Consider the following 72,089-nt stretch of genomic DNA (forward strand, 5'->3'; position numbering starts at 1 on the left):
GAGACCCATTTATGTACCTTAAAATCCACTTCAATGCTTGCCAGTGAGCCTTTCCAGGATTCGCCATGTACCTGCTTACAAGACTTACTGCGTATGCTATGTCGGGTCTAGTACAAACCATAGCATACATCAAAGAACCAACTATATTAGCATATGGGATGCTATTCATATAGGCTCTTTCCACATCAGTACTGGGACACTGATCAATACTCAGCTTGAATTGAGGGTTTGTTGGAGTCACAACTGGCTTCGAATTCGACATACCAAACTTTTCAAGAATCTTCCGTAGATATGCCTCTTGAGATAGGCATAACTTCGACTTCTTTCTATCTCTTCGAATGTCAATTCCAAGAATCCTGGAAGCAGCTCCCAGATCCTTCATATCGAACTCCTTATTGAGTTCAGCCTTCACCCTCATCACATCATCGACACTGTTGCTTGCTATGAGAATATCATCCACATAAAGCAACAAAATAACAAATGAATTACCAGGTCGAAATCTGAAGTAAACACAGTGGTCGAACTGACTTCTAATGAAACTTATGCGTGCCATGAACTTGTCGAATCTCCTATTCCACTGTCGAGGAGATTGTTTCAGCCCATACAAGGATCTCTTTAACTTACACACATAATCATCCTTCCCCTTTTCGACATACCCTTCAGGTTGCCTCATCAGGATCGTTTCATCTAGATCACCATACAAGAACGCAGTTTTCACATCCATCTGTTCCAGTTCAAGATCGAACTGTGCCACCATGGCAAGCAGCATTCGAATGGACCTATGTTTCACAACAGGAGAAAACACATCATTGAAGTCGACACCTTCTTTCTGAGTGAAACCCCTTGCGACTAACCTTGCCTTATATCTTTTCGACGTCACTCCTTCAATTCCTTCCTTAACTTTGAAAATCCATTTACAGCTGACTAACCTTGCCCCAGCAGGTTTCTTGATCAGTTCCCAAGTGTGATTATCATGAAGAGATTTCATCTCATCATCCATGGCCTTCAGCCATTCAGTCTTATTTTGACTCCTCATAACTTCCTTATAATCTCTAGGTTCATCATCAAGAACCTCACTGGCAGAGATTAATGCATAAGCTATAAGATCTGCATACCCAAGTCTCTGAGGTGGTTTGATGACTCTTCTCGACCTATCTCTCGACAATAGGTAGTCATCGTCAGTTTCCTCCACTTCCTCAGCATCTTCTGCTTCTTCTTCGACTTCATCAGGGACATGCAATTCAGCATCAACATGCTCCACCTCAACAGGAATCTCTACCTGTTCCAGCTCTTCGTCAGATGTTTCTGTACTTCGACCAACATCATCAGTTTTCTTAAAAGCCATTTCAGCTTCATTGAAAACTACATCTCGACTGGTGATACATCTCCTGTGACCTGGCTCTAGGCACCATAGCCTATAAGCTTTGACTCCTTCAGGGTATCCCATGAACATGCATTTCAGAGCTCTAGGTTCGACCTTGTCTTGCCTAATGTGAGCATAGGCTATGCAGCCAAATACTCTCAGTTTGTCGAGATCTGGTGGATGTCCCGACCAAACTTCTTCAGGTGTCTTCATATCTAACGCTGTCGAAGGACATCTGTTTATCAGATATGTTGCTGTCGAAACAGCCTCAGCCCAGAACACCTTCTTTAACCCCGCACTAGTCAACATGCATCTGACTCTCTCCAAAATAGTTCGATTAAATCTTTCAGCCAAACCATTTTGCTGTGGAGTACCTGCAGTAGTTCTATGCCTTGCAATACCAGAGGCAGCACAAAAACTGTCGAATGCCTCATTGCAAAATTCAAGGCCATTGTCGGTTCTCAACCTCTTGACCTTTCTGCCAGTCTGATTTTCAACCAGAGTCTTCCAACTTTTGAAATTCTCAAAAGTTTCATCCTTAGTCTTCTGGATGAATACCCATAATTTTCTGGAATAATCATCTACTATGGATAGAAAATACCTTGCTCCTGAATGTGATGCACACCTTGCAGGCCCCCAAAGATCAGCATGGATGTAATCAAGGGATCCATGTGTTCTTTGTTTGCCTTTGTTGAACTTCACTCTGCAAGATTTTCCAAGTACACAGGGTTCACAAAACTTCAGCTTTTCGACTTTGTCTCCACCAAGCAGATTTTGTTTCCCTAATTCGACCAGACCCCTTTCACTGACATGGCCCAATCTCATGTGCCAGATTTCTGTCTTCGACAAAGGTTTCGTGGATACAACATTTGTCGAACCACTTACAACTTCAGCCTCAAGGGTATATAAGCCTTGTTTCTTCACGCCTCTCAAGACTTCCTTCGACCCCTTCATGACTCTTAGGATACTTTTCTCTCCTTGGAAAACATATCCTTTCTTGTCGAATTCACCAAGAGAAAGCAAATTTCTCTTCAAATCAGGAACATACCTGACTTCAGTCAACAACCTTATTGACTCATCATGGAGCTTGAATCTCACAGATCCAACACCTGCAATCTTGCAAGCCTTGTTGTTTCCCAGCAATACTGATCCACCATCTTGATCACATAATTCCTCGAACAAGTCTTTGTTTGGAGTCATGTGCCAAGTGCAACCTGAATCCATAATCCACTCCTTCTTAGAGTCACTGCTTGAAACCACAAGAACATCAGATGATTCGAAATCATCTTGAACAATGGCAGCGTTGCCATTATCCTTACCTCCATGATATTTCAGGCGTTCAGGGCACACCTTTCTTGTGTGACCCTCCTTCTTACAATGGTAGCATCGAATGCCAGATGCTTCGCCACCGTAAGACTTCGACTGGCTTTTGCCTTTCTTCTTGTCAAACTTACCATCCTTTCGTAAGAGTTTTCCTTTAACGGCCAAACCTTCGCCAACGGTCGAAGGTTTATGCTCCTTTCGTTCATTCAAGTCTTTAGAGTACAAGGCTGATTGAACTTCTTCAAACGTCAGGGACTCCCTTCCATACAAGAGAGTTTCTTTGAAGTGAGCATGTGATCGAGGCAAAGAACACAATAGTAACAGCGCTTGATCTTCATCATCGATCTTCACATCAATATTTTCAAGATCAAGAATCAGCTTGTTGAACATATCCAACTGCTCAGCCAATACTTTGTCTTCAATCATCTTGAATGAATACAAAGCTTGCTTCAGGTAGAGTCGATTTACCAGCGATTTGGTCATATACAAACTTTCAAGTTTCACCCATAACCCTGATGCCGTCGTCTCCTTTGATACCTGCCGGAGAACCTTATCACCAAGGCTCAACAGAATTGCGCTGTGTGCTTTCTCGATCATAGTTGTCTTCTCCGCTGCCGTTAATGCAGCATTCATGGCTGCCTCTCCCTTCAACGCTTCCAAACAACCCTGCTGAACCAGTAGGGCTTTCATCTTCAAGCGCCACAGACCGAAATCATTCACTCCAGTGAACTTTTCAATCTCATACTTTGTTGAAGGCATTTTCTCCACGCTCACCGCACCAATTTGTTGTGAAAAACGATACCAATAACAAAGTATAATAGGGAATTAGGGAAGAGAATAAGAACACAAGAATTGGTTATAACTGCTATTCTTTCACTTTCTCTTAAAACAAGATTACAAGTTTACAAGAATAACAAATAACCTCTCTCACCCTAAATTAGGATTTGCAGCTTAGCAATGATGAGAGACTAGTATGTTATTTATAATAAAACCTAACATACTAACTAATGGGCTTTTTCCACAAGGCCCATTACACAAGTCAACTTAATAAACAAGCTAACTTAACAAATTAGGGTTTAAACACTAAAACCTAATTTAACATGCTAACAACCCTAGCATCTTCGACACAAGCATGTGAACAACCTTCGACTTCATGCTTAACCCTGTCGAACCAAGAAGCTACCCTTCGGCCATACTAGAGTTCGATCCAAAATCTCACAATTTTGATAGAACATGATTGAACTAAGTATAAGCAGTTTTGCTTGTTGATTGAGAGATCACCCGGTCAATTAAGTGAATTATAGTAAGATGAGAGACAAGTTGAGTACTTGCTAAAAGTAGAGGATTTTTTTTTACGGATTGTAGTTAGAGGCTAGAATGTTGATCAGGTACAAAAAATGTATGACGATGTTTAGTTGTTATTATTGTGGTTTGTGTTTCTGTTTGGAAATTTCAGTATACACTCAAGTTACTTAAGGACAAGCAACAAATTAAGTTTGGAGTTGTGATGAAAGTCTGTTATTGCATATATTATGTCTAAAAAATGGAGATAAATGAGCCAAAGGTCACTAAATTTGATGAAGAACAGTAAAAAAACAAAGTAAAAATGACCAACTAAGAATAAATAGAGACTTTGAAAAAATTGGTTGAAAATGGAGCAAACACATGTAAGTCACTGGAAAAATAAAGCCACCATCGCGTGCGTGATGGATCTGATAAAGTTGCATCGCACGATGTAGGTTATCATGTGTGCGATGGACCTTTTTCTAGGAAATTATTTGACGCGATCTGACAGATTCTAAAGGCATTTAAAGGGGACTTTTGGCACTTTTCGAGGGTTCTATGATTTTACATTGTAAGTGAATATTTACAGCACCAAAAGGATTCATTGTAGTGCATTTGAAGCCATTGGAGGCCAGTTATTTGAGGGATCTCTTGTGCAAACCTCTTATTTTTATTTGGTATTATAATTTTCATTATGAGTACCAAATTCTCTTGAGGTTAGGTTTTGTAGGATGAATCTATTTTAATATTGTTGGACATGTTTGATCTGTTATTGCATGAATAATTTGAGTTATGATTATATTCAATTGCTTCTTGTTCGTAATGTTTTGTATGTGAGTTACTCTTTTAATTTAAATTTAGGAACATATAGAATACTGACCATTAATCTACGTGTTGGATCTAGAGAAATTGTCATACTTACATCGGTTGAATAAGGATAATAGACCACGACTAGTGGCTTATGAATTAACGTACTATTTCATTGCCTAATCTTGCTTACGCTGGTGGAGTTGGGATAGGAAACTCCGAGTATAGATTAGTGAGCTATACACTGAGGGATGGGGTATAGTGGTTTTGTTAGTTCGTCGCAGAATTATAGTGACGATATCATTCATGTAATACATCAAACATCCATAATAGAGAAATAGGGGATTCCATACAAAATCTGACCTCTTTCTTATTATCGATAAAACAACTTTGATTTTGCAATTAAAACATAAACCCCCTAATTAGTTACTTTCTTAACATTGCACAACTTTGTCTGGTTAAATAGCAGTCCATGTTGATACGATATCTTTTTATTACTTCGACACTATCGTACACTTGCCGAGAAGCCATCAAAGACTTAAAGATCAAAACATTTGATTTAAACGACATTCAAGTGAAGACTTTTGTTTCAAGGTTCAAGGGTGGTTTAACCTCTCAGCTCTTTGATGATGGTAATCAACAAGAAAATATCTCAAGTTTCATTAAGAATATTCAAAGTTCTTGTATGATGCTAAATTCAAAGATAATGGTGTCATACTTGAAAATATAGAGTTGTGAAAGAGAGTAAGTGTGAAAATTTGTTTGCATGACAAGTGTCTTGTAAAGACACGAGTATATCACTACAACGCGCAAGGCTTTTAAAAGCGCTTTTTTTGGCCTTTAACAGCGCTTTAAAGCGCTGCCAAAGCCAGCGCTGGCATAGGCTACGAAAGCGCTTTTAAAAGCGCTCTGGTAGGCCCCCCCTATAAGAGCGCTTTTCTGGAAAAAGCGCTCTTGTAGGCCCCCCTTTAAGAGCGCTTTTCAGGAAAAAGCGCTCTGGTAGGCCCCCCTTTAAGTGCGCTTTTTCCAGAAAAGCGCTGTGATAGGCCCCCCTGTGAGAATAAAAAATAAAAAAAAAACGCAACATACTAAAGCGCTTTTGTAAAAGCGCTCTTATAGGGTGGGCTTTAAGAGCGCTTTTTCCAGAAAAAGCGCTCTGATAGCCCCCCCTATAAGAGCGCTTTTACAAAAGCGCTTTAGTATGTTGCTTTTTTTTTTATTTCTTTTGCTTTTTTATTAATCTTTGGCAACGCTTTTAAGAAGAAGCGCTTTAGTATGTGGGCCTTTAAGAGCGCTTTTTAAAAAGCGCTTTAGTAGCTAAATGAGGTATTTTAATGTGCAGCCTGTAATTTAATCCTCCCAGTCGACCTGTAATATTTTCGACCTGTAATATGTTTTCAGCCTGTAATATTTTCGACCTGTAATTTATTTTCGACGATATTATTTCAGCCATCAGTAAGACAATATATATATATACTAATATAATACCATTATAATATCCAAAATTATATATATACATCATTACAACATCAATAATATTATAGTACTTCAATTCGACACAAATCCTACATGAAAAAGCGCTTAATATAAAAATGACACAAATCCTCTTTTATTTCTTCCAACTTAAGTTTCGGGTATCCAGCGGTACGGAATTCGTCAAGGTACTACAAAACAAAAACAAAATATGAATGATACATTTAGTTAAATGTAATAAATTATATGAAATTATCTTAAGTTATAAATTCATACCGTGAGCGGAATCTCTAATTGATTTGCCTGAAGGATTTCTTTCATAAACCTCAATACAAAGTATCCGCAATCGTAACAGTTTCGCTGTTGCGGACACTACATAGAAAAACAAATAAGATTCTATAGTTGTGCATTGTTTTATCAAGTAGCATAAATATATTATAAGCAACATTGTGAAAAATAATGTACCTGTACTTGGATCCAAGTAATGTTGCTAGATTTAGTTCGGGATACCTGTGCTTCCCGTTGACTTCGGAACACTTGTATTGATCTAATTAACAAATATATAAAAGCATATGTTTAGATCAATCCCACAAATAAGTAAATATATATATAAATATACACGAATATATATTTAGAACGATCCCACTTACAAATCAACGATGTCCTTCATGGCCGGATAATTGGTCCATTCACCATTTACCGAATTCAGATAATACACGACTTCCCTTATAGGGTTGATAGCAAGCAGCAACCAGTGTGCTCTATAAATAAAAACAATAGGTTATATGAAAATTTTGCTATACACAAAAGAAACAGAGATTAGATGAACAAAGAATGAGAAACTAACCCTACTGGTCGGGTATTATACGCCCAAAGATGCAGACATTCTGTATTGCCGGTGGACATGAATCTATCGACTAATCGCTGTCTAACTGATTCCCGTTCCGAAGCAATTGTCATTCCGCTGCAGTGGGCGGAAGACACGAAACAGAATCTGTTAGACAACGGAGTCCCGCGCAACACTGTCATACAACAACCTTAAATAAAAACATAATAAACATTAGATTATTTTCATTGAAATGTGTAAATAAATTATATTGTGGGACTTATTAAATAATATATCAGATGAGTGAATATTACCGGATGTATGAGTGCATGTTAGTGACACCTAGTTGATCATGCTTAAAAATCTCCTCCAAGTCATCAATTGTAATAAGTGACTTGAATTCAATACCGAAGACACTTTCATCCATAACGATTTCACGTAAAGTACCATCCTTCAAATCGGACATATCAACCATTGTTGCGAGCGTCGACCGGTACCGAGGCACAAAAGCACCGCCTTTTTTTCCCGCTGGCTTCGGAGGACCAGTGGGTGGTACGGTACGAACTTGCTGCGTCACTTGTTGTGACTCCCGAGCGGATGCCTAAAAATCATATAAGTTAGGTAAAATATAAAATCATGCAGATTTAGATTCAGATTAATTATTAACACTTTAAATGTACCTCTTTTAGTGATGCAACGGACTCCTCCTCCTGTAAAATCCCTTTACCCTTAACTGTGGGTTTTATAGGAGCAGTCTAAAATTAAAATGTAAAAAATAATTAATAAACGGTTTAGAATTGACATTCGAAAACTAAATGATTCATAATCATTTTCAATATACCTCATCACTAATGGTAATGAGCTCCGAGGGCCATGCAACAAATGATCCTATTGCATCTCGCAGCAATGTCGTCTCTGAGACCATGTCAGGTACCGGTAGCATCGCATCATGATCTACTACAACATCCACCGATACTTTCAGGTGTCCATCCGGGAGCGGTCTATGGTGAAGTAAATCTCCCAAAGTGTTGTGCACTTTTCCCTTGCCAACTAGTCGATAATTCGGTTCCGATAAGTATAGTTGGCAAGATGAAATGCCCTAAACCAATAGTAAATATAAAGTCATTATCATTAATAAAATAGAACAATTTAAAAGGAAAAAAAATTATAATTACCTCGGGAAATTTCCTTTGATAGTTGATACTAGCCTTATCACTAGTTTCTTTCACCGATGAAGTGTTGCACTTTTCTCTCATATACGCTTCTTTATCTCTTTGCAATTCAGAGACTTGTGCTTGCAATTCCGCCAACTTTTGCAACACTTCTTCATTTGAAGGATTTCTTCTCCTAGGACTCTTGTAAAAAGAGGTTGGAGTCACACCATGACCCTTACCCCTCACCCGACCGGGATACTCAGGAGCATCTAGTGCTCTACTAAGTACGCTCCCCTCACCGGTGGATGCCGATTGCGACAAGGTCTCCTGTAATTCATTTACATTAAAAAATCATTTATATATTAAAAAACATTTGATTTAATTAAAGACACAGTATTATACTTACACATTCAATAAAAACTCTCTGAACTTCGGGATCGACAGCATGATCCTTGCCCACACGAGCTTCCCTCCACAACACATGTTCAGGAAGTGAGGTTTCCTCACTTTTAGTCTCCTCTAACTATGCATTGACACAAATGATAAAATCGTCAAATAAAACACATTTAGACAATTAATTAAAACGCATTTCTATTTACTTACAATTTTATCCTCCAAGCGTGCATATCCCAAACGCCCTTTTTTGTATGGATATGCGGGTTTGGATGCTCTCGCACTATTCTTGGCACTCCTTTTCCGAAAATCTTCATTTCTTTGCTTTACAAACTCAGCCCAATCTTCTTCACCAATGAAGATCTCATACTTTTTTGGCCGTCCCGGTGCCTCTTCAAGAAAGTTTCCATCTTTATCCTTAAGATAAGTGTTTGTCAAAAAAGCTTTCCACCCTCTATATCTTTTGCCGGCCAAACCAAGTATGTAGCGTCTACGATCATCTGGTATCTCAAAAGTCCTCTGCAAAAAAACATACTCATAGTGTGTTAGTATAAGTAATTTAAACAATTTATCGTCAAGATAATAACAACAATTAACCATATATGATATATACCTGAAGCTCGTCCCAAATTGCTTTTTTTTTTTTCGCATCCAAGTCTTTGCTTTTCAGATTCCATTTAGCTACGGAGACCGGAATATGCATACGAACAAGTGTACCAATATAACTTGTCAACTTTGCAGAATTAGGACCAATTGCTTGTTTATCAGAATTCCATTCCAATCGGTATACTAATCCTTGGTCTCTATGTCGAACGATTCCCTTCATGATAGTGATGCCTCGTGCAACTTCTTTTGCTTCAGTATCAGGTGGAGCATTTGTATCCGTGGCATCTCTTTCTTGAGCATCTCTTTCTTGTGAGTTTTCAGGTGGAGCATCTCTATCCGGAGCCATTTAACCTGTATCAAACAAAGTAAAGCACATTAGTACACTATTAATAAGCTAACAATCTATACAGGTAAAATGGAAGTCAAACCATGCATGTACAAGTAAATCGGAAACGAAATCGGTACAAATCAAAATAAGCGTCAAAAAATAAAGTTGTCGGAATTGAACGAAATTTACATGGCTATGGTAAAACGTCCCCACGGACTCAAAAATAAAGTCGGTTTTCCGAAATTCAGACCCTAAGCCCGACTTTTGATTACGGGCAGAAGCAAAACCGATAAAAAAACAGTCCCGAAATGTAAAGATAAGTGCATGAGCAGCTCCGGAATCATCAAAATAGTATAGTTACATGTAAAGAAGTCAACAAACGGATACATGGTTCAAAAGTTATGTACAAAACGAGAATATGCACCAAAATTGAATAAGTACTATACTATTGATTAAAACAATCGGTACAAATTGAATAAAACAAATTAGTCGGAATATGTATACTATTACCTTTATCACTAACGTCTCTTTCTTTTCTTGGTAGGATTGTGTTCTACGCGTCTCTTAACAACGCGGACGGTTGGATTGATCCAAATACCCTCATTATGATCATTTCTAGTACAAGATTCATTCTCATTTTGATCGTTTCTTGTACAAGATTCAATGCCAACACCAATATCACATTGATCTTCAATCTTTTCATCAACTATTTTGTTAGATAAAAGCATTATAGACCATTTCGTACTTGTCGGATCATTGACATAGAACACTTGTTTAGCTTGAGAGGCTAGAATGAAAGGCTCATCTTTGTACCCTACCCTATTGAGATCCACTTGCAAAAATCCTGACTTATCCATTCGTATGCCACTATTATTTTCAACCCACTTGCAACCAAATACAGGAATCTGAAACTTCGCATAATCAAACACAAAAATACGCTCGATAACCTCAAAATATGACAATTTTGCAAATTTCGGATTTAAGTCATTCGCACTTGATATGTGCATTGCTTCAGCTACCAAGGTAACACCACTATTTTGCATAGTACTTTTATCATCCTGTTCTTTAGTATAAAATGTGTATCCATTAATAGCGTATGCGCTATAAGAAAGCACAATTACAGTTGGACCATAGGCTAAACATCTCAACCTTTCTGTTACTGAAGCAGGATCTGAACGATACTTTGAATAAATATGATCCCTAAACCACGGTATGAAACTTCGATTGTGCTCTCGTACTATCCAGTTCTCATTTCTATTTGGATTTAAATCTCGGAGAACAACCTTGTGCATTTCAACATACGGCTCAACCTCAATCTCATTGTGCAGAACATACAAGTGCGCTTGATCCCGTTCGACCATTGATACTGTCACAACTTTATTTCCAATTAGCCTTTTTCCTTCTTTTTTTTCGACAATATGAGATTTGGGGAGTCCAATTGATTGAACATTTGACAGATATTCAGTACAAAACTCAACCGCTTCTTCAACAACGTATCGTTCGGCAATACAACCCTTCGGTCGACTTCTGTTTTTCACGTACCCTTTTAATATTTTCATATAACGTTCAGCAGGGTACATCCATCTCATATAAGCTGGTCCGCACAGTTGTGTCTCTTTCACAAGATGAACGACTAGATGAACCATTATGTCAAAAAACGAGGGAGGAAAATACATTTCAAGATCACATAAAGTAACAACTATCTCTTTTTGCAATGTTGGTAAGATCGCGGGATCGACCACCTTACTGCAAATTGACCTGAAGAAGAAACACAGCTTAGTTATTGCGCTTCTTACTTTTTCTGGCAGAATAGAACGTATACCTATTGGTAAAAAATGTTCCATTATAACATGACAATCATGCGTCTTCAAACTCTTTAACTTGAGGTCTTTCATGGACACAAGTCTTCTAATATCTGAAGAGTAGCCTTCTGGAACTTTAACTTCACTGAGGAACTTACACAATGTTTTCTTCTCCTTTCTAGATAGAGTGTAAACAGCAGGTGGCAGATATGTTCGTCTTCCTTTCGTCACGGGTCCCAATTCAGTTCTCATCCCCATGTTTACCATGTCCTTCCTTATGTTAAGGCCATCCTTAGACTTTCCTTGTATATTGAGTAACGTACCTATGACGCTGTCAAATACATTTTTTTCAATATGCATAACATCCAGGAAATGTCTTACGTACAACGACTTCCAATATGGAAGTTCAAAAAAAATGGACTTCTTCTTCCACCCACCCTTGACAAGTGAATGTGCAAAAGGCTTGCCAAACTGAGTGCTCACATCTTTCACCTTTTCAAAAATTTGATCACCTGACAAAAAAGGCGGGGCTGTACCATGTTCGGCCTTTCCGTTGAATGCTTTTCTCCACCCACGGTAGTGATGATTAGTATTTAAGAATCTACGATGGCCGAGAAAGACATTCTTCTGACAAAGCTCCAATCGTGTCGTATCGGTTTCGTCTTCACAAACAGGACACGCCTTTTGACCTTTATTGCTGTACCCGGATAGATTTCCGTATGCTGGAAAATCATTAATTGTTCCAAACAACATCGCCCTCAAGTTGAAACTTTCCTTCCTATACCCATCGTAAACCTCCACACCGTTGTCCCACAAAAACTTTAAATCTTCGATTAACGGTGCCAAGTATACGTCTATGTCATTCCCTGGTTTTTTAGGCCCAGAAATTAGCATAGATAACATCATGTACTTACGCTTCATACATAGCCACGGAGGTAGGTTATAGATCATAAGAATCACAGGCCATGTGCTATGCGAGATGCTTTGAATACCATGCGGGTTCATTCCATCAGTAGACAATGACAACCGAAGGTCTCTTGCTTCTTTTCCAAATTCAGGATAATCAGTATCAACTTTCATCCATTGTGGTGAGTCTGCCGGATGTCGCAACTTTCCATCAATAATTCTTTCATCTGCATGCCAAGTCAAGTGTCTTGAATCGGTCTCACTACGATACATGCGTCTAAATCTCGGAATTATAGGAAAATACCATAAGACTTTAGCAGGAGACAACTTTTTCTTATATCGAGGGGCACCACATTTAGGACACTCATTCAACGCTGCATACTCGTTTCGAAACAAAACGCAATCGTTTGGACATGCATGTATCTTATCATAGCTCATGCCAATAGAGGACAACATCTTTTTGGCTTCATACGTTCGATTGGGAAGAACATTATCCTCTGGTAGCATATCTTTCATAAGGGCTAATAACTCTGTGAAACTTTTATCCGACCATCCGTTGTCCGCCTTTAAGTTGTACAACTTTAACACCGCAGACAATCTTGTGAATTTTGAACAACCATCATACAACGGTTTCTCTGCATCGCTTACCAACCTCTCAAACATTTTGGGACAATCCGCAAGATCTTCTTCAAACGCTTCTGCAATCTCTTCGACTCGATCGCAATCGTATGTGTCTGTGCAATCGTCGTTTGAAGCATACTTCCTATTACAACTCGACCCAGCATTCCCGTTACTTTTCTCACCATGCATTGTCCAACATGTATAACTTATATCAATTCCAAACCGTAGTAAATGGGATCCCAACTGTTTCCCGTCAACCTTATCCCCATAACAGCAACCCAAGCAAGGACACGGCATTCGAAGCGGGTCTTCGGAGTGCGCAACCGCAAACTCAACGAATTTCCATACCCCTTTCTCGTACTCTTTCGACAATCGGTTTGATCTCATCCATGTCTTATCCATGACTTAATTAAGCTAAACAAATGCTTCTTGGTTTCTCTATAAGGTACTAAGGAATTCTGTCAAGATAATAAATAGCTATCATCATAATAGAATACCTAATCAGAATACCTGATTTCTTAAAGAAGACATTACCTTATTTCAAGGTAATATAAGTCCACAAACCAAAAAATTGGTTGAGAGACACTAAATTGATATTAAAATTTAAAAAGAAGAAAATAACAAACTATAACAAACTATAAATTTAAAAAGTGAAATTTCTTTTTATATTAAAATTCAAACATTTTTTATGAAAGCAAATTTGAACTAAAAAATAGAGAAACACATGTTCCTTATATTATAAATAAAAATAGAGAAACACATGTAACCAAAAAAAAAAATAGAGAAACACATGTATATATATTTTTTATTAAAATGAACTAAAGTGCATGCAATAAAATTATTCATTTTTAAAGAAAACAAAAAGTGTCAAGTTTTAACATTTTAAAAGGATGAATTCAAGTATTTTTGGAAAATAAGAGGGTGTTATTTCTCTTAAGAAGCAAAAAGTTTAAAATGCAACTCTTAATTTCTATTACTATAGCAACCGTTTGTTATAGCTTTTGTTTTTTTTATAAATTTCTTTGTATCATTAAAAGTGGTTTTTTTAATGATACAACAACCATATTTCCATCTTCTAATTTTACTCCAATTCAACAAACCACAACAACCAACAAACAAAAAGCTACGCCAATATTATGGCATAAGAATGACCCCTAATTATTTCCTAATTTTGATCTATCACCATTCATGGAACAAGTTATACACATGTTTTAACTATCAAAACACCATATTTCCATCTTCTAATTTTACTCCAATTCATCATTGAATCTTAGTTTTATGTCACAACTCAAACCACCTAAACTCTCATAAAACTAATAAGGAAGATTCAAAACTCATAATCATACATGTAAGATTTACTAAATCATAATTCTACCATGATTATCCAAACAACAACACAAAACATGATCATCCAATTTCATCAATTCACCATAACTATGAAACTCCCCAGAATTTCCTCAATCTTTCCACCAAAACTCAGTGTTGTTCCAAATGTCAGTGTTGTTCTAAATGTCAGTTCTAAAGATTCTAAATGTTCCATATAAAATTCCAAACAAATTCTCATAAGCATATTCAAAAACATATAGCAGTATGAATAAGAACATATAGCAACCCACATACAGCATATTCAAAAACTTAGAAATTACCTAAAGGGATGCAGGGAGAACGGAGAACGGAGGGAGAACGGAGAACGGACGGAGGCGGAAACGGCGAACGGAGGCGGAGACGGAGGCGGAAACGGCGGCGGAGACGGAGGACGGAGGAACTGAAATTGATTTAGGGAAGAATCTGAGATTTAGGGATTCTGGGTGTTTGTTCGCGAGGAGAAGAAGAGAAAGATACTGAGAAGCGCTTCTGAAATTAATTGGGGCAAGTTTAATTTGTTTTATTTTAAAACACCTACGATGGCGCTTCTGAAAAGCGCTTTAGAAGGGCCACCTATGCCAGCGCTTTCTCTTAAAAAGCGCTTTTGTAACCCCCCCTTTAAGAGCGCTTTCAAAAGCGCTTTCATATCCCCCACTATAAGACCCCTATAAGAGCGCTTTTGAAAAGCGCTGTCATACCCCCCCTTTAAGAGCGCTTTTAGAAAGCGCTTTCATAGCCCCCCCCTATAAGAGCGCTTTTGAAAAGCGCTTTCATTACCCCCCCCCCTTTAAGAGCGCTTTTTTAGCGTGTTTTTTTATTTTGTTTTTAGTGCAACCTATAACAGCGCTTTTTACTAGAAGCGCTTTAGTAGGTGTGCTGCTAAAACTTAAATTTGGCGTAGTGTTTTAGAAATATTATGGGAAAATCATACACACTAAAATTCCTTAAGAAGTCTCTCGTATTTTATTTAAACCACATGTAAATATTTTTAAGGCCTAACCAACTAATTCGGGGATTATCTAATTGATTGGAATAATTTTTCCAATTGAATAATCAATTAGACCTAATTGATTATTTTCACTAAATTGAGTCTAAAATCGATTGAGACAATCGCTAATGATTGATAAAGATTAAATATCAAACCTTATATTTGTGGCTTGAACAATTGATCACCAAGGGATCAATAATCAATTAACCACACTAATTTTTTCCATGGATTATTTCCAAATTTACGCCACGTCTTGGCAAATAAATAGAGAGCTTCTCTATCACTTTTTATTATTTAGAAAATGAGTTTTGATTTCACTTTTATTTTTCTCATCTTTTTTAATAAATTAAAGCTCTTGTTTTTCTCACATATATCTATCTATTCATAGTGCTTCGAGAGTATTCTTGAGCCTAAGTGAGAATCTTTATTCGGTGTAAGAGCTTAATTGTAATTTAACAATAGTGTATTATCTGATGAGTAAATATTTCTTTTGTAAGAAGTTATTTTGGTTGCGAGTTAAATCAGTAAAATCTCTTGTTTATTTTTGGAAATTGTCTTATGAAATCTCTGTTTGGATCTTGAATTTCTCTAAGATAAAAAACTCTCTTTTGTTTCATAAAAATCAATGATTAAATCTCCACAATTGTTCTTGAGTTCAATTTAGTTAAAACTTGATTATGAGTTCAACCTGATTAAAAGTTCTATCGATTTGAAATTAGTTATATAATTAATTAATTATATAAATAAAAAATTCTCCCTTAAAGATGAAGTAAATCCATCTTTATTTACATTAAAAAAAAAAAAAAGGAAAACAAACTTTTAGGCGCGTTTGAGAATAAGGTGTGTTGGATGGTTGAATATATTGTTATCTAGCTGTGAAAGTCATGGCAAAGTGGTCCAAAGTAGAGTAAATATATCCATTCGTGCCACATATTATATTTATCTTTTTCCAAAACCACTAAACATAGCCTTTGATTTTTCCAAAACCATGTTCTTTTCCATTTGTGTAGCTCCTGGTATCTTATTCTACCGATCTCCTATATTCATATAAATAACAGCAAACATCATTCATTTTTTCATCATCAATCACCAAACAAAACTATCTACATCTTAATTTGTTATCCGAAACACTGTCATATACATTATCACAATGAATCGTGCAACAACGAGTAAGGCTTGGATCGTGGCTGCTAGTGTTGGAGCTGTAGAGGCTTTGAAGGATCAAGTTAGTATTTGCAGATGGAACTATGCTTTAAGACAAGCTCAACAGCATCTTAGAAACCGTGTTAGATCATATTCTCAAGCAAAGAATCTATCTTCTTCTTCGCATGTTGTATGCAAATTGAAGGATGAGAAGAAGGCAAAGCAGGCAGAGGAGTCACTCAGGACTGTCATGTTCTTGAGCTGCTGGGGTCCTAATTGATTCCTTGGTACATACATAGTGATGCTAGATTAAATTATTTATGTCAATTTTGTAACATGAAACGGTAATATATGTATAAAAGAAAGCTTCTTCTTGTTATCTCTGGTTCCCAGTTCATGCATGATTCAAAACTGCACACTCGGCCAATAACGTCCCAAAGATAGTTATTGTCTTCAATTCGTAATGTAAATGTAAATATTGCCTTCAAATTTTAAAGAAACTTTATAAATTAGTTTTGACACACCCTAAATGCGCTTGGCGCGTGGCTCAAAATTCGTTGCATTCTTATGTTGTTTAACTATTTTTCCAAGGTGATTCTTATATTGCCTTTCGAATTCCTAGTGCTATTCTAGTGATCTAGTCCATATACGTTTCCACGTAATTCAAATGAGGAGAAAGATAACTATAGGTGTTACCCGTAAACTCTTTGTCATTATAATCCCCCTATCCAAGATCATCAACACCATATTTTGGGAGAGGACCAAGCATAGCCATAATAAAACTAACCAACTCGCCGTTGAACCGATTCGAAAGCAAATCTAAGTTCTATTTCCCTTCCCTATTAAACATGTCTTTAACCTTGAGGGTTGTATCCACAATCATATCTCCTTGTGCCCAAGTGAAGAAAAATGGTAACTCATTGGGGTCCACTGAACCATCCAAAAATTAACTCTTCCTTCTACCATCTCCGATCTTCCCCCAAATATTCTTCTCAAAATTGTCCCGCACCTTAGTCAATGTTTTTCATAAAGGAGAATTATTTGGCTTTCTTATCATAATTTCCAATAGATATGTTGCTTCATGCTATACTTATTGATAAGAAACTGGCGCCATAAATCACTAGGAAATTTGAAATAAATTGTAAAGCATCATTCATTAACTGATTTTGTTTGATGCCTAAATCCACCATGATCTTTAGGCATAGACCAAACCTTCCAACTGATCAAATGATTCTTGTTAGACGTCTCTGTGTCTCTCCAAATAAACATTTTTTTGTAACTTTTCCAATTCCTGATGACTTGTGGTGGAGATTTTAGTATACTATCCATGAAAGTACGAGATAGAACATAACACTGATTTACAAAGGGTAAGTCTTCCTACATAACTCAAGCATTGATGCTTCTAGCCACTCATCCACCGTTGCACATACTCAATAATATGAAGAAATTTGTTCCTAGAGTTTCTACCATGAGTAATTTCCCTCGGATACTTTCCCAACTCTGGGCTTCTCTGAAACATGTGTGCTGCATAATCTCATGTCGAAGTTGCACATATGTATTTGTTGAAAAATAAAATTGAGTCTTCTTCGATTGATCTTTTAGTACGATACTTGGAAGAATTGATCTAAAAAATGCTTGATGCATAATCTCGCTCTATAGTGGTGTGGTGTCGTTTTCTTTACCTCCCCGTTTCACTTGGGAGGACGGCACGCTAGACCCTTCACGCGGAATTTGGAAGGAGAATGCGCCCGTGGCGGGATGAATTTTGTTTCAGTTCTTCCTACGATATCACACGAACTTTTTAATTATCCTACGAGTAGGAAAGGGGAAAAAGATCTCAAATAAACTCCAGGAGTTTGCTAAGTGTGGGGATTCACCTAGACTAGAAATTCTGGAGTCCGGGAGGTCGGTTATACATAGGGAAGAGTTTAAGCACCCTACATATCCGTAGTACTCTACGGGAACCTTCTTTGTGTCTATGTGTTTGTGTTTGTTGCTTATTATTAGGAAAGTTTCTCCTTTGTGTTAGGAGAGAGAATTGAATTGAATTAAAAGAAAGACAGACAGACTGACTATTTTTGGTATTTTATTAGCTCGCTGAGATTACTTGTGAACCTCATGCCTACATATCCCTAATGGAAGTCAGAGCTTAATGTAGTTCGGAGAACTAATTAGGGAAATTAATAGTTTTTTGGTGCCTTGCTTGAAGCTCAAGATTGAAGCTTGAATTAAATCTCTGTTTATAGTAAAGAGACATGAAATCATCTTTACAGAGAGGTATTTCTACTATTCCACCACAAACATTAAAAGAGTGACAGAATAACTGAATTCGTTTCATTCAAGAGGGGGACCTTACTTGTGTATGTGCAAGTATACCAGTCAACTGCGTCTTGAATGAAAGAAAGATGCTCATCCAAATTAGGGAAAGTTACCACATGCCTGGGTTTTACTGCCAGAGCATGCCTTTCAAAATCCTAAATGGAAGACTGATAAAAATTAAAATATAATGTAATGTTTGTTTGTTTAAATGTGGTGAGATAGGAGAAATATCTCTCTATAGAGATAAGCTATATCCATCTACGGTATAAAAGATTTGATTTTTAGCTGGCTTGTATGAGGCCCAAGCTTGAGGCTTTTGATTGATTTATTATTTTATTGACTCTGGGAGATAACTCTACTAGGGATTGACTTAAACTAAGAAGTATTTGTGTTCTGTACAAAGCCCAGAATTGAGGCCGACTCTATCTGGAGAGCATTTATTTGATGGATTTTATTTGGTGTTCTGTACAAAGCCCAGAATTGTGGCTAACTCTTAACTGGGGAAGTTATTATTTCATGCCTTGTATGAGGCCCAAGGTTGAGGCTGACACTGACCAAGGATAAACAAATATGGACCCTAGACTCTGCTAAGGAAAAAATTAATGAAGATAAGGGTGACAGAGACTGTCCATGTCTCTCATTCCAAAAGGTGTACTCAATGTGAGATTGAGACAAATCTTAGCTTGTTTAACGTCTGGTTTAAAGAATGTAAGAAACTCACCAGGATAGGCTAAAAGGTAACTAAAGACCTGTTCTTATGTTTATAAGAAACCTGATGGGTCCTTGTATACAAGCTCAAGAGGAAGCTGGGAATGCTTTTAAGAAGCCTGTGGGTCCTTGTACAAAGCCCAAGAGGAGGCTAATCGAGGGTCATCGAGGGTCGTTGTTATAGCACAAGAGAAAGCTATGTGGTTTTGAACTTTATTTTGGCTCTAAGCAAATGGGTAAGAGGTTTCACCGGGAATAATTCCTCTTGGGTGGATGTATCCTATTTTGGGTTCTAAGGCTTTTTCAAGATGTTTCACCGGGAATAATTCATCTTGAGGGTTTGAACTAAAGATCTCTAATTAGGAAAGAGCCTTCACCGGGAAGACATTCTCAATCCTAGGCCATATTCCTATAATATATATATATATATATATATATATATATATATATATATATATATATATATATATATATATATATATATATATAGTTTAACTGTCCTAAGGTTTACACTCAGACGTAGTTCTAAACAATATATAAACAGTTTATTTTTTACAGTAATTTAAATAAAGACTGTAAATTGAAAGCTATAAAGCCTAACCTGGATGAAGTGGAGGCCTTTGAAGGAGTATGTACAAAGCCTTACCAGCAATGTTATTGATAGCAGTTGAATATTTATAATAAACAGTTAAAGGTTTTTTGAAAACAGAAGAAGTGAAGATGGACAAAGGTCACATAGGTATCTGAAGAGTTTCACCGGGAATAATGCCCTTCAAATACCAGAAGAATGTTTTGAAAATAGAGAGAAGATTTTGTAAATACAGTTTTGAAAACAAACTAAGAAAAGAAAAAGGTGTTGGGACTTACACTCTATTAGAGGCCCATTAAAAAATGAATTACTGTTTATGAGGAACAGTTGAGGAGATACAAGGTTTTGTTGTCTGAAAACCTGGATCGTCTGTTTAATCGGAGATGGAAAACTGTTGAAATTCTTTGACAACAGTCAACTTAATTAGGGTAATGAAAAAAGCTTATACCCTACTAAGACCTATATGAATAGGGTTTTAACTCAAAAATATTTACAAGAGATTAGATTTTGAAAATCAAGTGAAATTTATATATTTTTTAAAGTATTAAAACATACTTAAAATATATGATTTTAAACCTAATTAAAACATACTAAAATAATATATTTTTCATGATTTTTTTTGGTATATTCTCAATATATATATATATATATATATATATATATATATATATATATATATATATATATATATATATATTAAATGGGAAGTGTGTAAAAAATGAAGCAAAAATGATTTAATTTGATGGGTGAAATAATTATGTGAAGTTGTAAATAAAATGGAAGAAAAATAGTGGTAAAAAATATGGTTTGGTCTTGCCAAGGGTTGAACTCACGCCCTCTTGGTTACCAAACAAAACAAATACCAACTGGGCCACGCGTGTGGCCTGTTTAGCAAAGGAGCCCATGTGATTATATGTGAAGGCAAAGCATTAAAGTGAATTTGGAAAATAAAATGAACAAAAGGTCTGAGGGGGGATCGAACCCCAGACCTAAGGCATGGCAAGAGTTTGGACGCGCGCTGTAACCATTGGGACACTACGATGAATTCGTAGGTTAAACACAAACCATTCAAAATATAATAAACTAAAACCTGGGAAATATGAAAAAATGGCGCCACCATCTTCATCTTCAACCTCAAGCTTTCAAATTTCTGGAAATCCTATCTCTCTCAATTCTCAACCAAATCCAAAGATGTAAAGATGGATTTTGCTCGTTTTTGGACGAGGATTATGATAGTATCCTTTAATTTCTTTTATTCTGATCAGTGTAACTTAAAATTCGCAAGCATGAACACTAAGAACCCTAAAACTGAAATTTAAAATGAAATACTCTATATGCAAGATATGATGCAATTGACTAAGGGTTAATGATCCTCTCAGGTGCAGAAACTTGTTGGTATAACAAGTTTTTATTTATGAGATAGTAATCATAGAGTTTGAAGTTGATGAAACTTACCTCTGAAATGAAGATCGAGCTCTGATCAAAGGGTGCTACAGAGTTGTTATAACGATCCCAAAAGCTTCAGTGATCCCCCAGGAAGGTGTTGAGATGCTTAGTTTGGGTTAGAACTCCCCAGAACTTCTTGCTCGACCCCAACTGATATGGCTCCAAGTGAGAGGTGAAGATGATGATCCTCCACGTACAGAGTTGTTCCAGATGCTTGGATCACCTCTAAATACCTCCTTTGATATGTATGAATACTTACTTTCAAAGGAAGAGCTTTGGTTTGAAGAATCTGAGTCTTCTTGCCAAAGAACCTTTGAAAAACCTAAGTATGAAGGGAGAAGAGAGAAAGCAAGAATTATGTTGCTTTGGTGTGTTTAATTACTGAGGTATGCTCTCTTATTTATAGGCAAAGAGTTCAGTGTGTTTGCAGAGAGTGAGCTTTGCTTAATGAGGTTAACTTGTTTCTTGGCTATGAAGAAATGTGAGAAAGATCCATATGCAATGATGAGTTCTTTGATACCACTCCTTAGCCATCGGTTTTGATTGATCTTAGGGGACAAATTTGATGCAGAAATGAGCTCTAATTGGTTGGGAGAAGATTCCTTTGATGAATCACCACTTGGCCATAAATTCTCAAAATGTAATCATTACATAATCACATGTTTTGGTTTTGGAATATTCCCTTCAAATACTTGTGCAATGATGCAAAGGATTCTCTCCTATCCTTGCAATGTTTCTGAAGTTTAGAGGCATCATTTAGTGTAAGCACTTGCATAAAATTGCAAATTTCACACTTAGGCATGACCTATAATTTCACTTCAAATGCCTAACTTTGATCAATCATATCTCTTAGCTCAAAATGAATTTGGAGAAGTTTGAGCATAATTTGGAAAGCCCTTAACATGTACTTCAATTCATTAGTTTGGAGTTTCTTCAAAATCAATTGGGAAATTTGTGAAAAATGAGCTTGAAGTTTGAAGAAAACTAGGTTTTTTTGCTTGTTTTCATGAAGGCAGCAACTTTGGAGCTCCATATCTCTTCAATGGTTGATTTCTAGCCAAAAAATCATATGTGACAAAGTTGTTCATTGGATCAAAATCTACAACTTTGATGTTTGAAGTTTTTTTCAGTTTGTACTTGAAATTTTGAGATATTCCCTTCCAAAGTTTTGAAAAAAAGACTTAAAACACTTAGAAAAGTATCTAAGTATGAAAAGTCAATCTTTGACTTTTTTATTCTTGATTGATTTTCTTGATTTTCTTTGGTCAAATGACTTCATTAATCATATATTGATGATATTGATCCTTAAAAGTCATGTTTTGACTCAAAACCCTAAAAGTCAAAGGTGACCCTGTATAGTTGACTTTTTCCAAATGAAGTGAAATCTTGGACGTTTGTGATGAATCAAACTCTCCTCCTCAAATGAATGATGTGAATGGATTATATTGAGGTAAAAGAAGGTCTTGAGTCATGTTTTGAGTTTTGGATCCATGTCCTGATTAAAAGTCAACTATCTTGGTGAATTAGGTCAAAAACCCTAATTGTCGACCAAATGAAATTGATGACTGTAGATCTTGAATTGAAGTGTAATGCCTTATGGATATTGTCATATGGATTATTTGAAGATGATTGAAGCAATTGATAGGTGTCCTGGAGCTTTTTAGGGTGTCCTGGAGCTTTTTAGGGTTTCCCAAATGTGGTCCCTGATTTCAGTCCTTGATGGGTTGAAAACCTTAGCTGAGCAAACCTGAGTTCTGATAATTGTTGTCTAATCAACAGAGGTGAATAAATGGATCATTTGAATCCTATGATTGTATTAGAGGCTATTCTCATATTGATTGATTCTTTGCCTGAACTCTTTTGTCCTTGAGTACCCTCGACTGAGTATCAGACAAGCAAGTGACTGCTCTGAGTACCTGTCCTGAGTTTGATGAGGTACTTGGAGGTATGACATCTAAGGGGGGTCAAAATTAGGGTATGACAAGTGGCCTCCACAAAAAAGAATAAGGTCATCTGCAAAAAGGAGGTGAGAAACTTGAGATCTGTCCCAATCTCCACACATACACTTCAAATATCCTGCATTAGCCTGGTCAGCTATAATATGCCACAAATGATCCCTATATAACAAAAAGACAAAAAGAAATTAGATCACCTTGATGAACACCTATGGAGGGAGAAAAGATACCATGATTGTCCTTATTCCACACAATTTTGAAGGAAGATGAGGAAATACAATGATAAATTACATTAATTAATACTTAAGGAAACTTCCAATTCAATATTCCATAAAACTCCCCTAGATCAATCTTTATCGACATCAACACCTTTTAGTTTTTCATTCTCTTCATCGTATGGACCATATCCAGAGATATAATAATATTTTGATCAATATTTGTCCCTGAGATACAGCTAGATTGACGCGACAAAGTAATAGTAGTGGCTTCAAACGATTCACCATGATTTTAAGCTTATATATTACATTGCAAAAGGCATTATGTCAAAATAGAATGAGAAATTATGGTTATCGATCTTCGGAATGAGAAAAAGAGTATTGTTAGCCGAGTCAGTCAAAGAGGGGTCACTCCAAACCTTAGTAACAAATTGATGTAAGGTATGTGCCACCGTATCCCAACAATGCTGGTAATAAAAGCCAACAAAACTATTTTCACCCAAGACTTTATGCAGGCTCTTATCAAAAAACGCCTTATTAATCTTTAGTTTGGACAGAACAGTGTGGAAGCTTACCTGAGGATCCTCTAAATAAGAAGGATGAGATAAAAAGGAAACTATGGGCACCATTATTTTGTTTTCATTCATTTCCATACAATCATTACCACTTATTTGATGTGACCTACACAGTCAATGCTTTGGTCACGCATTTTTGCCTCGCCTTGTGATGTACTCGCGTGTGCGGGGACAGGGGACACCAACTGTCGCGTGGTCAATATTGGTGGAAGCGTGTGTGGCGTTGTCATTTCTCTATGTGGCGCGTCTAAGCGCGTGAGTACATGATGATAGACCATTCGATGAATCAAAAGACATAAATGGATCTTGTTGTGTTAATTCCTCGTTTTGATAATTTTAGGTTTCATAACTCTCATTACGAGAATTAATCTGATAGCCACAATTACAAAATAGATGACCATAGCATCCATAACACATATAGATGATATGTAATCCTTCACATTGTATTTTTTTACCAATGACCAATGACCCAAATTTTACCAACTATCGAAATAGTGAGATCCACCTATACACGAACTCTGTAAAATCTTCCATGCTCCACCTTCATCGTATTATTATCCACTTTAATTGGTCTCCCAATTATTAATGTTATAGCATGTAAAAATCTCTCGTCATAATAAACAAGTTTTAAGCAGTGGAATTTTATCTAAATGATAGTTCCATCCACCTTCGTATCTAGTGAAGCAAACTCCAATGTCCAATGGGAGATCGCAAGGTAGTGGTTAAATAGCATCCATGGCCCTTCTAAAATAACCTTTTCTTTATATGTAGCTTCATCAAACTTAACCAAGTATAATCCATTATCATTGTCCATGATCTCGATTCATCCTGCCAATTTCCAAACTCTGAGCAGCTTATCTTTCAGAATTTTATATCTGATTTTTTTTTCTCAACATATTAACAACAATAGTATCGATCCATAGAGTTCATATTTCCTTAAAATAATCATCCTTTAAATGAACATTTTGCAAAAGTCTGTTTCCATTTTCAAACTTTATTCGAATCTACTTATTGTCGTTTTAATCCTCTTTTCCTCGAATTGAAAGAACTTGGTTGATCTAGTAAACTTACTAAGAAAAGAGATTTTTGTTGGGGTTGCTTTTCAAATAATATCATGAAGTTTCTTAATAAATTTCCTCTACGGTAGAAAAAACAAATTTAGGTTCCCTCACAAAAAATATACCTCAAAAGAAAAGAAAATCTAGAGAAAGGATATAGCTTCTCTCACTAACATCGAACATACATCCTCAAGAACAGTCAATGAGAAACCCCGTTACGCCATTAAGGGGCTAGTATGACCATCCATAACATACGACAGGCGTGAGGGGTACACGGCGGTTAAGTGTGTCTACTGTCATACCCCAAAATTTGTCCTCCTCCTTTCATCTCCAATAACTTAAGGCTCAGGGTTTCTTCTCAAGCAACTCTCTCCTAACCGGGGGTCTCAAAACTAGGGTTTGCAGGTTATCAAAAGGATTTCAAATTTCAAAGGCCTCAAATGAATCTCAAGATGTCTCATATGTCTCAATGTATCTCCATGACAATTATCAAGCTTCAATCCCAAGGATTGTTCACTCAATGGCTCAGATGATCAATAATCGACTACGTTGACCTAAAAGTCAACTATAGTCAAAATACAGTCAAACTTCAAGATTTTTGGTCAACATCAAGTATGTGAGGTCATATCCATCATTTGATCAAAGGTTGATCATGATCCATTAATAAAAAAAACTCAGAGATGAACAAATGCAAAGGTTCAAATTAGGGTTTTTTATAGGAAAAGTCGACTCAACTTTGACTGGCCATAACTTCTACATGGAGTATCAGAAATTCCTCACTCAAAGCCTATTCTGAAGGAAATTTGATTCTCTAAAACTTTGTCTCTCACAAGCCAAGGCCAGAAAGACTTCATTCAAGAGATATAGTCCAATACATTATAGGTCCTCCGCAAAGGTCAACAAAAACACCTTTTGGGTCACAGCTTATAACCGGAGCATAGAAACTTCAATGAAGATGAAACCAAAAGGGGTGTTTAGGAGACTCTTTGAGCTTTCTAAAAAGTCCAATAACATCTCAAGATGATAAAAATTGAGCAAGATACAAGTTGCAGAAGTTGAACGATTTTGAAGAGGTGCATGAAGAGAAATGCTTGTCAAAATCAGTCTTCTTCCAAATGGGCCCAAGTTCTTTTGTTCTAAACTCATTCATAAGCCCATCTATGGTCTCTACACTCAATAGCACGCCCCTTGTTATTTTATTTTATTTATTTTGGAATTTTTTCCATTTAAATACAAATTAAATTAAATAAAATGTGGAAATAAGGAACCATTGTATACGGGCTTTGCTTTCACTTGTCTTGAGGTCCAAAATAGCCCGTAAAACATGTCAATTTCGTGTGCATGCTTCAAGGGTAAGAAAAAGCCAATTTTGGAAAGATTGCATAGGGGTTTTTTCAATAAAATATTTCCATCAATACAAGATATTAGGGATACAAAACCTAACCCTAAAGACTGCATATATATTCTAAAATATCAGTAGGGGAGGGAGGGACGAAAAAAGGAGGAGAGGCTAGGGTTTCATGAAAACAAAATCATCAAAGAACTAGGGCATGCAGAAGATTTTTTTACAGCAAGAGTTAAGGGATTTTAATCACTACATTCGACCCCTGAAGATCAAGAGAGTGAGAGGGAATCAAAAACCATGCCCAGAAGCACCTGAACATAACATCTTACGATAAGCTTTTTTTCACTTACACTTTGATTTTTCGATTTTTATTATTTTACGTGTTTTAATCAGAACTAATGATGCTAACTAGTTCGTGAAGCAAAATAGGAGAGGTCTGAGCCATCACATGAGAACTGGGACGCAAGAACAAGGTTGTGCCATTGTTGCCCGTGTGCTTATCTCCTTCATCGTAGCTCATGATAAAGTGGTTTATAGGCCAAACGGCCACTTCCATTGAATTCGCAGACCCCGAATTAGGGGGATAGGGTCCTTCTCGGGCTTTTATTCGCGTTGTTTTTACAGTTAGAACCATAAGGCAATCGGAGAAGAAGGCCGCGTTACTGTTCCGGCGGCGGCTAGGTCTCTCCCAAGGAAGAAGAGACACGCTGGCGCGGGAGAGCAACATGATTGGTCAGTCAAAACGTCAACCCTCCCTCCAGACGCGTGGCGTGCAACAGTTGGTCGGTCAACAATTCAAGCATCTCTCCCCTTGTTCCATTGGTTCGTGCGCAACAGGGAGGGACCCACCGTGACTCAATTTTTGACTTTTCACTTACCACGTTTTTATTATATTTATTGCCTGTTGGTTATTTGTTAATCAATACATGCGTGCAGCTGGATTGGTAACTCACAAACGCTGGTAACCTCATGAACCTGGGTTCGAGCCAGGCGTGAGGTATAAAGGCGTGAGGTATAATTTTTTCTAATAAATCCTTGCAGATCCAATGTGCATGTTTCAGTATGCGCCTGCAATGGACCCTCAATGCTCAGTCGTACGATCTCTCTACAATCCAGATCTAACGTACGCAAGGACAGAGGTGCATGCTATAGACTCCCAGCTTGCCCATACACAATAAAAGCCAGGTTTCATGTATTTTTATTATTTATTATTTAAACCTTTAGATTAATTGTTAATTAGTTATTCATGTTCAATTAAATTAATTTATTTTAGGATTATAATAAAATTAGGATTAGGACCATAGTTATCTCCCCGATTATTTTTTCGACTATTCGATTAATTTATTTAATTGATTTTAATTATAATAAAAAACCCTTATAAATACATTAAGATATTAGGGTTTGCTCCATCCCATTTGCCCAAAGTATCAAAGATATTAGGATTTAATTTATTATTCGTTCCGACTAAATTTATTGGTCGCGATGGTTAATAATCGATTAATTTAATTAATCAAATCCTATAAATTAAAATTCAAATAAATTTATTTTGCTAAATGGTTTTAACCAACTTATTGGTTATGATGATTAGCATATTTCCCCTTATCAATTCGTTATTATTTGTAATCGAAACTATCGGTTATGAGGGGTAACGATAAATTAATAAATTAATAATTAAAATACATCAATTTGCTAAAAGTGATAATCGAATCAATCGATTAGAATTGCCAGCAATCCTCTACTAATCTGTTAACTATGGCGATCGAATCTATTGATCGTTGCGGTTAATAGTGCCATATCAAATCAAGGTTGTACGCCCAAACAACTAAAACACACTAAACCACGACACTACGGATCTTTATCCTAGGTAATTCAAAATGCCTTTCAAATCAAATTCAAACTACGATAGGCCATTCAAAAAGCCTTCAAACCATTCAAATCAAACTCTATGGCGTACAACCCTGTGCCCGAACTACGTTGACTCTGATCCTCCATAAGGAGGTACGTAGGCACTTGGCAACAAGGCGAGTCCCCCTCCCTAAAATCTCAATTTCCCCCTATTCAAATCCTTAGCTATTAACCTAAATATTTTAGCCATAAACCTTTACCTTAGATTCAAAGCCAATAGGAAAGGGTTGAGGGTGCCTAACACCTTCCCTCAACCTGATTATAATAACTTACCCCGATCTCTAAACTGCGTAGGGTTTCCTATTCGCCCTTCAGAATAGGTGGCGACTCTAAAAGTATAATTTTTAGGGCAGGTTGCTACAGCTGGCGACTCTGCTGGGGACAACACTTTTAGTTAATTATTATGCTCCTAAGGCTTGAGTGGATTTAGGTTTATGGCTCGTGGTTTGTGGTTTAGGGTTTGTGGCGCACTTTAGGGTTGGCAAATTGCCACATTTAGGGTTTGGGGGAGGTTTATCTTTTAATGAACATTAAATTATTTATTTGTTTATTTGTTTTATGTTTTCATCTGCCTGAAAATATTTGCCTTTATTATTATATATTTGCTCTATTTTTATGTCGGTTAAACCTTAAGTGTGGGGGTTAACTTTGAGACCAAAAGGGGACATGAATCGCCTTACGAGTCTCACTGATAACTCCACTCGGAGTGGGTTAGGTATTTGGAAAGGTCCGAAACGAAGCTTGACTTTGTGGAGGGCTGGACTGGATACTTAGCTGATCTCTCCGGGAACCTACCCCAAAAATTCGAACCTCATGGATAAAATGAGTTGTTCCAAAATCCGAAGAGACGAAAAAGTCTCGGAGGCTACGAACGACCCCATGAGACCTTCTAGAACCCCCCTATAAAAAGAATGACTCCCAAGAGCCGCTACGTCGAACCTATGAACCTAGGACTTTTGTGCTGCTGTGCTCTTTATATGTTTGCAATTTATATACTTCGAATATCTATGCGTTTCGATTTTGCAGGTATCCCCGCGTGGTCCCTAGCCTGTAGGGACTCTAATTTTTAAATACCATGTCTTTCCCATGAAGGACATCACCATCTATGCATCCCCTAGCCTGTGGGGATTTTATTTTTATATCCTTGTATTCTTACAACTACGCGTCCTTCCCACGAAGGACATTTCCATTAACGCACGTCAATTGGCCTCTCGATGGCCATGCGATCTAGTGACTGTCTCGAACAGTCACCTCGTGCCTACACCTACGCACTCCCTAGCCTATAGGGATTTTCTTTCACACCCGCGTGTTTTCGCAACGACGCGTCCTTCCCCGAAGGACAACTTCATTAGCATGCGTTCGATTAGCCTCTCGATGGCTATGAGATCTAGTGACTGTCCTGAACGGTCATTCCATGCTTATTCCCGCGCACCCTCTAACTTGTAGGGTTTGGATCTCCATTTACACATCACATCCCTAGCCTGTAAGGATTGCTCTTCGTCCATATCGTCCTTAGATAGGTTGTGTTCCGCATAGAGAACCTTCCCACGAGGGACAAATTCATTGGTACATGTTGATTGGCCTCTCGATGGCCATGAGATTTAGTGACTGTCTTGAACGGTCACTAGCCGCTATCTTCTGCATACTCTCGAATCCAAGGGATTTCCCTTAGCGTGTCATAACATTTACCCTGCAAAGATGCCAAGAGGGTCTAATGTCGCCTCTAAGGCTATCCCTAGGATCATAGGTTACACGTCTGCATTGCATACACGGAGTTACAATATAAGGAGTCTCTCGCTTACGCGTGCATTTGCATTTTCATGCATTCATACATTCACATTTGCATTTCTATCTTCGCCCGCATCCATACCAACCGTGCTAGCCGGTTTCCCGAAACTCGCCAAAAAAATCAAAGGATAAAAAAAACTATGGAGAAAGGAGAATAAAAGATCTTGGTCTTGCTAATAAAAGGGGACGTCTTTTACCGTGCCAGCCACGTGTCCATGCCTTGGCTTAACAGGATTATAAATACAATAAAGGTTTTCATCGAGCAAGGATTAGTTCAACAAAGAGTTCCCTCATAGATACACTCAAGATGTATCTAGTCATAAAGGGGTTCATCTTAGAACATATCAAACTTTCGAGGACGCTCTACGATAACCCGGGGGCAAGGATTAGTCCAATTGGGGCAAAATCCTGAACAAAGATGCGTAAATACGATGGAGAGAAGGCGACGTGTGTTAACTCCACACCAAGGGGCAAAAGGGTCATAGGTTCTCTCTATCAATCTACAAACTCTGGAGGTTGCAAACGGTGTGGCATTATCCGTAGGAAAAGCAAAAGAGGTTTAGTCAAAGGAAACTCATGAAGTTCCGATACGACGAAAACCCATCGCTTACAATTACTTCCGACAGGTTTGACGTGCCCAAGAAGAATTCGAGGTTACCCTTTTACTCCTACAAGTCTAAAAATCTAAGGAGTAAAACAAGGTCAGTGGATCTACAAAGGAGATTATCCCGAGGATCAATAGGTGTTTGCCATGCTTAGAACTTCAACCCCTACGATCGCTAAGTGTTTCTTAGGATAAAAGTTGTACCTTCGGATTAGCAATTTTAATGGGATGACCATGTAGGTTTTGGAATCAATTCATTCACTTCATCCACTTACTACTACGACTGTCCAGTCACACATTTCTATTTTTAGGATTATTAACAAACGTGAGGGAGAATGACGAATACAAATATCTAAGTCCAGCTAAACATATGCTTTCAAGGTAAGACCGAGCCGAGGATGTACAGGCATTGTTTCAATTCCCAAACAGTGGAGATATAAGGATGTTAATCCCTCGTTACCCCCTCGAGCCAGGAGTTGGAGTTTGTTTTTACTTTTCAAATAAACCTTGATTTTAACCAGGGGCAGGGTAGATTTCGACTAATTCAATGGTGTATTTTGGTTGTCAAAAGAAACAGAATTCAAGCAAGGTTCAAGCATAAAGTTCAAGCATATCTTCTTCCTCGCGTTCATCCAAGATTGAGGAAGCAATGGAGATAACATTCACAACAATCTTCTTCCTCAATAGATCATTCAAGATCGAGGAAGTATCTAAGGCGAAGCTCACAAATCAAAGTCAACATGGTAGTCACAATATCCAAAATCCCAGGATCAATATTTCAAAGGGGTATTCAAAAGAAAAGAAGAATAAAGCGCCCGCTAAGTCAAAATGGAAAATTCCATAAAAGGAAATAAAAAAAGACTTAGGCAAAATTGGGGCATCCCGATGGGTCAAATCCAAAAGAATTAGCTCATGCAAAAATAAGGGATAAAAACAAAGGTGAAATACACAAGATAATATTGTGACTGCTAAATCATCGAAGCTTCCCTACAATGCTTGGATCTTTACAAAATTTTTCATCAATACTTGGATCTCTACTAAGGCTTTTGCTTAAACATCAAAAAAAAAACGATTCTCTTACAAACAAAGCACATTCATTGGATTAGGCGAATTTTTAGGATCTGGAGAACATCAAGGAGAAAGGGGTGGGACGAATAAAATTTTGAGCCTTATATCCATTGTTTCTTAAAACATGAACCAGGCCAAGTTATAACATTTAAAAGTCCTAATTGAGGCAAGGTTAATCATGAAAGCATATTAAGCAGGATTTGTTATACTGACTCCTATGTTTGTTAAAACTACTTCTAATCACTATGCTTCTTCAAGCATTCTTTTCAAAACCATACAGTCCTAATTCATAACGGACTTCGATTTCAAAACTTGCATACGCATCGCATTGGGGTTACTTCTCGAAAGGTACAACACCGTCTACGAATATACACATAGCATCGAGGAAATCTCGAAACTTGGTTTAATCAAAGGTGATCATTCCTAATAAAGACCCTGGAGTCGGGGGAACCACATCTAGAGGGTTCTCCTAAACAGGGGTAAAAATTTCAAAGATCACAGGGGCATGCAATCAAACATCCTATTGACCAGGGGCATTCTTCCTAAGGTTCAATCGACTCGGGGCACACCTCGAAGCCATGACAAACAGGGGCATGTCAAACATGGAAAGAATTCAAATTCAAAGGATAGAACACCATGGATAACCCTCCATATTCTGGGGATCAAGAGCATACCCTTTAATCTAAACGTCGAGGCATATGATAAGGTTATTTCTCGAAATATTTCCTTCATGACTTGGCAACCAGGGGCATCTTTTTTCACTAAACATTGGGCAATCGGATATCAAATCCGTAAGGTGAACAATTCAAAGGTTAAAGGTGTGGAGATCCCGGAAAGGTTAAAGGCGTGGAGAACCTCAAAAGGTAAAAGGCGTGGAGTAATTCAAAAGAGCCAAACTGGGGCAAGGCGAACAACAAAAGGGAAAGGCATTCTCGTACTTTACAACCTCGATCAAATATTTCTCCTAACTACGATCCTAAAAAACAGGTATCGGGGAATCGCGCTAGCATCACACCCCACCTTATCAAACAAACCTGCAACTCCAGCGAGTTATATAAGCTTAGGTTATCAACAACCTATCATCAGAGTATCATGCAAATACATACAAATACATACAAATCATGCATTACATACATTGGTTGATACATAACACCGTGACTTTTTATGTGGTCTTCTTTAAGACCAATCTCACGGTCCCTTCTAGGAGCCTCCTCTAACAGTCTTACTCAAGACGAATGATCACCATTTCCAAGAACCTCTTTAGGTAGTCTTTTTCAAGACATTCTTTTCTAAAAACCTTTCTAGGTAGTCTTCTTTAAGACAATCATCGTCATTCCCAAAAAACCTTTTTAGGTAGTCCTCTTCAGGACGTTCTTTTTCTAAGTACCTTTTCAGGTAGTCTTCTTCAAGACATTCATTTTCTGAGTACCTTTTCAGGTAGTCTTCTTCAAGACATTCCTTTTCTAAGTACCTTTTGAGGTAGTCTTCTTCAAGGCATTCCTATTCTAAGTACCTTTTCAGGCAGTCTTCTTCAAGACATTCATTTTCTGAGTACCTTTTCAGGTAGTCTTCTTCAAGACATTCCTCTTCTAAGCACCTTTTCAGGTAGTCTCCTTCGAGACATTCTTGTTCTAAGCACCTTTTCAGGTAATCTTCTTCGAGACATTCTTGTTCTAAGAACCTCTTCAGGTAGTCTTATTCAAGACAAATTTCTATCCATTCTAAGAACCTCTTCAGGTAGTCTTCTTCAAGACAAATTTTCATATCCATTCCAAAACCCTTTTCAGGTAATCTTACAGAAGACATTACTTCGTTCCACTCATTACATCAATCAACATATGCATGAGCATAAGCATAATACCATACATAAAAACATCCAATTCAAAACCCTGGTGCTAAGCTATACTATCCACCCGCTTCCCGGTAACCCTACCGATGACAGTAATCTTACTGTTGGCTTATTTCCGATCACCTGATTGATGCTTCCGGTAATCTTACCGATGATAGCGACCCCGCTGTTCATTTCACTCATAAAGCATACATACGCATTAGCATATACATATCATCTAGCGTATTCATATACTACAAAAGCTAGGTTTCCAACCCTCGCGTTGTGATAGGTGTATTTTCTTACCCTCGAGTCGAAAGTTTCCAACCCTCGTGTTGTGATAGGTGTGTTCTCCGATCCTCGAGTCGTGAGTCTCCAAGCAAGTGGATCTTTTCCATACAGGTGAACTCGTCTGAACCAGGACAAGTAATCGTAATGGTGCAGGTGAGCTTGTCAGAGCTATGACAAGCAATCCAAATGGTGCAGGTGAAATTTGTCTGAACCAGGGCAAATGATCCAAATGGTGCAGGTGAATTTATCCAAAACAAGGATAAAAGATCCTAATGGTGCAGGTAAATTTGCGATAACCCTCGCAAAGGACCCTAATGGTGCAGGCGAATTTATCCGAACAAGGATAAAAGACCCTAATGGTGCAGGTAAATTTGCGATAACCCTCGCAAAGGACCCTAATGGTGCGGGTGAATTTATCCGAACAAGGATAAAAGATCCTAATGGTGCAGGTAAATTTGCGATAACCCTCGCAAAGGACCCTATTGGTGCAGGTGAGTTTGCGATAACCCTCGCAAATGGTCCTAATGGTGCAGGTGAGTTTGTGATAACCCTCGCAAATGATCCTAATGGTGCAGGTGAGTTTGCGATAACCCTCGCAAATGATCCTATTGGTGCAGGTGAGCTTGTTAGAATCATAACAAGTGATCCCTCTTACAAATCCTCGCTATGTAAGACTCAGGCTTTAGCAGGACGGTTCTCTTCCCTCACACTTAAGCGCAAGGTTTTTTCAAACGATTCCTCAACTGGGTTTGTCACGTTAGTCCCTCGGCAGTGATCTTCTCCAAAGAAAACTTCAACAACAAACAAAGGTTTTATCTTTCTTTTCAGAATTACTAACATAGCTAATAGTCATGCATAATTCAATTAACATACCTCATTCATACATTATGCATATACATACATGGCTCTCATTTATTTTGAGAAGCTCACTGCATCAGGCATCGCATGCATCATAACATTGCATAAAATCAAGGTAGCCTTTTCAGGCCACGCTACGATCTAAATGCGTAGCTCCTTCAAAAAAAAGCGTTTGCTTCGCACTCTGAAAAATGGTATTCACTTTTGGTGGCATCTTTAAGCCCATCTCCCACGGAATTCTTTCCCAACAAATGCAAATTTCAGGGCATTTCAGTGTCCAATCATCTTCTATCTTTAGATCACGATAGGCAGACGTGCCTATCTGACTCTTCAGGTTTAAGAAGATTGAACAGGGGCAGCTGTCATACCCCAAAATTTGTCCTCCTCCTTTCATCTCCAATAACTCAAGGCTCAGGGTTTCTTCTCAAGCAACTCTCTCCTAACCGGGGGTCTCAAAACTAGGGTTTGCAGGTTATCAAAAGGATTTCAAATTTCAAAGGCCTCAAATGAATCTCAAGATGTCTTATATGTCTCAATGTATCTCCATGACAATTATCAAGCTTCAATCCCAAGGATTGTTCACTCAATGGCTCAGATGATCAATAATCGACTACGTTGACCTAAAAGTCAACTATAGTCAAAATACAGTCAAACTTCAAGATTTTTGGTCAACATCAAGTATGTGAGGTCATATCCATCATTTGATCAAAGGTTGATCATGATCCATTAATAAAAAAAACTCAGAGATGAACAAATGCAAAGGTTCAAATTAGGGTTTTTTATAGGAAAAGTCGACTCAACTTTGACTGGCCATAACTTCTACATGGAGTATCAGAAATTCCTCACTCAAAGCCTATTCTGAAGGAAATTTGATTCTCTACAACTTTGTCTCTCACAAGCCAAGGCCAGAAAGACTTCATTCAAGAGATATAGTCCAATACATTATAGGTCCTCCGCAAAGGTCAACAAAAACACCTTTTGGGTCACAGCTTATAACTGGAGCATAGAAACTTCAATGAAGATGAAACCAAAAGGGGTGTTTAGGAGACTCTTTGAGCTTTCTAAAAAGTCCAATAACATCTCAAGATGATAAAAATTGAGCAAGATACAAGTTGCGGAAGTTGAACGATTTTGAAGAGGTGCATGAAGAGAAATGCTTGTCAAAATCAGTCTTCTTCCAAATGGGCCCAAGTTCTTTTGTTCTAAACTCATTCATAAGCCCATCTATGGTCTCTACACTCAATAGCACGCCCCTTGTTATTTTATTTTATTTATTTTGGAATTTTTTCCATTTAAATACAAATTAAATTAAATAAAATGTGGAAATAAGGAACCATTGTATACGGGCTTTGCTTTCACTTGTCTTGAGGTCCAAAATAGCCCGTAAAACATGTCAATTTCGTGTGCATGCTTCAAGGGTAAGAAAAAGCCAATTTTGGAAAGATTGCATAGGGGTTTTTTCAATAAAATATTTCCATCAATACAAGATATTAGGGATACAAAACCTAACCCTAAAGACTGCATATATATTCTAAAATATCAGTAGGGGAGGGAGGGACGAAAAAAGGAGGAGAGGCTAGGGTTTCATGAAAACAAAATCATCAAAGAACTAGGGCATGCAGAAGATTTTTTTACAGCAAGAGTTAAGGGATTTTAATCACTACATTCGACCCCTGAAGATCAAGAGAGTGAGAGGGAATCAAAAACCATGCCCAGAAGCACCTGAACATAACATCTTACGATAAGCTTTTTTTCACTTACACTTTGATTTTTCGATTTTTATTATTTTACGTGTTTTAATCAGAACTAATGATGCTAACTAGTTCGTGAAGCAAAATAGGAGAGGTCTGAGCCATCACATGAGAACTGGGACGCAAGAACAAGGTTGTGCCATTGTTGCCCGTGTGCTTATCTCCTTCATCGTAGCTCATGATAAAGTGGTTTATAGGCCAAACGACCACTTCCATTGAATTCGCAGACCCCGAATTAGGGGGATAGGGTCCTTCTCGGGCTTTTATTCGCGTTGTATTTACAGTTAGAACCATAAGGCAATCGGAGAAGAAGGCCGCGTTACTGTTCCGGCGGCGGCTAGGTCTCTCCCAAGGAAGAAGAGACACGCTGGCGCGGGAGAGCAACATGATTGGTCAGTCAAAACGTCAACCCTCCCTCCAGACGCGTGGCGTGCAACAGTTGGTCGGTCAACAATTCAAGCATCTCTCCCCTTGTTCCATTGGTTCGTGCGCAACAGGGAGGGACCCACCGTGACTCAATTTTTGACTTTTCACTTACCACGTTTTTATTATATTTATTGCCTGTTGGTTATTTGTTAATCAATACATGCGTGCAGCTGGATTGGTAACTCACAAACGCTGGTAACCTCATGAACCTGGGTTCGAGCCAGGCGTGAGGTATAAAGGCGTGAGGTATAATTTTTTCTAATAAATCCTTGCAGATCCAATGTGCATGTTTCAGTATGCGCCTGCAATGGACCCTCAATGCTCAGTCGTACGATCTCTCTACAATCCAGATCTAACGTACGCAAGGACAGAGGTGCATGCTATAGACTCCCAGCTTGCCCATACACAATAAAAGCCAGGTTTCATGTATTTTTATTATTTATTATTTAAACCTTTAGATTAATTGTTAATTAGTTATTCATGTTCAATTAAATTAATTTATTTTAGGATTATAATAAAATTAGGATTAGGACCATAGTTATCTCCCCGATTATTTTTTCGACTATTCGATTAATTTATTTAATTGATTTTAATTATAATAAAAGACCCTTATAAATACATTAAGATATTAGGGTTTGCTCCATCCCATTTGCCCAAAGTATCAAAGATATTAGGATTTAATTTATTATTCGTTCCGACTAAATTTATTGGTCGCGATGGTTAATAATCGATTAATTTAATTAATCAAATCCTATAAATTAAAATTCAAATAAATTTATTTTGCTAAATGGTTTTAACCATCTTATTGGTTATGATGATTAGCATATTTCCCCTTATCAATTCGTTATTATTTGTAATCGAAACTATCGGTTATGAGGGGTAACGATAAATTAATAAATTAATAATTAAAATACATCAATTTGCTAAAAGTGATAATCGAATCAATCGATTAGAATTGCCAGCAATCCTCTACTAATCTGTTAACTATGGCGATCGAATCTATTGATCGTTGCGGTTAATAGTGCCATATCAAATCAGGGTTGTACGCCCAAACAACTAAAACACACTAAACCACGACACTACGGATCTTTATCCTAGGTAATTCAAAATGCCTTTCAAATCAAATTCAAACTACGATAGGCCATTCAAAAAGCCTTCAAACCATTCAAATCAAACTCTATGGCGTACAACCCTGTGCCCGAACTACGTTGACTCTGATCCTCCATAAGGAGGTACGTAGGCACTTGGCAACAAGGCGAGGCCCCCTCCCTAAAATCTCAATTCCCCCCTATTCAAATCCTTAGCTATTAACCTAAATATTTTAGCCATAAACCTTTACCTTAGATTCAAAGCCAATAGGAAAGGGTTGAGGGTGCCTAACACCTTCCCTCAACCTGATTATAATAACTTACCCCGATCTCTAAACTGCGTAGGGTTTCCTATTCGCCCTTCAGAATAGGTGGCGACTCTAAAAGTATAATTTTTAGGGTAGGTTGCTACATCTACCAGTTTTAGGTAAGGCTATTCGGAGATCCAGGGTGAGTCTTGATTCCAGATTTACGATTAAGCAAGCCTTGTTCCCAGCTTCCACCCAAATGACAAAAAATTTGAGCGCCTGACAGGAAAGGTTATTTTCTTTTTTAATAAAGACTCGTTTCTTGAAAGAAAAAAAAAAAGGTGTTACAAAGAGGGACCGGAAGTGGGTCTAAGTTAGTCCCATAAAAAAAATTAATAAAGTAATGCATAACCTATTATTTACAAAGTCATTCATAATTTCAATAAGAATGGATTAAAAAAATGGAGGAATTTGTGTTAAGAGGTATATATGAATTATGATGATGTTAGTGTTGTTAGGTGTAGTAAAGCAAGAAACCCATATGTTTCTTAGACTCCAAAGGATCAGGGTTGGAATAAGTCTTGATAACCATTAAATAATCAGTTTTGATCCAAAACTTCCTACATTCATGTTGAGTAGGGTTGGAATAAATCTTGATAACCATTAAAGAATCATTTTCGATCCAAAACTTACTACATTCATGTTGAGTAGTTATTTTCATGGACTCCAAGGGAAAGATTGCCTTGCTTTACTAAAAAAAATAAAAGAATATAAGAGCATCTCCAATGGTAGTATTTTCCTTTGAGTTCTCCACCTAGACATTAATATAATAATTAAATATTGAAACAATTTGCCATGTCATAGTAGAGTTGCATTGCAAAGCAACTAGTAAAATATTGTGGTACCCAATCAAATTATTTTATGAGGTAAAGTTGTGGGACCCATTAGAATTACATTAATAAAATAAAAATTAAATAAATTATTTTGAGATGATATGGCTGGTGGAACCCATAAAGAACTCAAAAATTGGTTGCACCATTGGAGATGGTCTAAAACACGTTATTTAAAGAGTAGCTTATAAATATCTGTTGGTATTTTTCTTTATATACAAATGCAAAATTTAAAATAGTTTACTTATTTGTAAATAAACATAAGGATTTTGTCTCTTAAATTAAGACAATTGTTGATTAAAATAAAATAGATATTATGTTGATAATGATATGAGATAAATAAATTTTTAATTTTATTAAAGTTAAAAAAATAAATTTTTAGTAATTTTAGTGATAATAAATAAATAGAGAAGAAAAAAGTTGGTATTTTATTTTGGTTCTAACATAGTTCATTTTTTCATCATCAATCAATCAATACACTTTCTTATTTACCAAACAAAATTATCTACATCTTAATTTCATAGTCTGAAATATTCTGATATATATCATGATGAATTGTGCAACAACAACAAGGAAGGCTTGGATCGTGGCTGCTAGTGTTGGAGCTGTGGAGGCTTTGAAGGACCAAGTTGGTATTTGCAGATGGAACTATGCTTTAAGACAAGCTCAACAGCACCTTAAAAACCGTGTTAGATCATATTCTCAAGCAAAGAATCTTTCTTCTTCTTCGCATGTTGTTTGCAAATTGAAGGATGAGAAGAAGGCTAAGCAGGCAGAGGAGTCGTTGAGGACTGTCATGTTCTTGAGCTGCTGGGGTCCTAATTGATTCCTTGGTACATACATAGTGATGCTAGATTAAATTATTTATGTCAATTTTGTAACATGAAACGGTAATATATGTATAAATGAAAGCTTCTTCTTGTTATCTCTGGTTCCCAGTTCATGCATGAATTCAAACTGCACACTCGGCCAATAACGTCCCAAAGATAGTTATTGCCTTCAATTCGTAATGTAAATGTAAATATTGCCTTCAAATTTTCAAGAAATTTTATAAATTAGTTTTGACACACCCACATTAAGGGGTGTTCAAATTAATCGGTTATCTAAATTATCTATATCCATCTAAATCTAGTTATGAAAAGATTGTTAATTTTAATATGGTTTTTAACCAAATTCATATTTTTGACGTTTTATAAATATGATTTTAACCAAATCCATATTATGACAGCCATATCTAAAATAAAAACAATAAAATATTTTTTGAAAAATTCATTTTTTTCAGAAATATGAATAAATAAATAAAAATTAAAAATACAAAAAATCAATTTTTAAAAAAAACAATAACGTTGGTTTTATTCGAAAATACAAAAAATTGATTTTATTTCTAAAAACATAAAAAATGAGTTTTTTCAAAAAAAAAAAACAAAAAAGATTGAGTTTTTACGAAAATATGAAAAATTGATTTTTTTTTTTAAAGTACGGAAAATCAATATTTTTTCAAGAAATATGAAAAAATGAGTTTTTTTCAATAATACGGAAAATCGAGTTTTTTTCGAAAAAATTGAGTCTTTTTCGAAAATAGTACAAATCAATTTTAATCGATTTTTTTTGGAAATATGAAAAGTCGATTTTTTGAAAATACGAAGAAAAAAAAAAATTCAAAAAAATCGAGCTTTTTTGGAAATATGAAAAAATCATTTTTCATAAATACAAAAATTGATTTTTTTTTGGAAATACGAAAAAAAATCAATTTTATTTCTAAATTCGTAAAAAATTGAGTTCTTTCGAAAATACGAAAGGGAATACGAAAAAATTGAGTTTTTAAATAAATACGAAAAATCGTATTTTATCGGAATAAACAAAATCAATTTCTTTTCAAAATCGAGTAATTTTTAAAAAACTGGAAAATCAATTTTTTTCGAAAATACGAAAAAATCATTTTTCGGAAATATGAAAAATCGTTTTTTTCGAAAAAATAAAAATTTAAAACTAACCGTAAAAACATAATATCCATATATAAAAAAAAGTTTATGTTCGAAATCGGTTTTAACTTAAAATTTGGTTACAAATTTTAGAACCAGTTATAAAATGTGGTTATGGATAAATCGGTTTTATAACCTGTTACGTAAAAATATAACCATTGATTATGATATCGGGTTATAGTAAATGGTTATTAATTGGATATGGTTTGGTTATGTAAATAATCCGTCCATGAGTACCCCTACCCACAATGTGCTTGGTGCGTGGCTCAAAATTCGTTTCATTCTTATGTTTTGTAACTATTTTTCCAAGGTGATTCTTATATTGTCTTTCGAATTCCTGGTGCTATTCTACTCCATGTACGTTTCCACGTAATTCAAATAAGGAGAAAGATAATTATAGGTGTTACCCGTAAACTCTTTGTTATTATAATCTCCCTATCCAAGCTCATCAACACCATATTTTGGGAGAGGATGAGGCATAGCCATAATAACACTAACCAACTCGCCAATGAACCGATTCTAAAGCAAATCTATGTTTTATTTCCCTTGCCTATTAAACATGTCTTTAACCTTGAGGGTTGTATCCACAATCATATCTCCTTGTGCCTAATTGAAGAAAAATGGTTACTCCATTTGGGTCCACTGATCCAGCCAAAAATTAACCCTTCCTTCTACCATCTCCAATCTTCCACCAGTTATTCTTCTCAAACTTGTCTCCCACCTTAGTCAATGTTTTCCGTAAAGGAGAATTATTTGGCTTTCTTATCATAATTTCCAACAGATATGCTGCTTCCTGCTATACTTATTGATAAGAAACTGGCGCCATAAATCATTAGGAGATAGAACATAACACTTGGGCATATAACAAACCTTCCAACTGATCAAATGATTCTTGTAAGACGTCTCCGTGTCTCCCCAAATAAGCTTTTTTTATAACTTTTCCAATTCCTGATAACTCGTGGTGGGGATTTCAGCATACTATCTATGAAAGTACGAGATAGAACATAACATTGATTTACAAAGGGTAATTCTTCCTACATAACTCAACCATTTATGCTTCTAGCCACTCGTCCACCATTGCACATACTCAGTAATATGAAGAAATTTGTTCATAGAGTTTCTACCATGAGTAATCTCCCTCGGATATTTTCCCAAGCTCTGGGCTTCTCTGAAACATGTGTGCTGCATAATCTCATGCCAAAGTCTGATATATGTATTTGTTGTAAAATAAAAGTAAGTCTTCTTTGATTAATATTTTAGTACAATACTTGGAAGGATTGATCTAAGCAATGCTTGGTGCAACAATTTTGCTCTATAGTGACCTCCACAAAAAGAATAAGGTCATTTGAAAAAAGGAGGTGAGAAATTTGAGATATGTCCCACTCTCCACACATACACTTCCAATATCATGCATCAACCTGGTCAACAATAATATGTTGCAAATATATATATATATATATATATATATATATATATATATATATATATATATATATAACAAAAAGACAAAGAGAAATGGGATCACCTAGACGAATACCTATGGAAGGAGAAAAGATATCATGTTTGTCCCTATTCCACAAAATTTTGAAGGAAGATGAGGAAATACAATGATAAACTACATTAATTAATACTTAGAGAAACTTCCAATTCAATCTTCCATATAATTCGCCTATATCAATCTTTGTCGACATAAACACCTTTTGGTTTTTCATTCTCTTCATCGTATGGACTATATCCAGAGATATAATAATATTTTGATGAATATTTTTCCATGGGATACAGCTAGATTGACGAGACAAAGAAATATTACTTTGCAGTGGCTTCAAACAATTCGCCACGGTTTTAAGCTTATATATCACATTGCAAAAGGAAATATGTTAAAATGGCATGAGAAATTATGGTTCTCGATCTTCAGAATGAGAACAAGAAGAGTATTGTTAGTCGAGTCAGTCAAAGAGGGGTCACTCCAAACCTTAGTAACAAATTGATGTAAGGTCTGTGCCACCGTATCCCAACAGTGTTGGTAAAAAACCTGAAAACCATTTTCACCCGAGACTTTATGCGGGCTCTTATCAAAAAACTCCTTATTAATCTTTAGTTTGGACAGAACATTGTGAAAGCTTACCTGATGATCCTCTAAATAAGAAGGATAAGATAAAAAGGAAACTATGGGCTCCATTATTTTGTTTTCATTCAATTCCATCCAATCATTACCACTTATTGAATGTGACCTACACAATCAATGCTTTGGTCATGCATTTTTGCCTCACCTTATGATGTACTCTCGTGTGCAGGGACAAGGGACACCTACTGACGCGTGGTCATTGGTGGAAGCGCGTGTGGCACTGTCATTTCTCTATATGGCGCGTCCATGCACGTTAGTACATGTTGACAAACCATTCGTTGAATCGAAAGACATAAATGGATCTTGTTGTGTTAATTCCTCGTTTTGATCATTTCACGTTTCATAACCCTTATTATGAGAATTAATCTGTTAGTTGCAGTTACAAAATAGATGACCATAGCATCCACAACACGTATAGACGATATGTAATCCTTCACACTGTATTTTTTTTACCAATGACGATTGACCCTAATTTTACCAATTATCAAAATAGTGAGATCCACTTATACGTGAACTCTATAAAACTTCCACGCTCCACCTTCATCGTATTATTATCCATTTTAATTTGTCTCCCAACTATTAATGTCATAGCATTTCAAAATCTCTCATCATAATAAATAAGGTTTAAGCATTGGAATCTTATCTAAATGATAGTTCCATCCACCTTCGTATCTAGTGAAGCACCTCCAATGTCCAATGGGAGACCGCAAGGTAGTGGTAGAATAACATCCACGACCCTTCTAAAATAACCTTTTATTTATCTGTAGCTTGATCAAACTTAACCAAGTATAATCCATTATCATTGTCCATGATCTCGATTCATCCTACCAATTTCCAAACTCTGTGAAGCCTATCTTTCATAATTTTATATCTGATTTTTTCCCTTAACACATTAACAACAATAGTATCGGTCCGTGAAGTACATATTTCCTTTAAAAAATATCCTTTAAATGAACATCTGGAAAATTCTGTTTCCATTTTCAAACTTTATTCGAACCTACTTATTGTCGACTTTATCCTCTTTTCCTCGAATTAAAGGAACTTGGTTGTTCCAGTCAACTTACCAAGAAAAGAGATTTTTGTTGGGGTTTCTTTTCAAATAATATCAGGAAGTTTTTTATTAAATTTCCTCTACGGTAGAAAAAACAAATTTAGGTTCCCTCACAGGAAATATACGTCAAAAGAAAAGAAAATCTAGAGAAAGGATATAACTTCTCTCACTAACATCAAACATACATCCTCAAGAACAGTCAATGAGAAATCCTGCCATGCCATCAAGGGGCTAGTGTGACCATCCATAACATACGACAAGCGTGAGGGGTACACGGTAGTTAAGTGTGTCTACCAGTTTTATGTAAGGCTATTTGGAGATCTAGGGTGAGTCTTGATTCCAGATTTACGATTAAGCAGGCCTTGTCCCCAACTTACACCCAGATGACAAAAAATGTGAGCGCGTAACGGAAAGGTTTTTTTTTTAATAAAGACTCGTTTCTTGAAAGATAAAGGTGTTACAAAGAGGGACCAAAAAGGGATCTAAGTTAGTCCCGTAAAAAAATCTAAATAAAGGAATTCCTAACCTATTATTTACAAAGTTATTCTTAACTCCAACAAGAATGGAATAAAAAAATGGAGAAATTTGTGTTAAGAGGTATATATGAATTATGATGATGTTATTGTTGTTAGGCATAGTAAAGCAAGAATCCCGTATGTTTCTTAGACTCCAAAAGATCAGGGTTGAAATAAGTCTTGATAACCATTAAACAATCAGTTTCGATCCAAAACTTGCTACATTCATGTTGAGTAGGGTTGGAATAAATATTGATAACCATTAAATAATCAGTTTCGTTTCGATTCGATCCAAAACTTGCTACCTTCATGTTGAGTAGCTATTTTCCTGAACTCCAAGAGAAAGATTGCTTTGCTTTACTAAAAAAATTAATATATGACACGTTATTTAAATAGTAGTTTATAAAAATAACTTATAAATATTTGTTGATAATGATATGTGAGGTAAATAAATTTTTGATTTTATTAAAATTAAAAAATAAATTATTAATATTTTTAATGATAATAAATAAATAGAAAAGAAAAAATTAAAATAAAAGTAAGAAATTGTAGAATAAAATGTGAGGTAAATTTGAAATTTTAATCAAAAGAGAGAATTAGAGTGTAATATTTAATTTGTGAACTTTGAAAAATATTTAACATATGTCATAATATAATAAAAGAAGAAAATGAAAAAAAAAATTTACTTGATTAATTAAATACTCTAGTATAAAAAATTTATAGTAAAAAGAAATTTTAGGGAATTCAAACATTAAGTTTTTATAATAGAATAATAGTAGATTATATAAAAAAATCTGACTTAAACATGAAGTAAACCATCCTTATTTCATTAAATAAAATAGAAAGCATACGTTTATCTTCGTTTGACGATAAGGTTAGTTGGATGGTCGAATATTTTGTTATCTACCGATAAACGATAAGACAAAGTGGTCCAAGTAGAGTAAATGTATACACAATTATGCCACATTCTTTATTTAATTTTATTTATTTTGTTTCCAAAACCACTAAACATAGTCTCTGTTTCTTACCAAAACCATGTGTAGCTTCTGGTATCTTATACTACCGATTTCCTATATTCATATAAATAAGAGCACACATCATTCATTTTTTTCATCATCAATCAATCAACTACACTTTCTTATTTACCAAACAAAATTATCTACTTCTTAATTTCATATTCTGATATATATATCATGATGAATTGTGCAACAACTACAAGGAAGGCTTGGATCGTGGCTGCTAGTGTTGGAGCTGTAGAGGCTTTGAAGGATCAAGTTGGTATCTGCAGATGGAACTATGCTTTAAGACAAGCTCAACAGCATCTTAAAAACCGTGTTAGATCGTATTCTCAAGCAAAGAATCTCTCTTCTTCTTCGCATGTTGTTTGCAAATTGAAGGATGAGAAGAAGGCTAAGCAGGCAGAGGAGTCGTTGAGGACTGTCATGTTCTTGAGCTGCTGGGGTCCTAATTGATTTATTGTTATATTCATAGTGATGCTAAATTAAATTAATTATGTCAAATTTGTAACATCAAATTGCAATATGTATAATAGATAGTTTCTTCTTGATATCTCTGTTTTCCATTCATACATGACTCAAAACCGCACATCCGGCCAATAACTCAAAGATATTATTTTTTTCATTATCTCAAAAGAGGGCATAGGACATTGAGCTATCTAATTTTAAAATTAAGTAAACTTAATTTGTTTTTATTGAAGTCTAAATCTACATATTTATGAATGGCATCCTACTAAATAAAATAAAATTAGTAACACGTAGTTAGCTTATTTATACAATAATTCTCTTTCTTAAAAATGTGATTTTTTTAGCACCACTGTACTAGCCTAATTGGATTGGAGTCAATTCTCGCATCAAATAGTTCAAATCTCCTTTTAATTATAGTTGTGGGAAATTAAACTCTGAACATAAACTCTAAATTCCTCACATCCGTTGTATTCAACAGGTATTTTCTAATTAGCTTTAGGGAAAATAGTATTTACAAATTGTTTGCCGTTGTTTGTTTATTAAAAGGGTATTTACAAAAACAAAGGAAAATTTTAGTTTTTTTATTTAGTGTGCTTGACAAGATGTTGAAATCCTTCTCCTACTTATTCTCAAGTGTAATGAGAAACTTAATGCCTCATAGTTTGTGGTAGAACATGTTTGTTTGCTTGTTACTTTTAAATAATAGTGTTAGATCACATTCGAGCGGTTAAACATTTCTGCTTATATGGTCGTACTCTGGAGGCTGAGGCATATGTTTGTATTTCGCGTTGAAATTAATCGAACAATATTCTTTTTAAGAAAAAGAGTTGGTTTTGAGTGAAGGGAAAAACAGTTTGATGAGTTGTAGTTGGTTTTGAGTGGAGGGAAAAAATAGTTTGATGAGTTGTTGATTTTAGATGCAGAAGAGAATGATCTATTCGGATAAAGCGTGTGCTAAACCTTCGATCAGTCAAATGAATGAATGTATATTCATATATTTTTAATTCTAATTTATTGTGAAAATTGTTTGCGAAAGATGAATGATCGTTCAGAAAAAGTATACACTAAACCCTCGATCATTCGTTAAACGAGTGAATATATACATTCACCCATTTCTCTAGAATTTAATATAATAAAAAAAGAAAAACAAAAAGATTTTTATTTTTATGAACATGTTTTTATTTACTTTTGGTATTTTCATCATATTTGATTTTTTGTATTTAGAAATAAATGTTAAGAAAATAACTAAACTAAGGGACCAAATAAAATAAATAAACTAACATAAACTAAGTGGATTTAAATACAATAAGATAATTAAGTCAAATAAATAAATCAAAATAAAATAAAAACAATAAAAGAAAAAACTTATTCAAACTAGAGAACTAGAGGGGTGCCAATTCAGGGTATGGTTCATGAACCCACATACGGGGCTAAACAACATGCGTCTTAGTACTCGGAATCAAGTTCATGGATGAAAGAGGACATTTGAACAACAAGCTATACAACCGGCTTCCTAGTACTAGGAATAAAAGGATAAACATCCAATTATTCCTTCTTCACCACTTACGCTCGTGACATTCGATTACATTTACTATGTTTTGTTCCCTTCCAGAGCTGAATGCGAGTCAGAACTGATGTGTTGTTCCGACTCTGACTGATGTGGTGATAGAGTTGACATTTCTTGATGTTCCAAGATGCAACTCGTTGTTGCATTTTCATTTTGTGAAGTTGAATACATTGTATTTTCTTTGTTTGCGTGTCAAGTTGCGTGGTTGTTAGATTTGTTGCAGGATCTGAAGATCAAGGTGAAGAAGCCTGTGACGTTGATGATTGATAATAAATCATCTATTAGCCTTGCTAAGAATCCAGTGTTACATGGGAGAAGTAAGAATTGAGCATTAGAAGTTGTGCACTGTAGCACCCAGAAGTGACTTGCAGATGTTCTGATGAAAGCTATCAAGACTGAACACTTCATCAATTTGAAGAATAGAATTGGTGTTATTCATTTTAGCTCTGAATGTGAATTAAGGGATGGTGTTGCAAGTGTAATTGCACATTCAGTATTAATGGACCGTGTGTGTTGAACTTTAAATAGTTTGGCCCAAAATAGATTTAGTCTATATTTCATTTTTGTTTTATAATTGGTAACATGTAAAATCATTCTTATAATCGTTTTCAATTAAATAAAAGTTAGTTACAATTTTTTCTCTCTTCTTCCATCTTCATCTTCATCTTGTTCCGCTGTGCTCCAACAGTGAGGATGGACATACTAAATGAGGATACCTTAACTTTCAGATTTTTTGTACTCTAAAATAAACTTGACTTAGTTTTTGCTTTTGTTATGTGGTTTATTACATATGTAATTTTTTATGATATGTAATACTCTCTCTATCTCAAATTATAAGTCATTTTGTAAAAAAAAAAAGTCTTAAACTATAAGTCATTTTACAATTATTATGCAACATTGTTGAGCACATGTTAGAAATTCCTTCCAATTTATTACTATTTTTTCTTCCAATTTTTAAAAAATTTTCATGTGTAGTTAATAATGACACTATTGTAAAGTTATACATAATTTCTCTTTTTCATGCAACATTAATCACGTTTATTAATTAAATTTGATTTTTGCATTAAAATTTACTATTAACTAACTTCTATATGAATTTATCTAAACATATATCACTTTACTTTTTAAGACAATCCACAAACCAATTTAGCTTTCAACCATCAAGAGAAAATCGCTACTAATCAATTACTCAATTGATGTATTTAACAATTTGCTTATTAAGATTTAAATGAGAGAGATATATAGAAAGAGATGAAACAATGATTTATTTAGACAATTCAGGAATGTTTTCGGTATTACTATGTATGTCCCCAATTTCAATTAAAATTGAGACATCAATCTTATTTTGCAAAAAAGTAGTTTAGAAAAGAAATATGGCCATCCAATCCTACAAAGTCTACATTTAATTTATCCTAGCAAATCAATTTTATATACATACTTTATTTAAAAATCAATTCATTTCATTGCATAACAAAAGACATGCTTAAAGATAATTCTTCCTACTTCTTTTTTAAACATACTGCACTACTATCTTTGTCTATAGTTTATATATTAGCTTCTATTAATATGAAAATTAATTACCAGCGCGTATGCCAGCAATCTTTATGTATTATTGGATAAATGAAAAATATATGAATAAGATAAACTTCAAAAAAAAAAAAAATTGGAATATTAAAAGTACACATCTAACTCACAAAACCATAGTCGAGAAAACCGCTAAAAGTTGTACCGAAAAATAAACCACTGGAAGTAGCATTTCAGCCCCTGCTATTTTTCTATTCTTTGGGCGTTCATTTGTCCATTAACCTTGACATCTCCATCTTCCTATATATAACAACCTCCTCCACTCTTCTTGCTCCACAAACAAAAATTCTACTAGTAATCAATTGTATCCGTCATCTAAAAAGCCACAGAATCAGTTAATAGATTTCAAGAATCATTAACACAGAATATGAGTTCAACAAGCAGAGCATGGGCAGCAGCAGCCAGTGTTGCAGTTGTAGAAGCTTTGAAGGATCAAGGTATATGCAGATGGAATCATACTCTAAAGTCAATTCAAAATCATGTTAAAAACAATGTCAGATCTTATTCTCAAGTAAATAAGCTTTCCTCCTCCACTTCTTCTTCAGCTATGGTTTCTAATTCTAAGAGACAAAAACAGAAAGCAAAGCAGTCAGAGGAATCGTTGAGGACAGTCATGTATTTGAGTTGCTGGGGTCCAAATTAGTCAGAGTTGGCCATGGAACAAATTTTTAACTCGGGTTCCAATAATTAAGGGTAGTTCTAAGTTAGATTAAGGTGTAATTAGTATTAAATATACTTGGGGAGTGGTGTTTGGTACTGTTTCTTTCTCTTCTTAAAATGTTTGGGATTTCTTGAATGAATTGTGCCAAATTGAAAGAGAATGGTGTAATTATGATGAATTAATGAAGACAACAATATTGAACTTCTCTCCAATTTCAGGCTTAATTTTAACTATGCTTTGTATTATCCTTCTTCTTTATTGTTGAATGAACTTAAAAAGCATAGGAATTTTAATTTGAGGGAGAAAGTAGAATCTAACCCTAAGTTTGAGTTTCTGACCTTTGCTCATAACCTTTTCAAAACTTTTGTCTCAATTTCTAATTTGAGTGAATCTATTCTTAGTGTTGAGTCTACTTCTTAAACTGAGTTGCCGCTAACCTGAGTCTTAGGGTCCGTTTGGTTCAACGGAGGGGAGGGGAGGGGAGGGAATTTAATCGAGGGGAGGGGAATGGAGGGGAAGGGAGGGGAGGAAATTTAACTAAATATATGTTTGGTTCAAAGAAGGGGGGAGGGGAGGGGAGGGGAGGGATTTTTAACAACAAGTATGTTTGGTTCACAAGAGGAGGGGAGGGATTTTAAAATCAATTTACCTTTTTATCCTTATAAATATTATTATTTGTGCTTAGTAAAAATAATTCTTAATAAAAACTTGTTCATTCATAAACCATAATATAACCGTAAACAACAACACACATTAGTTGAACTATATATCTTCAACGCTAATCAAACTATTATCTGAACTTATGATTCATCTAACCCAATAAAACGATTCCTATAATTAAAAATAAATAAAATAAGGTTAGAATATTAAAATAATTAAATAAATAATATTAGAGTTAAAAATTTTATTTATAACATAAATATATTATATTTACATATATTGTATAATGTTATTATTATTATTAATAGTATAATAAAAAAAGTCTTATTACTATCATATATAAGAACCGATATAAGTATAAGTATGTTTTTATTATAAAAATAATAATATAATATCAAAAAGGGAACTTCAACAAAATAAAAAGAAAAAAACTCACCTGAGAGGAACAACGCACCAATAGCAACCACACAATAGAAAAAAATAAACGTGAAATAATACAGATAAAAAATTTAGTCTTTAATAATTTAATAAGGACAATCTTGGAATTAAAAAAATAATTGAGGTTAAAATAGGGAAAATAATATAATTATGATTAGTAAATCTTCCCTCCCCTCCGAATCCCTCCAATTTGGAGGGGAGCAAAAAGTGAGTCTAGGAGGGATTTTGCTCCCCTCCCCTCCCCTCCCCTCCCCTTATAAAAAATGATCCAAACACATATTTTTATAAATATTCCCTCCCCTCCCCTCCTCTCCCCTCCATCTACTCCCAACCAAACGGACCCTTAATTTTATTTCTAATCATAGTCTTAACTTTACTTGTATTTTATTTTATTGTACAACTAAACTATATTTCAAAATTTTCAAATAAACAAAGAACTGATCTTAATTGAATCTCTAAAAAAAATGTCTAATACTTAATCCTTTGAGTAAATACAAGTAAATAGGAAGTAAACGACATGATGTTTACGGATATAACTCAACATAGGAAGTAAACGATTCTAAGCACAAATAAATGAATAAGTAGGGCAGACAAAATGAAACAAACTGAAAATCTAAACCAAATCAAACTAAAAAAACCCGATTAATTTCTATTTTATTCAAAAATTGAACCGAACCAATGAAAATTAAATTTGTTCCGTTAGATTCTCAATTTTTATTTTAAAAAACCGTAGAACCGATGAACCTTGCTTTACTTCACTACTTGTCTTCAAAATTGCAACCAATCCTAAGATAATATTTGTCGCTCTCGCACTAAACAAAATTTTTAGCGCTCGTCGTCTCTATTGCGATCATCTTCATCGTTCCACTTGTTGAAGTTGGTATTTGTGTTGTTGAAGTTTGATTGATGTCCCACATAACTTAGGTTCTCATGTTGTTGGGTTTATAAATATATGAGGACAACTTCATCCTTAGAACTACATTTTGGAGTTGAGATCTAAGCATATTTAACATGGTATCAAAGTCGGTGTAAGGATTGTAATGTGGATATTTGACCTAGGCACATACTACACGTGATGGTGTGTGTTGAAGTTGATAGTAGTGTTGTTAGAGTTTGATAGTATGATCTCACATATTTTATCATTTTTATTTAGTTTGATTTCCATATTTTTGTAGCTTTTATCGGCACTTTACTGCAAATAATTATCCATTTACATTGTGATACACACATTGAGCAAATGGAATCGATTGTGGAGAGAAATAGACAAAAAAGCAAAGAAAAGAAAGAACCATATTTCATGATGATTGTCATAAACTAAGAAGAAAGAATAAACCAACACGCCTGAAGCCATGACGGGTGGCCAATCATCATCTATGATGCCCGTCATGGATCCAATTTACTTGTGTTCTGAAAGTTCAATTCATAACTAAGTGTTCCATGGTTTTTGTAATAGGCATAATTTATCTAAAACATGGTTCTTAACTGATGTTCAGCAAGATGTTGAAACATATTATCCTAGTATCATAACAAGTCCAGCTGTTATGTGTTTTGACAGATATTCTGTCAGATGTTGTGATATCCTACACTAGAACATCCTGACAGTTCAAACTGGTTTTTTATCCTTGAAAGATTTGATTGAAAAATATGAGAATCTGGAATTTTCAGATACTCATTACAGGTACAGGTAATCAAGGATTATTTAGGACAAATGTAGATTAGTCTCTGTTTTTAGAAAAAGAATCTTTAACATTTATTTTAGAAAAATAAGATTTGATTTGATTTGTTCTTATTATGTGTGAAGATCTTGCTTCTGTTTTCAGAAAGGAGAAGATTGGATTTATTTTAAAGTCCAAGCCCATAATGCAAGAGTCTATAAAAAGGAACTTCGGAAACCTAGTTTTGCAAACGATCACATAAGGGAAATTATGGGTGCAATAAGGATTGTTGTTTTGGGAGTCTCTCAAGTTCTTCGTGTGTTTTGTCTTTGTGTCACTCATGTATCTTCTGATACATTGAGGTGGATGTGTGTTCTCACTCTTGAAGCTTTTAAGCAAGAGAGTTTAATATTGTTCTTGATCAAAGCTCTTAAGCAAGATCAAGTATTGTTCTTAGTTAAGGTGCTTGACTAAGTATTTTTATTGGAAAGTATAATCTTTCTATTTGGGTTCTCTTGGCCACGGGGTGTGTAACTATTATTTATCACTGCGGTGATTGGAGGTGAGATGTCGATTTCTCATACATAGATGTTGATTTCTAGGTAGAAGTTGAACTAGGTAGGGATTAGGAGAGAAGTTGTAAACTTAGACTGTTTAGGCTTTGAACTAGTACTACTAATAGTGGATTTCCTTCCTAGCTTGGTATACCCCAGATTAGACGTTGTTGCACCGAACTGAGTTAACAATTTGTGTGTTCTTTATCTTTCTGTATTAAGTTTTTCAATTTTATAATTATGCTGTAAGTCAGCAGATGTTATAACATTTGTCTTGACATTGTGTCTTGTTAGGACATTTGTTTTGACATCTGTTGTGTGAGTGCCAGAATTTCAATAACGGGTCGACCGTCATATGGGATGATGCTTGTCATGAAGTCAAGAAGAGCTCAGGTTTTGGTAGTTTCCAACCAGTTTCTGCACGATCCTGGAGTTGTTTCTCACGATTCTAGAGACACTCAACTACCAATTTAGACCCTATAAAGTATAAATTTGTACTATAACACTTTGTAAGGGGATTCAATATTTATTTTGCAATAAATTAATCTAAAATTCTATTTTTACAAGTTTATGCGAGTTCTTATTTTCATCAATTTCATCTGTTGCATTTTCATTTTACCATTGATGTATTTTTGGATCAAAGTTCCCTTTAGTGCACTTATAATTTTAGAAGCATTTATTTCATTTCCATGTTCTATATTTATTGTTTTCATGATAAAATCATTGTATGTATCTTTTATTTTTCTATTTACCATGTCCGAGTAAATTGTTTAGAGTCCATGACATGAGGACCTTCATATAGACAAACCTCATGCAAATCGTGTAAATGTAATTATTACAAGAATGGTGTATTTGTTTCGTAATTTCTGTTTTCAAAAGATAAGATGTTTGCTACAAAAGTCAAAACACCTATATATCATTTACGCGCCAAAAGGGCGAAAATTGTATCTGACGTACGAGTTCGAACAATAGGTTATGATATTTGCAAAAGAAATTCAAGATTTATCGAGAGATTACCTAAGTTCCTATTTTGCAATTTTTGTGTTTAAGAAGAAATAGAAGACTTGCTACAAAAGTAGGAGTGCTGAAATACCGTTTATACACCGAAAGGATGTAAGCGGTATCTGACTTAGAAATTCAGATTTTTTATTTATAGACTGTGAAAGCGTCTCTAAATTAATTGATAGACTACTGTTATTTTGAAATGGATCTTTAAATTTGCAAATTTGCGCTGCAAAAGTATGCGGTTGCGGGTTTAGATTTTGATAATGCACCGACCAAAGTGGGTGTTACCCATAATTTAGTATTTTCTTCCAAAATTCAATTCTCGTTATGGTTAATGCAGTGTTTGGCATGAGTCGATTGATAGAAATTATTGTTTCCGTCTCTTGTTTTAATATTGAGTAAAATCCATTTATTTTCTTTTTCCGCACAAACGAACTAGTTTCACGCAAAGCCTTAGATACCCATCGTAATAATAGAAAACAGTACTTGGAATATTAGTCTATATGGATACGATAACTTTGTATACTACTCGATATAGTCGTATACTTGCGGCCTATCAAGTTTTTGGTGTTGTTGCCATGGACCAATTTCTTTCAATATCGTAATTTGCTATTTCATCGTTTAGACTAAGGTAATTATCTATTTTATTTAATTTTTCTTATTTTTTATAGTTTTTGGTTGTATGCAAAAAGCCCAAAGTTTTGGAGCCTTGCTAAACCAATTAATGAAATCGAACATTATATCCATGAGAGACATCAACCAATTTGAACCCAACAAGTGATGGTCGATAATGATACTCTCCATATGAGGAATTTGCGGTTCCCTAAACTAAGGAACCATATTCGAGCATTATTTGTCCTGCCATAACAACAAACGATTTTGAAACATTCTCTACTACACATGGTGAAGCATAACCAGTTCTCTGGTTCCCTTGTAGGCGACCCAAATTTGCACCTTTCGATCTTTGTCAAATACCGCGACACTCTAAAATGCAATAGTTCCTTCCATCCAATTCCATCACGACATGAAATAGGCTTACAAGATATTTCTCGCCAAGTAAGATTGTGCAACTTTAGGCAGCACGATGGGGAATCACTCTTCGAAGCGTGGGATCGATTTAAGGAGATGATACGAATATGTCCATATCATGGACTAGAAAAGTGGCTTATCATCCATGCTTTCTAAAATTGTCTTTTCTATGTTACGAGAATGACTCCGGACGCTGTTGTAGGAGGAGCGATTTTGAAGAAGCCTTTGTTAGAACAAGAAATGTTCTGATCAATATTCTTAGTTTTGATGATAACATTATATATGAATTTTGTATAAGACAATGTGGTACTCTAATTATTCACGTTTTCCATTTCAGGAAAAGTATAAAAGAGTATGCACAAAATCATCGTTCAGAAGCTCTGACCCAGAAGATCTGGATTGCTTCATCAGAACATGGTCTGGAAGACATCAGAAGATGGTCTTGAAGAAATCAAAACATGATCTGGAAAGCATCAGTAGATGGAAGTCAGAAGCAGAGCTCTGAAGATCTGATGGTATCACGCTCAAAGCACTTCCAAGTCTATTGACAGAAGTTGCATCTGCACCAAAGCTGAAGACTCTGATATTCAAACGTTATTCTACATAATCTGAGTCTAGAAGAAAGTACAAGATGAAAAGGCTATAACGTCAAATCTCTGACTGACAAAAAGAACGTTAGAAGCTACAAAAGGCAAAGTCAGTAAAAGCAGCTGAAGCATGGCTCGAGGTAGTTGACAAAAGAGTGAAACATTAAATGCAACAGTGTACTATTCACACAAAGCATTAAATGCTCCCAACGGTCACATTTCCTCAATGCCTATATATAGAAGTTCTGATTCAGAAGCAACAACAACTCTTGAACGCAAAAGTACCAAAACACTGTCAAACTGAAATCACACAAAAGCAAAGAAGAACTTCATCTTCAACCTCACAACATTGTAATATTTTAGTGAGTGTTAGAACTTAAACTTGAGAGAAAAATCCTAGAGTGATCAAGTTGTGATCTGTAGACTCTAGAAGACTTAGAGGTTATCTAAGTGGAGAACCATTGTAATCAGTTTGATTAGTGGATTAAATCCTCAGTTGAGGTAAATCACCTTGTCAGGGGTGGACTGGAGTAGTTTAGTTAACAATGAACCAGAATAAAAATAATTGTGTGATTTATTTTTGTCTACCATTTTTAGAAGAAACCCTTATTCAATCCTCCCCTTTCTAAGTGTTTTTCACTCCTTCAGCCTTTCCATGAGACCTATGCTCTTACCGAGGACATGACCTAAAACCATTATTAATGGGAAGAAAACAAGCTCTTGCAAAAAAAGCTCCTAAAAAGGAAGATTGTGTGAAGTAAGCATCCTTGATCACATGAACACATAGGTGGAAGCTTTGTACCAAAATATCAATAATTAGCATCACACTTACCGCTACTACAGTCGTTGTAACTACAAATTATAAGATTTGTTATATGACTGGACATCTTTGTGTTGCTTACTAATTGATGTCTATAGTCGAACCTCCCTTCGACCGAATAAATTATGCTTAATAGGAGGAACCCTTACTCTAACACCTATAACCCTAGTTGGATAAATCACCCAAATTCTCATATAAGACCAATAACTCTATGTTTGTTGTTGGTCCTGCCCCACCTGTTGTGCCACCTTAAATTCAAGGACAGAAAGGAGCTACTGTTACTCCGAGAAAGTCGAACCTGGAAACACTAATAAAAAATTTGGTTATAACTCAAACTAGGCAAAACGAGGACTTAACGAACCAAAACCTTCACACAAACAAAGTTTTAAGGAAACTCGCGTCTAAAGTTGTAGGTACGACATTTTGTCCATGACATCATCAGCTTAAGGTCATTGGATGTATCAACAAAAAATGCTTCTTGTTTTAGTGGGCTTCACACCATTGGATACAATAACATGGTTTATTGGTGGAGAAGAAGATTTTGCTCTGTCTACTGTGACTCAACACATAAATAATTTGCATTGAATGTAATTTGAATAATAAATCTCGAGAGAAACATATTCTTAATTCTCAAGTCATCACTAAAAGACCAATCCCTAAGAGTATGTTTGGATGGGGTAATTGAGAAACTTTAAAGAATTCAAAATTCTAAGTAATTCAAATGATTCAATTGAAATTCATTCACTTTTAAATTCATTTGTTTGGATGAAATATTCAAATGATTCAGTGTTAAATCTTTTGGATCATTTTCATAAATTTTAAGATTTTTGAGCCAAATTTAAGAAATGGAAAATAGGGGCCAATTTGCAATTTTTGAAAGGAGTAATTTGTAATTTTTGAAAATTATTAAGGATTTATTTGCAATTTATGAAAAAAATTGTGGGTGAATTTGAAATTTTCATAAAATATAAAGACCATCTTGCAAATTTTAAAAAATTAATAATAAATAATTTAACATTTGCATTATATAGAGTGAAGGAGCAATTTCAAATTCTTTAATTTTGTGTGTCATTAGAAATTTCCTAAATTTAACTTGAATAAAATACATCATAAATTTACATCATTTTAACAATTCTCCATATTTTTCATCCAAATAACGAATTTTGTTCACATCATTTTCAATTTCCTCAGTAAAATGCTCAATCCAAACAAACTCTAAAGAATAAATTTACTTAAGTATTTTTTTCCAATAAAATAAATTGTTGAGAAAGATCTCGAGATTAACGATTTAGATTGAAGCATTATCCTAGATAGAATATTATAACAAAAATTGTTCCATGTAGCCTATCCCACTTAGTTGGATAAGGCTTGGTTGTTGTTGTAAGCATTTTTCTCAATAACTAAAATATTTGTTCGATTACTATATATTCATTTTGATAGAATGTTTTTACTCATTATTTAATTTAGCTGATGTGTGTTATGTTTGATTTAGTGTTGGATTTTATGGAATTGCGATGGACTTTCACGTTTACACAAAAGCTACAATTTGGAGTTTTTTAAAAATCACGACAGAATGACGTTTGGACGTGAATTTGCTTATTGAAAAGTCAAACCAAACAAGCTATTAGTGTATGTTTGGATTAACTATTGGAAGAATCAAAAATATTTTAGAAGCTATTGGTGTTGTTGTTGTTGTATGCTTTTGAAATGTTTGATTCTCCTAAAATATAATTGATTCTGCATCCAGAATTGATTTAATTTGAAGTTAAAATTTACATCTTTTAAATTTAAGTGTGATTTTTACATTAAAATTTATTGTTCAACTTACTTTTATATCAATTTATTGAAACATAAATCACTTTATATTTAAAATTATAAAATCGATTCATTCAAAATCAATTCATTTCACCAAATAAGCAAAGACACTATTAAACATACTTTTCTTTTTTAAACATACTGCACTGCTATCTTTGTCTTATAGTTTATATTTTTGTTTCTTTAATATGAGAATAAATTACCAGCGCGTATGCCAGCAGGCCACTGTCAGTGTCATCTCTATGCATTATTGGATAAATGAAATAATAGTACTTCACCCCCGTAATGTTAGCGAATTTTGCTTTTCCCCCCTCCCTATCTTTTGGCAACGGTTTTTTCAAAAAAACCGTTGCCAAAACCTGCCTTTGACAACGGTAAGAGGTAAACCGAAACACGCTCATATTACAGGGTAAAGTACTATTAACCCAACAATAAATAAGATAAGCTTCAAATAGAATTAAATATTAAAAAATACGCATCTGACTCACAAAAACTATAGTCTAGAAAACCACTAAAAGATGTACTAAAATATAAACCACTGGAAGTAGCTTTTTAGCCCATGGTATTTTTCTATTCTTTGGGCGTTCACTTCCTTGACATCTTCATCTTCCTATATATAACAACCTCCTCCACTTTTCTTACTACACCAAATCTAATCAATTTTCTCTGTCATCTAAAAAAGCCACAAAATCACTTATTCAATTTCAATAATCATTAACACAGAAGATGAGTTCAACAAGCAGAGCATGGGCAGCAGCAGCCAGTGTTGCAGTTGTGGAAGCTTTGAAGGATCAAGGTATATGCAGATGGAATCATACACTAAAATCACTTCAAAATCATGTTAAAAACAATGTCAGATCTTATTCTCAAGCAAAGAAGCTTTCATCCTCCACTTCTTCTTCTTCAGCTATGGTTTCCACTAAAAGACAAAAAGAGAAAGTAAAGCAATCAGAAGAATCTTTGAGGACAGTCATGTACTTGAGTTGTTGGGGTCCCAATTAATTATAAAAGAATATATTCTTTGATATTTCTTTATGTATTGTGCAACCTTGAAAGAAATTGATGTAAATTATGATCAATTAATCAAATTAGCAACCAACACTGAATTTCTCTACATATTCAGGATCATTCTACATATGCTTCCTATTATACCCTTCTTTTCTTTTTTAATGTTGAATTGGTTTTTTTTTTCTATAATCAAAATTTGATCAGATAAAGAGTATAAAACTACTCAAACTCAAACCTATAACAAAATTATCAGTATTGAATTATAGATAAAACTCCCTTCCAAGATAAGGTATATGGATGAAGATAAGCACACATTAGTGAAAAGAACGTGAATGTTAATATTGTAATTAACACAAATTATTTCAGTTTTTGCTCCTTCTCAATAATCTTAATAAGTGGTATCCAAAGGCGATTTTTTTTGGATTATCAAGTATTCAAGATTTGGTGTCTATTTTACTTGAGCATTAAGTAAAATGGCTAGTTATTTGGAGAATCTTGGAAACATTTTCAATAGAAAACTACTTGTTCTTAATAGCAAAAATTGAGATAGATGGAGCAACCAAATGAAATAAGTGATCTTTGATTGTCAAGATGAGATGGATATAATGCAAATAGGTTTGTAAGACATTTACAAATATGTATGAGATGTTCAAATTATTGCACATAAATAGTTGAAAAAGAAAGATTTTAAAGTGTTGTTTTTCATCCATCAATATGTCTGATAAGGTGGATTTTTAAAAGATTGAGAATACAACCTCATCGAAGTGGGTGTGTTGATACGTTCTTGAGAAAGGTTGTGTTGGTGGTAACAAAATTATGAAAGTATCTTTACAAAATTTGAAATGACAATTCAAATTGTTGTAAATGGAGAACAATGAAAAAGTTGTTGAGTATTTCTACATGTTCATGACGTGGTCTTATCAAATGAACCATCATCAGGTGATGTACACTCTATCCTCCACATTTTAAAAATATTTTAATGGAAATAGAAGAATTAAAGGGTTTGTCAGGAATTTTTGTGTTTCTTGTAAGCATGTGAATAAATGATAATTACAAGAACTAAAGAATGAGTGACTGAGCAGACTCAGCATGTACAAACATCTGAGAAAGATGGTAGATCAAAGTGGAAGGAAAAATGCGAAACACGCGACTATAAATAAAACTATATCCTCCTAATGGCAATAACAAATGATGAAATTGGAAGTACATGAGTGGTATTTGCACACGGAATATGCAAATCACATGCTAAGTCAGCGAGAATTAATATTAAACTTTGATTATTTAAGAAAGACAAATATAAGATTTGTTTATAACATAACCAATCCATCAGAGAGTTATTGATGTTTCAATCAAACACAAACAAGGAAATCAAGTAGTTATCATTGATGTAATGTATGTTCTATGTATGACGATTAACTTGTTAAGCATGTTTTAGTTGTTTCAAAAGGATTTTATGTCTTTCCTTGCTAACAACCAGATAAATTTATTTGATGAACATCATAAAATTAATTTGAGAGCTCATCTCTCTTAAAATAGAGCCTTTAAAGCCCATATAAGTGCAATAGATTCTCACTCTCTTGCTACTGAAATGTTTGGAGGAGATGCGTGACTATATCACCTTATGTATGAACACCATAATTTTAAAAGTATTTGTACCTTAAAATCAAGGGAAATCCTACATGATTTTCCTATAATCAAGCTTCTCGTAGACGCGTGGTAGAATTTCTTAGCCATAAAGCACTCGATCATTTATATCGTAGATTGTATTGAGAGCTCAATGTAAACTGTATGTGGTACATATTTATGTATTCAATCATTTTGACACGTTGTCACTAGGAGGGTATAAATGCTTTCCTTTGCGTCTTGAACCATAGATGACCAAAAATATCCGGCTATGAGAAACTTCTTTGCTAGAGCTCTGGCATTGAGGTGTTATCCGACAATCCCTTCACACACCTCAGTGAACGTGTACCTGTCTTCTTCCCATTCGAGACATTTCAGCAGAGGGTAAGCCTTTTTTGTAGTTTTATGGGATTTTATTCAAACCTTCTTTTCACAAGATTTGCTTCAACAAGATCGACAGGAAGAATGTCGTCTTCGATTTATATCGTGATAGGAGAGATACATAAGGGTTTTGAGACGTCCTCTACAACTGCCATTACCCCTTTGGAAGTTTCGTTGTTTGCACTTATTAGGGTTTCCTGGGTGAATTAATGGTTGATATTTGAGGATATGGTGCTTGCAAGTTTAGATAGGAACTCTACCCTGATATTCTCCTCACTTGGTACATGGAAGATCTCGTATGGTTTGATATTTGCCAACCTTTCTCTAGTTAGGGGAATGTAACGATATGAAAATGGATATTTAGTCTAAAAATCTCTCTTGACCAGGGATACCAATAGTTGTGACTCTATTCAAATCTTAAAGTTTTCTACCCCTATTTCAGCTTCAAAACTGAGGCTGGTGATAAAGGTTTCATATTCATCCCGGTTGTTGGTAGTGGGGAATTTTAAACATAAGGATACTTTAATTATTAACCCATATTTTTCTCCAGTATGAGATCAACCCTACTCCCTCTGTTATTTAATGACCTTCCCACGTGCACGACCCAAGTATGAGCGAGTTCAGGTGCAACTAGAGTAATTTTTTCTATAAAGCTTGCAAACAATTAGACTTTCAATGTTCCTGGGGCTCAAAAGAAATGTCAAACTTGGACATTTCGATTGACCATATCATCAACCTCGCAAGTAGAATCGTTCTGTGGAGGACTTGCTTCAAATACAGATTAGTACAGACAATGAGGCATATGCTAAGAAGTAATATTGCAACTTCCGAGATGTAGTTACCAGTGCAAGTTATGCCTTATCTATCTTATGGTAACGTGTTTTTAGCCTGGCCAAAGCTTTAGATATAAAATACACCAGGCTCTGAGTAGAGTTTATTTCGCATATGATGACGACACTATCTGCTTCAAAAGAGACAACTAGTTAAAGGGACGGAATTTCTCCGGTGACCGGTCTGAACAAAACTAGTGGATCGATAAGGCCAATTTTCAGAGACGTGAATGCCTTTTTCTTTAGTAACATGTATAATGGTAATGTGTGTCGGGCCGACCTAGATATGAATATGTTCAGGGAAATGAGCATTCCATTTAACTTCATTAATTTTTTCATTGTTCGTCTTTTCTTTGTTGTTTGTGCTTCTATCTTGATGATCACCTTGCATTAATTCGGGTTCGCCACTATTCCTCTCTCTTTTAGGTAGAAGCTTAGAATTTTCTGGCTCTAACCTCAAAATATACATTTCTTCAGATTGAGCCCCATATTGTATTATCGTATCCTCCGTAACATACTAGCTAGAATTTGGTCGTGAAATTCCCTATCGTCGAATTTAACGATTGTGTCATAGAGATTATATTCCTCATTATATGGTATATTGTTGTCACTTTTTTAGGCCAAAAGGCATCAAGTTGTATCATTAGTTGGCTCCCTTAGTCATGAAGGATGTCTTGTCCCCCTCGACCTCGTACATAGATACTTGGTTAAAGTCGAAGTATGCATCCATGAATGATATCATCTTGTAATCGGCCGAATTGTCCACTAGTTTGTCTACGTTTAGGAGTGGGTTGGAATTTGTAGGACATGCTCTATTGCAATCGATGTAGTCGACACGCAATTTCCATTTCCCCGAAGCTTTCTAGTCTAACACAACATTAGACTTACATTACCTTAACTCCAAGATAAAGTTGGCTTCCAATAGGCATTGGACATTTTTTCTGGTTGCTTCGAACTTTTCTAGATATTGTCACCTCTTTCTTTGAGCCACATAGCAGATATAAGGGATCCATGTTCAATCATTGGCAAGCCACACTAGGGTTTATGTCAAACATCTCGTTAGGAGAAACTACAAAGAGGTCGACATTATCTTTAAAGCACATAATGAGCCCTTTCTTCACACCAGATGGTAAATTAGTCCCTATATAGAACATTCGTGCTAGATTATCTTCGTGTTGGATGATCTCAAAGTTGTCGTCTAGAATTAGTCTGAAGGTCCTCACTTTGACTTTTATCTGCGGGTCAAGGTCGTGGTTTTACAGTGTTTTATCTCAACGCAAGTTAAGGTCGATGATATTGAGGAATTGACAGATCTTCTTCTTTTCTTCTCTTAGATTTAATGACGGTCGCGAGGTAGTTTTTCAATACGACATAATGGATGAGGTGAGCCTTACACGTATTGGTGAAAATGACAACTGATGTTCGTAATTTGCTAATTTAGGCCTCACATCTAATTCTCTCTATCTATTTCACTTTATTCCTCTAAACATTAGAAATGACCATATAAACATATAAGTTTAGATTACCATTGTATAGGTTGTCCTTTTATTGTGATCGTTTCTTATTGAATTCATTTCAGCCATATTAAAAAAAAGTCATAATTTTGTTACATATCAATACATAAATTATTTGCACTAGATAAAATTCAAATTAAAAATTTTGAGAGAAAAATATTTTAAATCTCAAACTTTCAGACCACTGTTTTTCTCAATAATTATATATATTCGGTTATTGTGTTATTTATTTTAATAGAATGTTTTCACTCATTATTCAAATTAGCTGATTTAAACATACTTCTTCTTTGTTAAACATACTTCACTATGATCTCTAGTGTATAATTTATATTTTATATTTTTAAGATGAGACTAGATTACCAGCTTGTATGCCAGCAGGCTGCTGTCACCGCCTTCTTTATGAGTTACTATGAGAAAAGTGAAAAATATTTAAATAAGATAAGCTTCAATAAAGTTGGAAAACTGAAAAATACACATCTGAGTTACAAATAACATAGTCTAAAAAACCACTAAAAGTTGTACCAATAACATAAACCACTGAAAGAAGCATTTCAGCCCCTGGTATTTTTCTATTCTGTGGGCGTTCATTTGCCCATTTACCTTGACATCTCCATCTTCCTATATATAACAACCTCCTTCACTCTTCTTACTCCATCAAATCTACAAAACTAGTAATCAATTATCTCTGTCAACTAAACAGCCACAAAATCACTTATTATAGATTTCAAGAATCATTAACACAGAAGATGAGTTCAACAAGCAGAGCATGGGCAGCAGCAGCCAGTGTTGCAGTTGTGGAAGCATTGAAAGATCAAGGTGTATGCAGATGGAACCATACTCTAAAGTCGGTTCAAAATCATGTCAAAAACAATGTTAGATCTTATTCTCAAGCAAAGAAACTTTCATCCTCCTCTTCTTCTTCTTCTGCTATGGTTTCCACTAAAAGACAAAAAGAGAAAGCGAAGCAATCAGAAGAATCTTTGAGAACAGTCATGTACCTGAGTTGTTGGGGTCCCAATTAATTAGAGAAGTCTATATTCTTTAATCTCTCTTCATGTATTGTGCAGCCTTGAAAGAAATTGATGTAAATTATGATCAATTAATCAAGATAGCAAGCAACACTGAATTTCTCTACATATTCATGATCATTCTAACTATACTTCCTATTATACCCTTCTTTTTTTAATTAAAATGTGAGAATCAATTTTTTTTTCTTTCATAATCAATATTGTACCAAAGATAAAGGGCCAGTTTGTTTCAGCTTTAAAAAAAATGGATTTTTTCTTTGTATATTTGAAAATAGATTTTCTAAAACCGTTTTTCAAAATATTACAAGTTTTTTTATATTCGTTTTTTCTAAAATGAAACACTTAATTTGACATCCTATAACATAAACATACATAATTGAAGACCAAAACTTAGTCAAAATCATAATTTTTTTAAAAAGTTGTATTTCAAAAATGATTTTTATGAAAATCTATTTGAAATAGCTTCAAAATTAAGTGATTTTTTGAAATTTTGATATCCAAATTTTTTTTCCATAAATAGATGAAATACCTAAAATCACATTTTAAGAATAATTATTCAAGCAGATTTTTCATTTGAAGCTTTTATAAAAAGTTTCTTTGTAAAAAAAATTTTCGCAAAATTTGGTAACATTATAAAAATCATTTTTAAAAAAAGACAAAACAAACGGGCCCAAAAAATATAAAGGGTACACAAATTCAAACCTATAACAAAAGGGTAGTTGTATCTATAAGATCCATTGTTTTATTTTTTTAATAATTCATTTTACTTTGGGTTTTGTGTCCAAGAACATTTTGCCTTGCAGTTATATACGGTGTAACTACGGTGTATGATAACACAGTGTACAAATAGCACACCTCATAACAAAATAGTGGGAATGTTAAAAGTGTAATACACACAAATTACTTTGGTTTTTTTTTCCTTTTTCTTCTATATGTAGTTCTGATAAGTGGTATCTAAAGCATAAAGCTTTTGGGTTGTTAAGTATTTAAGATTTGCTGTCCATTTTATTTGATCATTAGTGAAATGAGGAGTTATAATTTGGAGAATTCTGGAAAGAGTTTCACTGGGAAACTCTTTTTTCTTGATAACAAAATTTGGGATAGATAGAACAAGCAAATGACAGTGATCTTTAGATTTTTAGATGTGATGGATATAGAGCAAATAGATCTGCAATATATTTATAATGATGCATCAGAGATTCGGATTGTTGCATATTATGATTTGAAGAAGAAAGATTTTTAGGTGGTATTCTTCATCCATCATGATATGATAAATTTTAAGAAGATTGTGAATACATCTTGATTAAAGGAGGCATGAGACATTTTTGAGATATATCGCGATGGTGATGATAAATTTATGAAAGATTTTTTACAGTCCTTGAGATAACAAATCGAGTTGTTGCAGATGCATAACAATGAGAATTGGGTTGTTTAGTATTACAATGGGATCACGACCTTCTCCAATAATATGAAGAGCTATGGTGAAGCTTGTTTCTGATCAAACTATCATAAACAAGGTGATGCACACACTCTCTCCAACAAATTTGATAATATTGTAGTAGAAGATAACTCCATAAAAGATAATAAACTACTAGTATCTTCTTCAAGAAACAATAGTTCACAGCAAGATAAAGAGGAAAGGAATGCAAAGAACAAGAACATTCAATGTCATAATTACCAACAATTTGGACATTTTGCCGATTAGGCGCAGAGGAAAACCGAAGATTATTAAAACACATACTCCCTCCATCTACTATCTACCCAATACTAAAATGTTGTCCAAACTTACTATTTTACCCTTCCATCCAAAAAATTTTACACTGCAAAAAGGCTATCTAAGTAATTAACAAAAGAAATATTCAACCATGCCAATTGTATTCTTCTCATTGGTCTATTCCAAAAAGTTATGTACTAACATTTGGATTAGAGTGCAAATGTCGTTTCCCTCCAAAAATATTGATACCCCACTCCTTTGCAAAACGAACAAAGCCAAAGCATAGCACCCACTGCTCCGCTCTGTTCACCGTAAGCATCACCTTGAACAAGGCCTTCATCTTCCGTTTTCAGAAATCGTGCGCGTTTTCCCTCCCTCAGGTATGAATGCTCCAAACAACTCAGAGCTTTCCTTTGCCGAGCAAATCGTTTCTTCATCAAATCTATGGCTTATCACTCAACTCAGAGTTTCTCCAAACAACTCAGAGTATTTCTTTCTCTTTCTTCATCGTTATCATCTTTCTTCTTTCTCTTGCTTATCATCCATTTATGCTTTGGCTTCAAACTATTTTTTTTATTTCTTCTCTCTCTTTCTTTCTTCTGTCACCCTCATTCTCTCTTCCTTCAACAAATCAAACCCTAAATTAATGGTCATCCTTTTTCTCCCTCATCTCCGATTCAAACCCTAAATATGCCTACATCTGATAAAAACCATATGGAGATGAACTTATGGCGTGGGATGCCGAGTTTGTCAAGGTTAGTGTTTCTTCATTTGTTTTTGCAGATTCAAACTCTCTGTGCCGATTTCATGAACAAGCTAAAGTACACAACATGTGCTTTCAATTTCAGAGAACAAAATATGAAGGATCATCCGATACAACGCATTTGTTGCTGTTGTGGATAATTTATTTTCCATTTTGGTATTTTAATTTTTTTCTTTCAAAAACCTAATCCCTAATTTGATGTGTAAAATAAATTAGGTTGGAAAAGCTTGTGGTGAAAGATGGAAATCCTTGTCCGAAGAGGTGAATATTTTTTTAAAATTTATAATAATCAATTTTATTAAAATGTGTACTAACACAGAATATCTTTTGTTGCTCTTTCTGTGTTTTCATGTTTTTGTTTGGCTTAATCACTTATGTTGTTGACCTTTTCAATGTTGGGTTTCATTCATTAGAGAGAAACATTCTTCAATACATGAAAGGATCACTCCAAATATGTGCCTTTTTTTCAAGTTTGTTGATTTTTCAGTTTCATAAATACTCGAATTTTGTAGATTTATAATTTCTGAAATAATCTTCATTGATTTGTTTTATTTTATTAAGTTTTGAATGTGGAAAGACCTAACCTTTTGCCAAGTTTGTTCATCTACTATTTTGATGTTTTAACTTTGTGTGACTATGATAAAATTAAGTGTTCATTTGTTGGAAAAAATCCAGGTAAGGTTGGCTGCTGGTGGTATATTGCGAGATGCACGTGCTGGACGGAAGACGCAAGTCTCAGCTTGGACTGCTGATCGAAAACTCGAAAGTGTCTATGCAATGAATTTACAGCAAATTAACAATAGTGTTGTTATTCCTCCAAAATGGTATAACTTAATTTAATCCACTGTTGTTAAAGGTTAATATTAAGCTATGGAAAGTTAAAATACAAGTATGTCTTAAAATTCAATTGCTCATAAACTCATGACTCTCTCAAATTCTCTCATTCAGTCTACGTGTTAACTGGTCACCCAGTCTACATATAAACTACAAAATTACATGCTAATTTAAATTCATAAATTAAGCTTCATTAAAATTTGCATTTGGTCCATGACAAATGGTAGTATGCCAACAAAGATACCACTCCCAATTAACTTAATATGATTTTTAGTAATTTTGTGACAATGTATTAGAATTACTGTAATTTTAGTTGGGGTCATTTTCAAATTACAGTCATTGCACTGTGTCGTGATTGCTTCTAAATAGCCTTGATTTACATTTGATTTTTCCAAGTTCACCTCCAGGTTATCATACCTCACAGCTACAGACTGACCATATGAGTCTCTCAAATTCTCAGTTGGATTGTTTCTCTGACTGTTAACTTCATGTAACTGCGTCGAACTTTCCAATCCTAAAAGGTTAGTGAAAGAAGTCCTGTTGAAAACATTGTATTTGGCTGTGCTTAGCCGATCTTCTACTTATGTGTTACTGCCTGAGACTGATCCTATCTTCTCCGAATTTTGATCAATGGAAAAATCTCCCGACAATTGAGGTGTCACAATGAAGTAATGGGATGAAAATAAAGCATTTAACTCTTTCCTACCACCCCATTACATGAATAAAAAGTGTTGAACAAATTTCATTACAAGCATAAAAAAGTTTAGGACTAAATTTCTTTAAAAAAAACATTGGAGTGCCATATTTACAAATTACGGAACATATAGGGTTAAATGTATAATTATTAATTTAGTCAACAAATTGCCGTATTTTAACATTGAAAATATGAGCTTAATTTTCTTTAAAATGTAATTAATTTTAATGCACTATCAATGTTTAAAATTCTACACGATAAATCATAAAATTTCATATATATCACTTTGGAAATAATCAATTATATTCATAGGATAGGATAGGGTAAATTGTATATAAATAGATCATATACCAATTAAAAATAAAAGTTTTTCATCTAAAAAGTTTTCACGGGACACTATCATCACAATCCCTTTTTTATTTTAAACAATAAAATATTATAAATATTTATAATTATAAATAAACTCGCTATTTTCACGGGACACTATCACCACAATACCTTTTTTTATTTAAATAACAAAATATTTATAATATTTATAATTATCAAAAATATTTGTAAATTTTATTAGTCATATTTGTAAATATTTATAGTTATTATACCTATTAAATTTATCAGTGATATGACAAATATTTCTTTTTAAATATTTTCAATTATTAGCAATTTTATAATAACAATTGTATATTACTAACAACCTAGCCTTATCGAATTATTATTTATATGAATGACTATTGCATTTCTATGTTCTTTTTTGTACACAGCTACTATATATAGATTCATTTCATCTATATTATGTTTTGTTAATCTTAAATTAACATTTATCATTCAAATTTTTAATTTTTTTTTTATATTTGTAATATATTATTCATCTTAAGATTTGACTTACCCGTGCGGACGCACGGGTCTTCTACTAGTTCTTTTTTAAAACAAATTTTAACTTTTTAAATTTCTTGAATAATTAATGCATCTAAATTATTAATAGTTCAAATACATCATTTATTTAATAAATCTTTAAAGTCAAAATTTACTTTTAAAAGATAATGGAGGAAGTATGGCTCAAACTGAACTCTAGAGTATGTTTGAAATGATGGAATACGATAGAATGAAGCGAAATGGAATGGAATAAAGTTGTATTCCATTGTTTAGATTGATTAAAAACAGATGAAATGGAGCGGTAACAGATGAAATGTATTACATCTGATTCCATCACTTACCATCATTTTTTGTACCCTCCAATTTGGACGGAATGATAAAATAACTCTATTCCATCATAACGTATCCAAACAATAAAATGAAATCTTTATTCCATTCCGCTCCATTCCATACAGCTCCGCTTTGTTCCGCTCCATTATTTATTATGTATCCAAACATAGTCGTAGTCTTTTTTTTCTATAAGTTTTGGTATTTTATTCATTTCATTTATTTTAAATATTTTAAAATTATTTTATGTTAATTGATAGTAGAATTAATTTTAATAAAATTTATGTAATGTTGTGACTAGTTTACAATACGACATTATGGTGTTTTGCAGGGGTGATAACAAGTCTGTTCAGGCCATAGCTAACCTCCTTCAAGAGTATGGCAACTATTCTGGTCAATTTTGCAACTACTCAAAGTCTCTTCTTTATGCTGGTGGGATGAGTACTGAGAGGCATAAGCACCTGGCTGACACTATAGGTTTCCAAAGAGCTGTTCCCCCCTTCATTTACCTTGGAGTTCCCATATTCATTGGCAGACCAAAGGCTTGTTATTTTCAACACATTGCTGACAACATAAAAATCAAGTTGGCTAGCTGGAAGGCCAAGCTCCTTTCTATGGCAGGCAGAGTGCAGTTAGTAAAAGAAACCATTCTGAACATGCTTATGCATTGTCTTGCTATTTATAGCTGGCCTGGAAGTACTCTGAAGTTGATTGAAAAATGGATTAGGAACTTTATATGGTCTGGTAACATTAAGAAGAAATCCATTGTCACTGTTAAGTGGAAAATTTGCTGCAAGCATTATAAAGAAGGAGGCTTAGGTGTTCCTTCCTTACAAAAGTACAACAATGCCACTAACATTCACCTCTGCTGGACCTTCATGAATGCTGATCAAAATTGGTCCAAGGTGTTAAAGGCTCGGGTTTTAAGGCATGGTAGAGCAATCAGGTATGCTTTAAAGTCCTCTATTTGGCATGGCATTAGAGAGGCTTTTCAGACTGTCATGGAGAATTGTATGTGGAGTGTAGGAAATGGAAAAAAAGGTTAATTTCTGGATTGACAATTGGCTTGGGGAGCCTTTAACCAATATCTATAATATTCACTCTAAATTTCATCCCAAATTAACTTCTATGGTTAGTGACTGGTGGCATGATAATTCCTGGCAGATTAGTTCCAATCTTATGACTGCTTTTCCAACCCTGCGCCCTATGCTTGATAAAATATCCATTCCTGATGTGGATTTTGATGACTGCTTCGTGTGGAAGTCTACCAAAACTGGGCTGTTGAGTCTTAAAGAGGCCTGTCAATTTGTTGCTCAGTCTAATCCTTGTGATTTCTGGAATTCCTTACCTTGGGACCCTGACACTCCACCTTCCTACTCTATGATTGTGTGGAGGTATATCCATCATAAGATTCCAACCGATGAGATCCTTAAAGCTAGGGGGTTCTCTTTCCCTTCCCTCTGCTGCCTTTGCCTCTCTTCATGCGAGACTTCCACCCACCTTTTCTTTGAGTGTCAATTTGCTCAGCACATTTGGAATTGGTTTGCTAGTCTCTCACTCTTTGGCAGGCCCATTGTTTGTCTGGACGATTGTAGAGAAATTCTGCATCAGTCGTGGTGTTCCCAATCTAAGGC

At 34.9% G+C, this 72,089-nt stretch overlaps 7 protein-coding genes across 7 annotated transcripts; 6 read left to right on the forward strand and 1 right to left on the reverse strand.

Moving 5' to 3' along the window:
* Positions 1 to 7,810: 7,810 nt before the first annotated feature.
* Positions 7,811 to 8,551, reverse strand: LOC131648095 (uncharacterized). Its single transcript, XM_058917885.1, has 2 exons — positions 8,252 to 8,551; positions 7,811 to 8,175 (listed from the first exon to the last, which is right to left on the reverse strand). The coding sequence occupies exons 1-2, from the start codon at positions 8,330 to 8,332 to the stop codon at positions 7,909 to 7,911; spliced, it is 348 nt and encodes a 115-aa protein (XP_058773868.1). The 5' UTR covers positions 8,333 to 8,551; the 3' UTR covers positions 7,811 to 7,908.
* A 7,667-nt stretch (positions 8,552 to 16,218) lies between these two features.
* Positions 16,219 to 16,761, forward strand: LOC131648097 (uncharacterized). The gene has a single exon (XM_058917886.1). It carries the CDS (start codon positions 16,390 to 16,392, stop codon positions 16,660 to 16,662), a length of 273 nt encoding a protein of 90 aa, XP_058773869.1. The 5' UTR covers positions 16,219 to 16,389; the 3' UTR covers positions 16,663 to 16,761.
* Positions 16,762 to 39,818: 23,057 nt separating this feature from the next.
* Positions 39,819 to 40,262, forward strand: LOC131648098 (uncharacterized). The gene has a single exon (XM_058917887.1). It carries the CDS (start codon positions 39,885 to 39,887, stop codon positions 40,161 to 40,163), a length of 279 nt encoding a protein of 92 aa, XP_058773870.1. The 5' UTR covers positions 39,819 to 39,884; the 3' UTR covers positions 40,164 to 40,262.
* Positions 40,263 to 46,019: 5,757 nt separating this feature from the next.
* On the forward strand, positions 46,020 to 46,579 carry LOC131648099 (uncharacterized). Its single transcript, XM_058917888.1, has one exon. It carries the CDS (start codon positions 46,204 to 46,206, stop codon positions 46,480 to 46,482), a length of 279 nt encoding a protein of 92 aa, XP_058773871.1. The 5' UTR covers positions 46,020 to 46,203; the 3' UTR covers positions 46,483 to 46,579.
* A 3,233-nt stretch (positions 46,580 to 49,812) lies between these two features.
* Positions 49,813 to 50,718, forward strand: LOC131648100 (uncharacterized). The gene has a single exon (XM_058917890.1). It carries the CDS (start codon positions 50,013 to 50,015, stop codon positions 50,286 to 50,288), a length of 276 nt encoding a protein of 91 aa, XP_058773873.1. The 5' UTR covers positions 49,813 to 50,012; the 3' UTR covers positions 50,289 to 50,718.
* Positions 50,719 to 59,372: 8,654 nt separating this feature from the next.
* LOC131648101 (uncharacterized) lies at positions 59,373 to 59,985 on the forward strand. Its single transcript, XM_058917891.1, has one exon. The coding sequence runs from the start codon at positions 59,596 to 59,598 to the stop codon at positions 59,869 to 59,871; it is 276 nt and encodes a 91-aa protein (XP_058773874.1). The 5' UTR covers positions 59,373 to 59,595; the 3' UTR covers positions 59,872 to 59,985.
* A 4,762-nt stretch (positions 59,986 to 64,747) lies between these two features.
* LOC131648102 (uncharacterized) lies at positions 64,748 to 65,361 on the forward strand. Its single transcript, XM_058917892.1, has one exon. It carries the CDS (start codon positions 64,972 to 64,974, stop codon positions 65,245 to 65,247), a length of 276 nt encoding a protein of 91 aa, XP_058773875.1. The 5' UTR covers positions 64,748 to 64,971; the 3' UTR covers positions 65,248 to 65,361.
* Positions 65,362 to 72,089: the final 6,728 nt, after the last annotated feature.

This window comes from Vicia villosa, linkage group LG2 (genome assembly GCF_029867415.1).
Source record: "Vicia villosa cultivar HV-30 ecotype Madison, WI linkage group LG2, Vvil1.0, whole genome shotgun sequence".
NCBI classification, from domain to species: Eukaryota; Viridiplantae; Streptophyta; class Magnoliopsida; order Fabales; family Fabaceae; genus Vicia; species Vicia villosa.

Excerpts from the sequence above, each read along its gene's own strand:
- LOC131648095 (XM_058917885.1), bottom strand. The coding sequence starts at position 8,332 with ATGAGAGAAAAGTGCAACACTTCATCGGTGAAAGAAACTAGTGATAAG. Across the intron at positions 8,176-8,251 it reads ATCAAAGGAAATTTCCCGAG|GGCATTTCATCTTGCCAACT; the intron begins GTAATTATAATT and ends CTATTGGTTTAG.
- LOC131648100 (XM_058917890.1), top strand. The coding sequence starts at position 50,013 with ATGAGTTCAACAAGCAGAGCATGGGCAGCAGCAGCCAGTGTTGCAGTT.
- LOC131648099 (XM_058917888.1), top strand. The coding sequence starts at position 46,204 with ATGATGAATTGTGCAACAACTACAAGGAAGGCTTGGATCGTGGCTGCT.
- LOC131648097 (XM_058917886.1), top strand. The coding sequence starts at position 16,390 with ATGAATCGTGCAACAACGAGTAAGGCTTGGATCGTGGCTGCTAGTGTT.
- LOC131648098 (XM_058917887.1), top strand. The coding sequence starts at position 39,885 with ATGATGAATTGTGCAACAACAACAAGGAAGGCTTGGATCGTGGCTGCT.
- LOC131648102 (XM_058917892.1), top strand. The coding sequence starts at position 64,972 with ATGAGTTCAACAAGCAGAGCATGGGCAGCAGCAGCCAGTGTTGCAGTT.
- LOC131648101 (XM_058917891.1), top strand. The coding sequence starts at position 59,596 with ATGAGTTCAACAAGCAGAGCATGGGCAGCAGCAGCCAGTGTTGCAGTT.